Source organism: Camelina sativa, chromosome 5, assembly GCF_030686135.1.
Source record: "Camelina sativa cultivar CO46 ecotype springtype chromosome 5, ASM3068613v1".
NCBI classification, from domain to species: Eukaryota; Viridiplantae; Streptophyta; class Magnoliopsida; order Brassicales; family Brassicaceae; genus Camelina; species Camelina sativa.
The window spans coordinates 31,218,746-31,279,693 of NC_141884.1; the positions used below are offsets into that span (position 1 = coordinate 31,218,746).

The following is a 60,948-nucleotide window of genomic DNA, read 5'->3' on the forward strand; positions in this document are numbered from 1 at the left end:
TCAAAAGTTTTTGCACAAGTTGCTAATATAGGGCGATGGTCATAATTAATCATCTCTAGATAATCGATCCTCGAGTGAGGAAAAAGACAATGTCAATATTCGTTCCCTAACGCACGATTTAAACGACATCTGACAATTTGATTATTCCTCCTATTATCTCGCCAAAATAACTGTTCCCCATAACAAAGAAACTCTAACATACCACAATGGCAAATCATTGAAATAAACGACATAAAAGAAGCCGGCCTTAACGCTCCACCCAATTTTTCATGGTTTCATACTAATTCATTAAAATCTCCAATCATAAACCAATGATCTGTCTTAAGAGATCCAATTTGAATTAAAATTATCTCAGACCGTCTCCCGATGTTTAGGGACAAGATCACTATATACAAATGACAAAAAGAGAAACTGTGTTACCCTAAAGAAACTTGGACATCAATTAAACGATCACACTCAAATACAATATCAAGTTTTGAATCCTTGTAAAATAAAGCTAAACATCTGCTAGACCCACGTAGTTCAACCGTATACAATTTATTATAATCAAATTTCTTTTAAAATTTTCTGTAAATAAAAATAACATTTTTTTTTGTTTCTAATAAAATAAAATGTCTGACTTATTCTTTTTTTTCACAAATTCTTGAGATACTCCTCTGTCAGGTCCGTCCCAATGCTCTGACAGTTCCAACTCAAAATATTTACATTTGAGCCAGCGGTTTCAGAAGCGCCACCATCCTCTTCTTAAACGTAGGACTTCTTCCACCAGCAGAAATGCCATTTTTAGCCTTATGAGTTTGCTTACCCACAGCCTTTGGTTTTGGTTTGAAAACTATATAACTTTAATTTTTTATAAGTAATTAATATACACTAAAAATAAAACATCATCATTAGATGTAAAAACTAAAAAAATAAAAATAAAACATCATCATCGACACAGTACTGTGGATTAGATCTTAGTTTTAAGTTTTAAGGTTCTAGTGGGAAAATAAACTTCAACTATGTTTTCACCCGCGGTACACATAATAAATTTCAACTATAAAATTAGTGTATTTTAAATAATAATTTTTAATTTATTTATTTTTTAAATTTCCAATTAATTAAAAATTTTATCTAATTAATTTATAATTTTTGTTTAGAATGTTTTTTCTTCTTTTTACGTTTTATACCGTTTATAATCTAATTACATTAAATTTATTATTAGATAGAATATAAAATTTTAAAACACTTAGTTTTGTTTTCTATAATTAAACAAATGTATATGTCTATATGGTATGTTAGTGTATATTTTTATGTGTATATAATTTTTTTTTTGGAATATTAAGAATGTGTTGTAGTATGTGATATTTTGTAGTTCATATAATAAATAATTTATAAGTTAATTTTTCAAACTATGACTACAAATTTATAGTATATGAAATAAACTAATAGTTTTAGTTTTGGTTCTATAGTCCAAATCCGCCATGCTAGGCAGATCACACAACATGTTCGAAAAATTTTAATCCGCAAAAACTCATCATACGAAACCCGTAAAAGTAAATTATAGTATGTGAGGCTAAAAATTACTTTTTATCAAATCAGTTTTTCAAATTTTTAAAGAACAATACCTCTTCACTCAGCTCATTATAAAATAAAGAAATAAAATCTGTATAAATAAATTATGTTTGTTACCTTTTAAAATATTTAGTTTCTATAAAAAAAAATTAAATATAAGTAAAGTTAATTTATTTATTAAATTAATTATTTAATGCCAATAACATGTCTGTAAATAAATGCTAACTTCAGGATTTGTTTTATAAATGTCTCCAAAAATGTATATATACTAGATTTTAACCCGCGGTACACCGCAGACATATAATTTTTATTATAATTTATATTTATGCTGTATCTATTTATTAAATATTGGATGTTTTGTAAATAGAAAAATAACTAAATTTTCCGATTATTGTGTGGATAAATGTTTATATTATTTTATTAACCCGCAATACACTTCATGACCATTTGTTTGTTATATTTAATTTGTTTTGTTTAGTGTTTGAGATTCTATTTTAATTTTTAATTATTATAACAATGAATAAGGGATCTAAATACATAATAAGTAATATATATGCTGTGATTAAGTCACATTTTTCCTAATGATTTAATTATTTTACATAATTTTAGTTAAATCAACTTGATTTTATGTCAAATATTCTAATATTATTAGTCTTAATAAATAATTAAATGAGGATATAACCCGTGTTAACACAAATGTAATAACATTTTATTAATTTTAACATGTTCTTTTTATAACTCATCTACTATATAATTATATAGTATTTTAAACTTTTTTAATTTTACATAATCGTAATAATCAAAATTTCTATTAAGTTTATATATGTTAATTATAATATTTAAATAAATGTCAGTTGAAGTTTTTCTTACGTTAAGAATCAAAGCTCATATATTTTGGAAAACAAAATGGGAATCAAATTGTTGTTTTCTTCGTTTGTGAAGGATTCAGATATAGAATATCTTCAAAACACAACAGAATGTGTAGTTAAATATATGATAATTTCTATTTCCATATTGATTGCTGTTATTTATTTAGTTGGAATGAAATGTAAAATATTTAGGAAACAAAATCTGAAGTCATATTAGTTTTGGAAAATTTTTAGGGATTAATGTTGTAAATAACTTTTTAAATAAACAAAACTAAAAGGACATAACACAAAATGTAATTCAAAAATGTTAATATAGATATGTATGCATATCATACAATGATAATAAGGAAAGTCATAATTTTGGCTACAAAGAGAAAATGGAAATATGACAAACACGAGATAAGAGAATCTTATGAAAGTTTATATAGTATCTCGTTTTGAAAACTAAAAAAAAAAGAAGTTTGACAAAAGAAGAAAAATTGTAAGACTTTCGAAGCAAAAGTTCTATATATAAAACAGTTTAGCAGCGCATCAAGAGCTCGCTTGCTCTCTATTATACAATCAAGCGAACATAAAAGATAATAGTTATCGGATCGTCGAGACATCCATTAGTTCAAAATGTCTTTCGTGTCTGTTCGTTTTCTTATGCTTCGTTGCTCTAGTAACTTGAGCTATTTTTCAGGAAGTTTAACACCGGGAGTTCCCGGGGGTTTTCGCAGTTTTTCTTCCGTTTTGGAAGAAAAGACAAAGTATTCTGTCATTGATTTGGCATTGAACTCGGTTGTGAAAGTCTTTTGCCGCTCTACCAAGTCTAGCGTTTTACAACCATGGCAGAAAAGGCTGCCGCAAAGATCGACTGGTTCAGGTAATTTATAAGAAATTACAGATTTCCAAGTGAATATTCTGATCTGTATTCACATGAAGTTGTATCACTTACGTAATTACTCTTTTAAGAATTGATGGATGCGTGTGTTAGTGTTTTTGTTACTTAGTTTGGGTTTTACATATACATTAATTTGTCTTCTTCTTTTTTCTTTTGTTGGTATGGTTTGACTTATTTATCTAGGCCTGTAACTGATGTAGGATTTGTAATCTCGGGAAATAAGGTTCTTACAAACGCTCATGTAGTGGCCGATCACACATTTGTCCAAGTAAGAAAGCATGGCTTACCAACAAAGTACACAGCAAAAGTTCAAGCAATTGGGCATGAATGTGATTTAGCCATTTTGGTAATCAATAGCAAAAAGTTTTGGAAGGATATGAAGCCCTTGGACCTCGGGGACGTACCCGCTCTACACGAAACTGTGTCTGTTGTTGGATATCCTCAAGGTATAACTTAAATTATAGTATACGAAAATATTACCAGATACGGAAACAAGAATAAGTAAACAGTTGGAAAAGATTTCTTTGTCAGAAACCAAAATATTTTAAATTGTGCATTGCCTTGAGAAAAAAAAAAATAAAAACTGTCGTATCAAAAATAAAAATACCTAATAGATGATTGTGTGATAGGTCAATTGTTTTAGTTAAAACTCGCTAAAAATGACTATTGATTTATGTTATGAGCTCAATTATGCAGGTGGTGACAACATTTCCATTACCAAAGGTGTTGTCTCTAGAGTTGAAGTTACAAAATATAGTCATAGTGGAGCTAAGCTAATGACAACACAAATAGATGCCGCTATTAATCCCGGAAATAGCGGTGGTCCAGTATTCATGGAAAACAAAGTCGTTGGTGTAGCATTTCAAGGTCATTCACGGTCACAAAATACAGGGTGAGCTAAAAATTTTAATTTCTATCATAATGGTGTTTTCCAGTGTGATTATGCAAGAAGTTTGTCAATCAAGAAAATCTGCATAATCGCATTACAAAATGCAAAAACGCAGAATTTGCATTTTCGTCAAAAAATAGAAATATAAATTCATTATTCGAATAAGTGGGTAATATATTGCTTATTTGTATGAATTTTATTATTTTACTCATACCAAATATTCCTTAGCAATTGTAAAAGTAAGAAAATAATTGTGTACACCAAAATTGTACCATTTTTTCTTGAATAATCTTTAAAACTTCACAACTTTTAAACAATTTTTAATACTCTTTTATTTTTATTATCAAGTAATACTTAAAATATATATTAAAATTTATTAAAAACCAATATTTATTTATTAAAAATATGTATATATTGGTAATATAATATTATATTTTGTCATTTGTAAAATGTATCCAATCAACATATTTTATTTTACAATTTTTCATTCGGTAAGTTTTCATTTCTGCAACTTATGTCATTAATTAGGCAGTTATGCAATGTTACCAACCGGAGCCTAAGATTTTTAATCAGAGCTTCATTTTTTTTATGCAGCTACATAATCCCAACTCCAGTAGTTAATCATTTCATAACTGGTGTTGAAGAAAACGGTCAATTCGTTGGGTTTTGCTCACTGGGTATATCATGTCAGCATATGGAGAGTACTCATTTCCGTAAGCACTTTAGAATGCGCCCTAAAATGACCGGGATTCGAATAAGAAAAATAAACCCGTGGTCGAGTGCTTACGGTATTCTGAAAATGGATGATGTTCTTCTCGCAATTGATGGTGTTTCTATAGGAAATGATGAGACAGGTAACAATAGTAGATATATAACTTTATTCAATCCGGATTCATGTGTGAATAGTCGTGTGTTTAAATATATATAATGTTTCCCTACAGTTGTTTTTCGGAAGAAGGAACGAATAAATTACAATCATTTGGTTTCTATGAAGAAACCAGGTGAAACAACGTCACTCATAGTCTTAAGAGAAGGAAAAAAACATGAATTTAATATCAATATAACACCCGTAAGTTAGTTAATTTTCTAATAGCATCCTTGCCATCAAATTTTTGTATTTTTTTGTTTTTATATGTTTGTTTAGCTTAATCGCCAGCTCACATTTTTGTGTTGTATATATATTGTATGTAGGTGGAATCGCTAATACCAGTATATCAATTTGATAAGCTTCCAAGCTATTACATTTACGCAGGGTTTGTCTTTTTGCCTCTCACTAAACCCTACATGGATTGTTCTTACATGAGCGATTGTTTATTGAATCATATGCCCAAAAAACCCGGTGAACAAATCGTCGTGATCTCTCAGGTATGTTATTCCTTGTATACTTGAACCCGCAACCACAATACGAAATTTCTTAAAAAAAAAAAAAAAATCTCGTTAAGTTGTTTACTTGTTAGAAAGAAGAATGTTACTTGTTAATAGTATACGTTGTTTACTTCCTTAAGAATTTTTTTTTTTTTTGGGAGTAGGTGTTAGAAGCTGACATCAATGTAGGATACGGCGCCGATTTAACAGATTTGAAGGTATAAGTCAATTATGGCCTTAATTCATGTTGTGTCGATGGTAATTAATATGCGCCATGATAAGTCCATGACTTTTATATTTGTCGTTAAAACAGGTGAAGAGAGTGAACGGAGTGCAAGTAGAGAATCTGAAACATCTACGTAAGCTCATAGAAGAATGCTCCACCAAAGATTTGAGGCTGGACTTAGAAGGTGACTTTGCTATCACCCTCAACCAAAATGATGCCAAAAACGTCACTTCTAAAATTTTAAAACGTTACGGAATACCATCGGCCATGTCTAAGGACCTTCGATCTTAACTTGGAATAAATTGATCGATCAGTTATTTGTTTTCTTAATCTTTACCTTGTCAACTCCAAATCACATTAGTAATAATTAATTATTTTTAGTATTTTCACTCAGTGGCAAGAAGTTGTGTTAACGTTGTATATTAAATTATTAATACTAGATGAGGATCCGCCCGATGTACGGGTTTAAAGTTTTATAAACTAAATTAAATTTAACAAAAATATATTAACATTTGGGAAAAATCTCATTAAAAACCATCAAGGTGACAATGACTTCCAGTTTAAAACTCCAAACTATTATACTCCCAATTAAAACCATCAAAGTGTCAAATTTATTAAATCAAACCTTCAATACGGCATTCAGATTCGTGGATCCACATATATCACCGGAACAATTAACTCCATTAACGGAATAGTTCACCCATCAACTGAACAATAACTCTGTTCGTTTAATAACCCACATGTGATTTTTAATATATTTTTCTATTAATAATAACAATTAAAATAATTAAAAAAAATAATGCCCAAAATCAAATCGACTTAGGGGTTAGGGTTGGTAAAAAAAAAGACTTACACGATGTCTTTTTGTAATGACTCAGAAGCATTTTGTATGTTTATTTTTTATAGAATGATTTATTTTTATCTGATTGTTTTATTTTGACTTTTTTTTCCCTTTGTAATGCTTTTACCTTTTTATAATTAATTATCACATTTAAAATCCTAATAGAACGAACGGAGTTATTGTTCAGTTGACGGGGTGAACTATTCTGTTAACAGAGTTAACTGTTCTGGTGATAAATGTGGACCCACGAACACGAATTCCACATTGAAGGTTTGATTTAATAAATTTGATACTTTGATGGTTTTAGTTAGGAGTATAATAGTTTGGATGTTTAAACTGGAAGTCATTGCCACTCTGGTTATTTTTATAGGATGTTCCCTTAAAATTTGTTGTATGTTATTTATAAATTTTATTTTTGTTATAATACACTGATTTATATCCATTTACAAATCTTTTATGTATGTTACTATTAAAAGTGTATTTTTTACACCTAAATATACTGTATGTTACAAATATATTCTTTATCACCACCTAGAAAATGTCTATATTAACACATTAAGCCAACTATTATACTTTCACTTCTGCGTAGTTTTTTTAATTATTAAAATTGTTGGCTCAAAAAATATTTTTAATAAAAAATATATTACATAATATACTAACCAATGATGTATATCACAATAATGTATGACCACCATGGAGAAAACCTTGGCTCCGCCCTCATCCCTTATGGAGAGAACCTTGCATCCAACCTCCTCCACCATGGAGAGAACCTTGGCTCCGCCTTCCTCCCTTGGGGAGATAACCTTGCGTCCAACCTCCTCCACTAGGGAGATAACCTTGGGTCCAACCTTGTCCACCATAGAGAGAACCTTGGCTCTGCCCTCCTCCTATGGGGAGAGAACTTGTTCACGTCTTTTTGCTATCTCAAAATGGCTTGCTCCAACAACCAATAAAAGTAAAAACTTTTTTCTAACGTCACAAAATATTTTGATAGTAACTAATGTTAAATTTCCCAATGTATTAGTGATAGTAACTATGCAAAAGTGAAACTAAAATAGTTAGCTTAATATGTTTATATATTACAGAATATACTAATCAGTGATGTATCATCATAATAATGTATGATCACCATGGAGAAAACCTCTGCTCCGCCCTCATCTCTTATAAAGTGAACCTTGCGTCCAACCTCCTCCACCATGGAGAGAACCATGGCTCCGCCTTCCTCCATTGGGGAGATAACCTTGCGTCCAAACTCCTCCACCTTCCTCTCTTGGGGAGATAACTTTGTGTCCAACCTTCTCCACCATAGAGAGAACCTTGACTATGTCCTCTTCCTGTGTGGAGAGAAAATGTTCACGTCTTTTTGCTATCTCAAAATGGCTTGCTCCGACAACCAATGAAAGTAAAAACCTTTTTCTAACCTCACAAAATCTTTTGATAGTAACTAATTTTAAATTTCCCAATATTTCATGGAAGTGTCTTTGACACACCATGATGTACCCTCTGTCTCTGTAACGCCTCAACCGCCACCTTGCTTAGTGAGCCCATGTCCACTCTCAGTCCATGAGCCCACCTTTCTAATTGGGCCCTACATCTATTTCCGGCCCCTGGACCCATCCATATTCGATGGCTGGTTTGTTACGTCTGGGAGGCTTTCAAAACTTGTTTACCGATCCAACAAATCAACAAATGATCTTTTTCTCTGTTTTGTCCTCACTCGCACAGTTCCGACAATCACTTCTAGGAAGGTCACCCATCATGAAGTTCTCTCAGAACCATTGAACGAAAAAATAAGTGCATTTTGGTGACATATGTGGCTAAATCAATTGTTTTTAACCTTTCCGCAAATCAGGGTGCACAGTCTTTGAGCTCCTATGGACCTAATAGATCCTATCTGTCAACAACGATTCATGTTTTTCCAATCTATCTATCTATGTTTGTTGTAAGATTGTGTTTGATTAGCCTATTTTATCCATCCATTAGGTTGATGAGTTTCTACTCGTTATCTCCCTTTGGGATTGAATGAATAATGGTAACAATTATGTTTGCAAAAAAGAAGGTTTTATGACCAACCAATCAAGGTTGAAAAATTAGAAAAAAATTAATTTTGGTATAATTAAAAAATAATAGAAAATTATAAGCATGGTAATATATGAAGCCCAAATAATTCAAAGATGAAAATATAGATTAAGTAAAACAATCTAAAATACTACAATAAATTTTAAAATACAGTATTAGGAAAAGAAGACACATATATTAATTTTTTTGGGGTCAACATATTAATCTTACCTATTCCCAACTTATAAAAGAAGAAAGTAGGAGAAAATTTTGGTTTAAAAAAAATAAGAAAAATTTGCTTTTCCATTAAAAAAAATTCCCAATTAAACAAAGTTGAAAACAGTGTTTTTTTAAAAAAAATTTAAATATGAGACGATCTATGTTTATATAGAAGTGAGTATTTACAAAATTTAAAATTAATAATTAACTGTATATTTTCGGTAATCCTTTTTTTCTATTTTTTTTGTAGCATTAATAACTTAAAAATTAAAATAAGTAAATAATATTATAATTTCGAAACTTATGAAATATATATATAATCTCCTTATAATTATTTAAAAAAACTTTGTATTTTTTGATAAATTTTGTAATTTTTGATAATTAGCTTTTTACATTATTAATATTTTTTTTAAAAAATAAATTTTATTTTTGTTGTAATCAAATTCCTCCTACTAATATTAATTTGTACACATATCAAAATCTAAGATTGATAATTTAACATATGTCAAAATCTTGTTAATGACTAATTTTCAAAACCCAACTTTATATAATAAGATTTTAACAATTTGAGTAAGGTTTTCTATAATTAAACTCTCTATGTCATCGTTGTCTAAAACTTTATCTTCCAATTAAAAAAAATGTAGATGAATCCCAACAAAAAAAAAATACGCAATAAAATTCATCGTCATCACCGTCAAATTTGTAAAATGTTCATAAATAGTATATGAAAATTAAATCCCCCACAACGAGCGAGGAGTCCAAATCCACATTTAAAATTTTGAAAGTCAAATATGACATAGAAACGTATAAGAGTTATATTGCTTATTATTTTTGATTTCATACTTTTAAAGTTGTAGAAAATGGCAATTTGGAAACAGAAAACCTTTTAGTAAGTTCTTTTCGTTTCTATTTGATCACTCTGAGTATGCCGCAATTACTCTATCCAGTAGGCCTGGGCATTCGGTTTATTCGGGTTATTCGGTTCGGTTTAATCAGTTTTTCAATTTTTCGGTTTTCTTAAAATCTAGCCGAATTAAACCGAATAAAAGTTCGGTTCGGTTTATTCGGTTCTCGGTTTATTCGGTTCGGTTATCTTGATTATCTAACATTCCGAATTAAACCGAAAAAAATTCTATTTCGGTTAATTTAAACCGAAATAGAGCAGAAAAAAATAAATACCTGCATACTTAAGTAAATACTGCTAAAAACAAACCAAAACAGAAGCGAGGCCTTACAAATACATTACAAACCTTAGTAAGACCACAAGAAAAGCTTCAAATATGTACTACGTAACTCTAACCAATGTACATTCTAAGTTAGTAGTTACACCAAAAAGGCAGCATCATATGTAACAGGTTCATAGTTCACAGAATTGGCTTAGTACCATCCATTGTTCAAAAGAAGAAGGTACTGACTCAATACCATCCATCGTTTAAGGCTGCAGGCTGCTTGCTGCTTGGTTATCCACATAAAAAACAAAAAGGACAAAAGAGCAGCTTCCATAATCCTAGGCTGCAGGCTGCTAATCGACATCAAAAAGGACAAAAGAGCAGCTTCTGTTTCAAACCTGTAATCATTGAAACACAACACAAATTAGCATATGAACCCTACATTATTACATTCAATCAGAGAAAGTGAAATAAAAAGTTAAGAATACTTAACTTACTAAAAGTTACTGAGTGAGCATTGCATTCCGAGAATCTACAGAAACAAACATATTGTTAAAAACTGCAAAGAGTAAAACTTGTATATACAACTAAATTTGATTACTTACCAAGAGACTCAAAGAACGCAGCTTCTTCCAACATTTGCACCAAGTTAGCAACTTCAGCTTGTGTTTTAAAAGAAACCCTCAACCATTGTTGAGTGCATAACAACATTTCAACCATATAAGGAGTCAGAGAACTCCTATATAGATCCAATATTCGGCCACTAGTACTGAAAACTGATTCTGAAGCTACTGATGAGACTTGGATAGCTAGAACATCTTTAGCAACTTCTGATAATATAGGGAACTTTTGGCTATTACACTTCCACCAAGACAGAACATCATAAGGGAAACCCAAAGTAGTCTCCACTCTCATTTCCGTTTTCTCATTCAAGTAGATATCCAACTCACTGCAACCATCTACTTTTCTCTTAGAGTTAACCAACTTATTGTAGATAACCTCCATCCTTTCACAACCATCCTCATCATCATCATCAGATAATTCACAAGTAGTAGTAGGTGCTGGCTCTGAGTCTGCTGGTTCCTCAACCTCAATAGGTTTGCTATGTCTGAAATTGTATTCTTCATACAATTTTTTCATTACGCTTGAGACTGAACTAGTAAGCTGCTTACATTCAACGGTATCCTTACCATAGAGTTGCTCAATGCATAGATTAGCAAATTGCATCTTGTTGCGGGGATCAAAAACAGAAGCAACGATCACAAGCGGATTCATATTTATCAATCCATCCCAATATTTTTCAAACTTATCCCTCATTGTGTGTGCGTCTTTTCTGACTTTCTCATTACTGTTGCCACACTTGGTAATGAGATTTCTTTCAATGTTTACAATCTCATTGTAACAAAGACTGGAAGTCACTGTTGTTGAAGCAGAGAACAGTAGAGTACACTTATAAAAGATCTTGAGAAACTTAACTAACCTTGAAACATCTTCCCAATCAGAAAAAGGGGTGGTCCAACCCGTTTTTTCTTTGTCTGCTCATCTATTTCAAGGAAATAATCATCATACAGTTTGTCTTCACTCAACATCCTCTCAAATGGTACTCTTAGCTTCAGAGCAGAAGTTAACATCAAATACGTTGAATTCCACCTGGTGGGGACATCCATTGGCAAACTGCCTCTACAAACTTTTCCCGAGTCACACCTTAGAACAAATGACTTCACTCGATTGAAAGATGACCTGACATACTTGATAGCATTCCTAATAGCAACTATACTAGGCTTTGCTACTTTAAGACTATCTCCAACAATCAGATTGAGGATATGGGCACAACATCTCATATGAATGAAATCACCATCTCTCACTAATGCTTCTCCTCCTCTGAGCCTCATCTCATCCTTGAACTCTTTCAAAGCCTTATCATTTCCTTTAGCATTGTCAACTGTAACAGTAAACACTTTCTGAATCCCCCATTCCTCTAAGCAATCTAGAAGCTGTCCAGCAATTGTGGATCCTTTATGATCTGTGACCACCTTGAAACTAAGTATCCTTTTCTGCATTTCCCAATTCTCATCTATCCAATGACCAGTGACAACCATGTAGTTCACAGAAGTTGTTGAAGAAACCCAAATATATGTGGTGAGAGAAATCCTTTGCTTCTGAACACTAAATAAATGCTTAAGCTCCTCTTTCTCTTGCAGATACATTCCAACAATGTCTCTACAACATGTCCTTCTGGAAAAGGTCTTGTATATAGGCAGGATGTTAAAACAGAAACGCTTCCAACCCTCAGACTCCACAAATGAGAAGGGTAACTCATTCACCACAACCAACTCATTAACAGATCTCCTAAAGAGCTGAGGATCATACTTAATAACCCTCATATTCCCACTCTTATCACCACCCAAGACAGTCTGTTTCTCCCTTTCAACATGATCCTTGTACATTTTACATCTTTCTATATGACCTTTCATCGGACTAGTCCCTACTGTCTTAGTGTCACATTTAATCTCTGTACCACAATACCTACAGTTAGCAAACTTATCATCCTCTACCCTTTGTATGAAGTGTTGCCATACCTCTGCTCGTTTAGCAAACTTTTTCTTTGGTTTCGGTGGCAAACCAGAGTCTGGTGTCGCCCTCTTTCTAGTTGCACCATGTTCTTCTCTGGTTACAGGTTCTCCAGTGACAGCAGGTTCCTCTTCGTTAATACCTTGAGAAGCCATCTACAAAAAAGTACAAGTTTGGCATTAGACAAAGTAAATGCAATCAAAAATTTAGGGTTAGAGTTTAATCTTTGAAATCTGAAGATTAACATGAAAAAAACCTCATAAATAAAAACCCAGATGAAGAAAGATGAAAAATTAAAAATGAATCGGTTTCTCAAAAATTAGGGTTAGAGTTTTTGTTTTCAAATCTGAAATTAAAGATGGAGAATTATAGATTTTAAGATGATCTTACAAAACAAAGGGTTTACAGACAATTTCACAAACTAAGGCAAAGAAGAAAGCATTACCACTCTGAAACTCGCGGTTAGGATTTGTGTTAGACAAAGTCAATTTCTACACAACGTCTGACAGAAAGAGGAGCTGTATGTGACGATGATGAAGAAAAGAGGTGATGATGATGGGTGATTGAGAGGTTTCTCGACTAATCTCACTTCGTAATCGCCTATTTTCAGAGAGAGGTAAGATCGAAACTCAAAAGTCAAAACCGAGGACAAGAAATGAGTTAGTGTCGGTAATATTTGTTTATAGGGCAACATCTTTTTACTAAGTAAAAATAAAATAAAAACATTAGTGGACTGGATCACATATTTTGTTTTTATTGGATATTAGTTAAACAAAAAAATTAGTGGATCACGTGGTCCATCAAACTTTTGTTGGGCTTACTAAAAAACAATGAGAAGCAGCCCAATGCCAAAACAAATTACAAAGAACAAAAATAGAATTTATCTAACCTAAATCGATCGTGAGAGAGAAGGGATTAATGGCCGCCACCCGCGACTTCTCCTTCTGCAAAACACACAGAGGCTAACAAGTGAAGAAGAAGATGGAGTGATGTAGAACAGAAACCGAATAACCGATCGGTTTTAGGCCACCGAACCGAACCGAATCAAAAACCGAGATCCCCTAAAAATTCTGCCGATCGGTTCGCTCCATCCTTCATCTCCGGCGCCGAAAACCGAAAAAGTCGGTTCTTTCGGTTCGGTTCTTTCGGTTTATTCCGAACGCCCAGGACTACTATCCAGCATACCTACCAGTCAAGCTTTATAGCATTCATTCCACTGTTTTGAACTTTTCCCGTAACATATTATTATTTTGTTATATACATATCTACAAAAATGAGAACATAGACAAAGAGCCTATCACTTGTATTAGGAGATCTAAGAGAATACGAGATCGAGTTAAATGGAAAGTTAATATTTGTATAATATATAAATAAGTTTAAAAGCTAATGAATTAATTGAGAGAAACTACTTCACTACTAAGGTTTCCTCCAAGTTATCAACTTGCAAAGTTGTTGATTGTGAATATGATCGTCGATAAAATGCGACTCTTGGAGCTATTATTCATGTTTTCATAACAATCTACCAAAGACAAAAAGGATATAACCACTAAAGTTATTACCTCAAGAATGATAGCACTAAAAGTAAGCTTCTTTACATTATATTATGAAACTTTTCTAGAATCTTTGGCACCATCTCTTCAATCAAATTAGTTCCGGTACAGTTATAGAAAAGAAAATCACTGGAACGAGAGATGTTAAAGTAAGCTTCGGTTAGGGAAGAGACATCCACTAAACCACATTGTATCTTAGAGTGCTTCAATCTCAAAAAGTGGATATGTGGTGCTACAATCTGCTTTAGTCCCAGATTATCTATATCCAATCCCTTTAGCCGCAACGACTTGGTCAGATCAAGACCGCTTTATGACAGTGATGCAATGTCAAGCTCTCAAGCAGTGGTGAGCAAGAAAGAATTTGAGCTAATGATGTATCAGAGAGTTTGCAAGAACTCAAGGACAAGTTCCTTAAGGATTTCCAAGACAAGATATCAGTAGTTTCTGAGTCGACCAAGAGTAGCCTGATGTGCAAGTAAAAGAATAAATCGTAATGAAGAAACTCAAGAGACAGCTTCTCCATGTTGCGCGACCTGGCAAAATCGATCAAATTGTCAATTTGGTATGCCTTGCTGCTGACGCAGAGATGAAAACTCATGATCTTGGGAGCTAAATAGTTAGCTAGGGTTTTGTTTATCGAGTTAGCGTCCGAACTATGGCAATCGATGGAGAGAAAAGGTGTATAAGACCATACATGCCTCCATCGCTTGGACAAGACAGAGGTTCTGATCGCAAACTTAGTCGGAATAAAGGAGAAGATCAGTTGTAGTATCTCTAGAATTTGAATATCAAGATTAAGATTTATAAAAGCACTTCTTTTATTAGCTTTGAAACTCTCTCAAAACAAAGCCTCTCAAATGCTCTCTCTCTCAAACTCATACATTATTCTTTACCACAACACCTCTATTAATATAACCCCAAAACACCAAAACCAATTCCTAATAGGAAACCTTTTATGCTTAGATAACTCCTAAACATATTTGATCTTATCCTTCTTAACCATTGCTCGGTTAAGACCTTAACTTATTCCTCAAGTAAACTTTCAAGCTTATCCAACATTCTCCCCCATAAGCTTGAAACTCCTCTTCAAGGCTTCTTGTACACCAATGTGACCTCTCATTTCTTTGAATCTGTTCTTCTCGAGTGCCTTTGTCAAAATGTCAGCTCTTTGTGCAACTCCTGGAACATGCTCAATTTCAACCAGTCCATTCTCAATGAATTCTCTTATGAAGTGGTAACGTCGATGAATGTGCTTGCTGCGTCTGTGGAAGACAAGATTCTTAGTGAGTGCGATGGCAGACTTGTTATCAACTCGAATTGTCACCGAGTTACTTTCAGTCCCAATGATCTCTGCAAAAAGGTCTTAAAGCCAAATAACCTGCTTAGCTGCCTCTGTAGCAGCCATAAATTATGCTTCACTGGAAGATAGAGCAACAACTTGTTGTTTCTGAGAGCACCATGTGATGGGACATTCATTGAAATAGAAAACATGACCTGCAGTACTCTTTCCATCATCCAAATCCACACTAAGACTGCTATCACTAAATCCTAAAAAACATGTTTTGTTCCCTCGCTTGAAATAAAGACCATGAAAAGATGTTCCACAAAGATACCTTAAAACTTGCTTTAATGCGACTCCATGCGACTCTCGTGGTTCCTGCAAGTACTAGCTCAGAACACGAACAGGGAATGAAAGATCCGGCCGAGTACGGAGTAGATATCTAAGATACCCGATGATCCTTCTATAGTTTTTCTCATCAATGTGCTTCTCATGTGGAGCTTTAGAAAGCTCCAAACCAAACTCCATCGGGATAAGAACAGAGTTGCAGTTGCTCATTCCATTCTCGGCGAGAATTTTCTCAACATATCTTTCTTGTCTCAATACGATTCCATCTTTTCCTTGAAAAAACTCAATACCAAGATAATATGTAAGCTTTCCTAAATCGCTCATTTCAAACTTACTTGCCATTCCCCTTTTGAAATCGAGTATAAGCTCTAAGCTAGAGCCTGTGACTAGCAAATCATCCACATAAACCGCCACAATAAGGAGATGTCCTTGTTCTTGCTTTCTGTATAAAGAGGGTTCCTTGGAGCACTTTTCAAATCTTAATTCTAACAGAATTTGATTCAGCTTAGTGTTCCATGTCCTGGGTGCTTGCTTTAGACCATAGAGAGCTTTGTGTAGTTTGTAAACCTTTTCTTCCTTCCCTTTAGTGACAAAGCCCTCAGGTTGAGTAACATACACATCTTCTCTTAATTCACCATGAAGAAAAGCAGTCTTAACATCCAGATGATGTATTTCCCAGCCGTTCGTAGCTACTAGAGCAATAATAAAGCGTATTGTCTCAATACGAGCCACAGGTGCAAACACTTCATTAAAATCTATTCCATGTCTTTGTACATAGCCTTTTGCCACCAGCCTCGCTTTGTACTTGTTTACACTATTGTCAGAGTTGCGTTTCACCTTAAACACCCATTTTAAACCAATTAGTTTACATCCTAATCGCAAATTGACGAGACTCCATGTTTTGTTCTTGGTAATTGATCCAATTTCTTCTTCACACGCATCTCTCCATACTTTCAGTTCCATTGCTTCTTCAAAGGCTGAAGGTTCTCCATTGATAGTAAGTAACAAATGTTCTCCCTCAAGCTTTGCTAATAACACATAATCTTTCAAATAACTTGGCTTGGTAGTTTGTCTTGCTGATCTTCTAATCACAGGAGCTAATTGAGACGGTTCAAGGCCAACAGCTAACTTTGGTTCTAGTTTGTCACCAGACTCATCACAAGTATCTTCTTCTTCGATAGTGTCATTATTTTCATTCTCTCTATTTTCCTCTGTTTCTGCAACCACTCCATCTTCTCTGATTCCATTGTTCCCGGAATCTCCAATACTGAGAGGGAACATTCCTGAGTCCAAGGATGATTCTTCTGAATCTCTCCACATCCAGCTCTTTTTTTCATCAAAAATAACGTCCCTACTCACAATAATTCTTTGACTAATAGGATCAAAGAGTCGATATGCTTTAGACCCAGGTTCTATACCAAGGTTGACAAGCATTCACGATCTGTTGTCCAGCTTCTTGAGGTGTGGAGTCTCAATCTTTGCAAAGCAAATACATCCAAACACATGAAGATGTTCTACATTTGATTTCTTCCTCTTAAGTGCTTCATATGGTGTTAAATCCTCTAACACTCTTGTTCCCACTCTGTTGATAAGGTAAGTTGCATGTCTTACCGCCTCTGCCCACAGATAATTTGGCATGTTCATATGTTTTAAAATGCTTCGAGTAATCCCTAACAACGTTCGGTTCCGTCGCTCAACTACTCCATTCTGTTGAGGAGTGTAGGGTGCTGTAAGGTGTTTGTTGATCCCTTCTTTTTCACAGAACAGTTGAAATTCTCAAGAAATAAACTCTCCTCCCATGTTTATTCGAAATGTCTTGATAGTACTTCTGGTGTCATGCTCGACCATGGCTTTGAAGATTTGGAACTTCTCGAACACCTCACTTTTCTCTTTTAGGAGAATATACCACATATAACGAGAGTAATCATCAATCAATACAAAGATGTACCTCTTCTGTGCAGCTGTAGTTGGAGAGACAGATCCACAAAGATCCCCGTGAACGAGTTCTAGTGCTCGTTTTGCTCGATAAGAAGTTGTTTTCGGGAATGTTTTCCTTGCTTGTTTTCTAAATAAACATGATGCACACGTTTCTCCTCCTTTAGGAGCACTAGGTATCCCGGTAACTAGTTCTTTAGTCACCATCTTCTTAATAGTTTTGTAGTTGATATGTCCTAATCGAGCATGCCACTTTGTTGAATCATTCAGACCTGCAATCTGTAGACACTTTGTGTTTTCTACCTCCAGATCCACTTTATACAGCCTATTTCTTGAACGAATTGCTCTCGCTAGTAGATTTCCATCTCGATCATGCAATGTTAGAAAGTCCTCTCTCATTCCTACATTGCAACCAGATTCAGTAGCTTGTTCAAGGCTGATGATGTTGCTTTTAAGATCTGGGATGTAGTAAACCTCTGCCAATATCTTTTGTTCTCCATTCTTAGTAATAAACAGGATCGATCCTTTTCCTTTAATATCAACTAGTGAATCATTACCGAAGCTTAACTTTCATGTGACTCTTGTGTCAATTTTGCAGAACCATGCTCTGTTTCCTGTCATGTGATTGCTGGCGTCATTGTCAAGATACTAAATTTTGTCTGAACATGTATCAAGTTCTTTTGGCTTCACATTCTTCTCGTTAAGATACACCACCTCGTGCATCAAAAGAGAGTCTGCTTCATGAGTGTCTTCCTCTTCTTTCTCCTGCAGTTCTTGAAGTTTGATTAACTTAAGTAAGCGATCCGGACATTCAGAGGTGTAATGTCCTAGCTTATCACACCGAAAACATGTTATCTTGGTCTTGTCCCTTTGTTGATAGCCATACGCTCTTGATTGATAGCCAAAACGTTCATTACTAAACCTTCTGCGACCTCTTCCACGACTACGACCTGATCCTCTTCCTCTACCTCCATCATAATAAGATTCTTGTATCTGTGGAGCAGTGTTTGTATACATAAGCTTTCTCTGACCCTCGTGTGAAGCAGCGTTTGCATACATAAGCTTGCCCTGACCCTCGTGTGAATCTTCTTCTTCTTGGATTCGTTCTTTGTAGGTTTTTAATCTCCCAACAATGTCTTCAAATGTTGTTGTTTAAAGATCATGAACTTGTTCAAGAGCTGCGATTATATGGATGTATTTTTCTCTTGGTAAGCTCTTGAGGAATTTCTTAACGATCTTTGTTTCTTCAATGGTATCTCCTAAGGATGCTGATTTGTTAGAAATTTCAGAGATTTTTCCCACAAAATCATCAATTGTGTCGGTCTCCTTCATCTTTAATTTATCAAACTCAGTCATCAAGGTATGTACTCGTGCTTCTTTTACTCTTTCAGCGCCAATGTTTCTTGTTTTAATAGCATCCCAGACTGCTTTGGATTTCTCTTGATTCCCAACTTGTAAGAGTAGTGCTTATGGTATGGATTGAAACAGTAGAGCCCTGGCGAGATCATTCTTTTCGACATCATCTGATCTCGGATTAATTGTTTCCAAAACCTTGTTTACCCACAGCATCACCTCTATCTTCATGGATCAAACCGTGTAGTTGGAGCTGTTTAGCATCGGACATTGTAACGATGAATGAGCACCCTCATTTGGTTTATTGGTAGTTGAGGCTAATTCACTCATATCTTCAACCCAACGATTGTTATGTTTTAGCAAGGTCAATTATCAAAATAAACTTGATTGCTTTGATACCAAATCTAGAATTTGAATATCAAGATTAAGATTTATAAAAGCACTTCTTTTATTAGCTTTAAAACTCTCTCAAAACAAAGCCTCTCAATCTCTCTCTCTCTCAAACTCATACATTATTCTTTATCACAACACCTCTATTTATATAACCCAAAACACCAAAACCAATTCCTAATAGGAAACCTTTTATGCTTAGATAACTCCTAAAAATATTTGATCTTATCCTTCTTAACCATTGCTCGGTTAAGACCTTAACTTATTCCTCAAGTTAATCTTTCAAGCTTATCCAACAGTATTTCATCGGGTAAAGAGCTGATAATGTCCACACCGTCATCTCCGGTCATTCTGTTTTGGTGGTGATTGCCGGATTTAGAAAAAACTAGTTATATCATAGTTTTAAGTGGACTATACCCAAGTTGGTTATGGACCAATGCCCAAGTTCTAAATCCTTTTATTCAAACAGTCATTTATACACAAACTCTAGCCGGCGGGTACAGTCCAGAGATGAACTATAGAGCAGGGGTTGTTAGGGTTATCATATTAACCACGTGCTGACCTGCAATAACCCACAAGAAAACCGGTATCGCAGTGGGGCGGGCTAAATGCGACCGGTTAGTCTGCATTGACACCCTTAAAACTAACCTTCTTCACCTAGAGAAATTTGGATCAGACCGTAATAAAATCATTGGAAGTCAACTTAATCTTAGTCTAGAGAATCTATTTGTCGTGTAACAAAATTTAGAATACAAAAGACTTTTAAAAGGACGAGAATATGTATTGATTTGGTGAGAGAAGACAAAACAAGTTCCAACACATAGGACAGAACAAGCCATGAAATAACAGACACTTACTTGCGAAGTTAACATATGGATCTGAGTACGAATTATATTACGAAAGTTCCAATTTTTTTTTGCTTGAGGATAAAGAGTACTAAACTTTAGACAAAAACATAGCAACTTAGAGACAAGAAGCACAATGCCTTTTCTCAACTTCATTTCATCACCATTCCTATACGTCTACTCTTTAAATTCTTAAGAGAAAGACATGACTTGATAAAATTTCCACACATCATTATTCATGAATAAATTATCTCCAACCACACGTATAATGCAATGTTATGCATCTTTCTGTTATAATTCCTTCTTTCAGTCGCTTCTGTTACTTCTTTCTAAACCGATAAATTATAATTCCCTCTTTCAAAAGAGCGGTTTGATCTCGACATGCTATATATTGTCTCTCTTATGAACTCTCCTCTCCATCTTCTTGACAAGCTGGAGCTGTGTTTGCAACATTTCAACATCCGAACTCGTCTCAAACAACTCTTTCTCAATACCTTTGATCACTCATCTTCTTCCAACATTTCCTTGATTCTCTTATTCTTTTCCAACATTTGGTGATTCTAAAAGGCTCTTTTAAAGAGAAGCCAATGAAGTGAAGAGTCAGTTAAACGATCAACATTTGGGCTTTCCCAAGCCTTTTGTCACTTCCTCTCCAATACCAGTTTTTTTTTTTTTTTTTGGGCAAACCCTCTCCAATACCAGTTAAGTTCTTAAGTTTAAGTCATTTGAAATTTGGTATTAGAAAAAAAAAAAACAACAACTAGAATCAAATTTAGTTAAGTAATTGCCTTTAAAAGGCTATAATAATCCTTGCTGGGATCAAGCTGCCACGGAAGCTGACTCAATGTTTCTTGATCCGCCGTGGAACTTTGCGGCGCTCGTGCTTACTTTGCTGTCTAGGCTGAAGGTCTTCAGACATGGCGGATAGAATTTTGAGACTTTTCAAGATCTTAGGAGTGGCTTTCTTCGCAGATTTATAATGGAGGCCGAAAAACTTGTCTTTTTCCAAATCGAACCTCAAATACTCGGTGGAACAGTTCTCTATTAGGTGAAACAGGTGCTTCAAATTATCTACTTGCACTCCATTTACTTTCTTTACCTAATTTCCACCACACATAACGTATTCAGGGAAAATACATTTTCAAGTAACTCTAGAGTGTACGTGAAACTAAGTCTTAAGATTCACTTTTCATAAGTTATGTTTTGAAATAAAGTATAGAGAGTAATCAATAAATACATTACCTGCAAATCTTCAAAAATATCGAGTCCTGAATTGATATCATCCTCTAAAATCTGTACCAGGACCCAAAATCTTAGCTCTCGAAATTAACACGTTTAGAAATTAATGCGGAAAAGCATAACGAACCTGAGAAATAATTACTATCTGTTCACTGGCTTTTGTTGGCATCTTTTCTAAAGCACATTCGGAAACATAAGAACTATCAATGTATGGTTGAGTTAGAGGTACAAAAACAAGACCCCCGAATATATAGTAACTTGGAGGCTTGTCAAAATGATTCACTGGAACTAGCGGTTGCACCTGCATACATATTTCAAACCCGTAAAAATCCTTCACATTACATATTATGTGTTTTTACAAAATGTCAACGTCCATCATTTTTTATTTATTTGGGAAAAAAATTATTTAAAAAGGGAACGAGACATCTTACAGGTTTTAGACTTATATTGAACTCATGCTCTTTTCCTTCTCTTAAGACTTTAAATAACGCTGTGTCACTTGATTTCTTCATAGAAACCAAATGCTTGAAACTTATTCGTTCCTGTTTACGAAGAGGAACTGTACACATGCATGCATGGGAAAATTTGGTAAATTGGTTGCACATGAAAGAAAACAATTATAGTGTAGGACTAGCTATTTACCTCTACTATCATTTCCTATGGGAACACCATCAATTGCGAGAATAACATCATATTTTTTCAGAACATTGTGAGCATCTGCAAGCGGGTTTATTTGGTTTACGAGAATCCCTGTCATTTCTTTGCTCATCTGTAAGCAGTCACGGGTTTGGGCATGCTCCATAGTTTGATATGATAAATTTATTGAGCAGAAACTAACATGTTGACCACTTTCTTCTACACCATTTAAAAAATGCCTAATGACTGGAGTTGGAATTATGTAGCTGCAAAAGAAAAACATAAGCTAGTAAAATAGTAATACTGCAAACACACAAATTTGAAATACAAGCTTATTTATCATGTTCAGAGAAATAAGACTTTCATAGCAATATAGATTTTGGTTGAACAAAAAAAAAGCAATATAGATTTTAAAATCTGCTACCCAACAACTTATAGCAAGATTTAATTTCTGTTTTTAACTCACCCTATATTATCAGACGACCAAAGGCTTTCAAATGCTACACCAGCGACTTTGTTTCCCATGATCACCGGACCACCACTGTTTCCAGAATTGATAGCTGCATCTATCTGTATTTTCAATAGCTCCGTGGAGCTGTGACTGTATTTTCTCAGTTCAACTCTAGACACAACACCTTTTGTAACGGATATACTATCACCACCTGCATTTGAGCACGTTCGTTGTAAATAGTTTCTACGTAATGCATTGCATGATATTATCCTTTTTCTCAAGATCATTCTTAATTCAAAGTATGATTGATTTTTAAAGAAACATGTTACGTTGCTAACCAATCTTGGTATGATATTCAAAAATTTACCAATGAAAACATAACTAATTCGTAGTCATTAAAAAATTGAAATACCTTCCGGATAGCCAACGACGGCCACAGAATCCATTTGGCAGGGTATGTCTCCAAGCTCTAAAACATTCAGACCTTCCCAAAATTCTTCGCTATCGATCTCCAAGATGGCCAAATCACATTCATGACCAATCGCTAGAACTTTTGCTTTGTACTTTGTGGGTGAACCATGCTTTCGGACTTTAACGGATGTGTGATCAGCCACTACATGAGCATTCGTAAGGATCTTCTTTCCTGAGATTACAAATCCTACAACCATTCCAAGCTAAGTATGTAAGCCAAACCAAAATTTCCAACACTTTTATTGGAAAAAAAAAAAGATTCCTATAGCTACTAGACTAAAATTAATGTGAGTTTTAATATATGAATAAAGTTATCAATACCAGAGCCGGTGCATTCACTCTGCATACTAATCTGCCAAGGTTGAAAAATTCTTGGCTTGCTAAAGACGGTGAACACCTTCACCACCGAGTTGAAGGCCAAATCAATGGCAGAAGGAGTCGTCTTTTCTGTATCATCCACACTAGATACTTCTTTCCCTGGAAAAAACTTATTCTTCCAATCTTGAACGATGCTAAAGACCGGGAAGTTCTTCCGCACCAAGTTCAACTTATTTTCTTTAGCTTCAGCATACGATGGTGCAGCATGAGAAGAAAATAAGCGAAAATTAGAAGGTGGACAGCAGGAAATTGCGGTCTTCCGGGCTGCATTGCCGTGAAGAAGAAGGAATCCATGAACAGAAGCGCTCGAGCAGCTGCGAAGCCAGGACACGGTACGAACACAGAGGAACGACATTAGAGAAGTTTATAGTTGATGGTTTTGAGGGTTAAGAAGATTAGGTTTTTAACTTACACCAATAGGTTATCTATATATATTACTCCAATTACCAAAAAAGGAAAGAAATAAATTCGTTAAATAGAACATGTGCTTTGCAAAAAAAAAAAAACTCTTTTTTCTCTCTCGTCTTCTAAACCTAAAACCAGTGGCGGCCATAAATTTTTCAGATCTGAAACCGGAGTGCGGTGGCTTCTCTAGCACCGGCTCCGGTCTCCCCGTTTTCTTTCCTTCATGTTTTGCTTTAGTTTCCTTTTAAGTTATGGGAAGTTTATGGCCTTCGATTGGGGATTCTATCAGTTAAATCGTTTTGTGCTCTAGGGTACAGTGTTTTAATTTGAGGAAGTGGTCGAGGGGCTCAGTTCTGCTTGGTTTGTAGCTTTTGCGAGGAGGATGGTGCTGGATCTGAGATCGACGGAAACAAGCCATTGTTCGCCTGCTCACAACCCAGATTTGTCTCTCGCTCTTGTGCTTCAGTTTGTTTGGATGCCGCTTTGTGTTGGTTTGTGGGTGCTTTGTAGGAAGTCTTCACTTCGCCATTGTTTTTCTCACTCATCCTTTTTGCCTGGTTTTACTTATTAGGTCCCTTTTAGTTCGTCTCAGTTCTAAGTAGAGGTTCTTTTGTGTGAAGTTTATACTTGGCTCTCTGCTTCAGATCCTTCTACTATTAGGTGGAAGTTGCTGGTGATGGTAACCTCTGTAGATGGGTGTCGCTTCTGCTTCTGAATTTGAAGCTCATCGAACTGGTTTTGTTTTGCTCCTTGTCTGGAGGATGTCGGTTTGCATGCTATGGCTTCTATCTAGGCGTTCATTGACGTTTCAATCGCCGCATCTAAAAGTGTATTGAAGTTCTGTATTGGACTTTTGCTTGTCAGTTTATGAAATTTGTTTTCTGGTTTGGAGAGATCATCTCTCATTGTGATAGGAAGAAGCAGTTGTTGTTGATCGATGCTTTGGCCGTGGGCTACATTGGTACAACTCATTCGCAGAAACTTCAGAAGATATGATCGATTTGCTTGTTTAGACATAGTGTTTGTCTTCGTTATTATTGGTATTTTGCCTCTGTTCTTAGTTGTTGGGTTCGGTCTATTTCGTTTTTGGCCTTCAATATCTCTATTTAGTATTATAAGTTGTTTCCGAGGATTTATCCATTGTCCGTCCGCTTTAGACTCCCTCTTTTGGGCTTTAGACTCCGGGGATATCTTTGTTTTCCGCCGGCTTAAGATGTATTTCACCATGTATCATTTCAAGTTTAATCAATAACATCAGATGACAAAAAAAAAAAAAAGAACATGTGCTTTGCTTCCTTTTATAAAAATGTAAAGTTTTCAAATTCCACACCATAACTTCCTAATGATAAACTCTTTGGTGGGAGATTTGATTCCAGATGAAAAGCTATGAACTTCCTTATTTTTATTAGTTACTTTATGGGCATGCATATTTTTTCCTTGCTTATAGTATATATATAGGTCATATATTTAAATTTATAGGGAAACTGCAAAATAATGGATGCTTTTTTTTTTTTAAGTTTGTCCATATGTATTAAAATTGCTGTTGAAAAAAAAAAGTTGCCGAAAACATATGCCTGAATTCATCTCTTGTGCCCTATACCAGAAATTCATTTCTGCATTACCCCCACTTATTCTCACTACCCTTTTTTTAATGAAAGGACAAAACAGCCTTAACGTAATGTCCATAGTTTATTATTATTGAATTTAATCCTCTATATATTAAAAGATGTGTCATCACTTGAGAGCTCTGTCTCTAATTTATTATTTGCTTTTAATATTTTATAATATTACGTAAACTTGTCACTGTTATTTTTCTTTGTCAACTGCCACTGCTATTCAATTTATTTATATACACAATATTTTGCTCCTATAAATTCTAAAATTGGTAAATATTATTCAAAAATTGATAAATATTATCCTCTACATATTTTCAAAATTGAATCAATTTCACTAAGTATTGTAATATAATAATATAACTATATTATAAGATGTAAAAAAAATATGAATGTAAAACCATATCTTCAGAAATATAAATAATGTTACTTTTCAAATAATTTATAAAGCTCTAATGGTGAAAACATCGAAGATCATTTGAAACTGGCTTAACGTTTATTCTTTTGCTAAAAACAATACCTAAATTTGTCCAAAAAAAATCTAATGATCACCAATTAAAATGACATGAATATATTTTTTAATTTGGATAACGATGTAGTTAAAAATTATATATAAATATGTAGTTATAGTGTTTTTACATAAATCTTAAAATTTAGAAGATCCTGTCCAATAAAAATGAAAAAAAAAATAATATTATACTACTAGTTGAGACACATTTAGTTATTTAGCCTTATTTTGATTTATTATTTACAGCTATATGCCATTGTGTTTTTAACAAAAAAAAAAAACAAATGTATTATTCTTAAAAACTTTATCACATAACTTTATTAATATAAATTAAGTTTAAGCTTTAAATATATTTTATATATTAGAAAAATAATTTATTGAAATGCATGTGTGTTATCCACGGATTTCATGAATTCAAGCGAGACATATGCAAAGATATTTTGCGGCTACAAATATTTAAATCCGTTGCGGGATGGTTTAGCGGACGGGTTTGACCGGGTTAACAATTTTATTAAAATTATTTGGTTCATGAAAAATTAGTTTTTGTGGTTTTTATCTGATTTGATAGTTTAAGATTTTGATAAAAATCTAACCAATCACTAATTCGGTTCACATTCGATCCAGATCTGTCATCATGTCAATCAATCTAAAATTTATGGTAAAACGGTTTATATTTTAAACTTTTATAAACTTGATGAATTAAAACCAATATAAGTTTGTATTATAAATGTTATACTAAATATATATATATATTTACAAATGTAATATCTCAAACAAAAATTTCACCCCGTACAATAGCACGGATTATTACCTAGTGGTTTATTATTGAAATTCAAAATTAACTGTAGACTTCCTACCAAAAAAAAATTAACTGTAGACTTTAATTCAAATTCCTAGGTAAAACTATTTTTATATTTAAATTCCGTATGTTTTGATTTCAAAACTGATGACAACTTCTAATCTTTTATAGATTTACAAATCAACAAACAAATTAACGTCCCTAATGATGAAGAAGAGCATCCAAATGCCAAAATATATTGTAGTTTAGACATAAATATATAATGAAAACCTTTTTTTTTTTAAAGAAAGGTTTTAAATATTTTAAAATTTAGAATATTCAGCTTTATTTTTAATTATATTTATTTGGTATTTTGCTCGAGAAATAAACATCACTTTAAAGAGAACTTGGAAATAAATATCTCGAGAAATAAAATTTAGAACTTTTGCTCGAGAGCAAATATCACTTTAAAGAGAACTTCTAGATAACATTAAGAGAATAGGGAGATTTACTCAGATATATTCCAAATTAGGTATTATTACCAGAACCAACAAATATTTTTTTTGTTACTAGGATATTTCGGGTATTTTTAAAATACTCAGTGTGCCCTTGTTTTATGTTACAGGAAAAAACATAATTACAAAAATGTCATTGCCACATCAGACGCTACTTAAGAAATCGCTGACGTGTATTAAATAACTCAGCCGTAACGTGTTACAGAGGTAATCACGGCTGAGTTACAGTTCAGTTCCGGCTGATTTATAGAAAAAATATTTGAGTAAGAGTGGACGGCTGACTTAGAGTATAACTCAGCCAAGCGTTACGGCTGACTTAATGAAATCTGGCTGAATAATGCTATAACTCAGCCGTCCTTACGGCTGAGTTTTCACCAAATGGTTGAGTTGTCAAAATTTTGGCTGAGTTATCACTACGACACGGCTGAATTAACTTTTTACGGCTGACTGAGTTATGAACAACGGCTGACTTATGAGATGTCGTTACGGCTGAGTTATGGTTAAACACTATAACTCAGCCGTCATAAGCTGACTTATCGGACAACTCGGCCATTTTACGGCTGACTTAGTAGCAAAAGATTAATTACTAGAATATCATTCAGTTACGGCTGACTTATTAAACGATATGGCTGAGTTATAAATTTTCAGTTGATTAAGCGGCTGAATTTGGCAGCTATTTTTTTGCTTTTTAATTACTGTAATAGTATTCATGTTGCAGCTGAGTTATAATCTTGTTTGATGGCTGATTTAATTAGGCTGATTTACATGTTCGTTTGGTGGCTGACTTGCCACTTCGAACGCATCATCCATGTCATCATCTTCTCCGGAAATACGAAACGTCGTTTCGACTTCCATCTTCTTCACCTGGTTCAAAAGTGAAGTTCTTTACCTTCTTCTTCACCTTGTTCTTTACCTTGTTCTTCACCTTGTTCTTCACTTCTTAATTTTCCTCATTCTTATTAATTTTCTTTATTCTTCTTCATTTTCTTTCATGGATCCAGTTCCGGTAATTGTTGTTTTTGGTAATTGGGTAAAGAAACACAAATATGTATTTAACACCGATGATAGAGGGTGTAGAGTTGTGTAGATAGATGCGGAAACAACGCACGACAAGCTTGTGAAGCTTGTTCTCGATGATTACGGATTGAACGCGAGGAAGGATGAAACGGCTAATAAGTCAGCCACGAAGCATTATAACTCAGCCGTCATATGAATCTAAGAGACCTTTCGTTTTCCCTTAAGTATTATAACTCAGCCGTCAAGTAATAAAATTCAGTTGTTTACTTTTATTTCTTGTTATAAGTCAGCCACGAAACATTTTAACTCAGCCGTCATATGAATCTATGAGACATTTCGGTTTTCCTTAAGTATTATAACTCAGCCGTGAAATAATATAAATCGGACGTTTACTTTCAGCTTATTTATTGTTATAAGTCAGCCACCAAGCATTATAACTCAGCCGTCATATGAATCTACGAGACTTTTCGTTTTCTCTTAAGTATTATAACTCAGCCGTGAAATAATATAAATCAGACGTTCACTGTCAATAATGACGTGAAATCGTTTGCTGATGTGTATTTTTTTTTAATATTTTGAGAATTAAAAATAAAAAAAATTAACCTAAGGGGTAAATTGTAATTACACTCACAGCACTAATATCTGAATAAACCAACTTTTGGAGTACATCTAAGTAATTCTTTCAAGAGAATATCGTAAAATATTGAAAGACTAAAAAAATTATTTAGTTTAAGTCTATACGATAATAATATATAACTGTCATCAATCGTTGTTTTGTAAGGAAGTGTAATAATCGTCTCAATCAGTAATTTGAACCCAGTTGTATAGCGGTAACCTCCCAACCGTATAAACCATTGTCACCAGTGTTTTCCATTAAAAACTCCATGAACGAACTCATGAGTTTCGGCTCAAACGAAGTCAGGAAGACCAAATTTTTCGGTTTCAAGCATTGAGCTGGATCACGGCCTTGCAGATTCAAATAGCTTTTAATATGACTATCCTGTAAAACATAAAATGTTTAATGCAAACTTAGATCTTAAAGATTCTTTCTCAATATACACTAGAAAAGAAAAAAAAATAACTCATGGGAAGAATACATACCGGTAGTAAGTTGCGGTCCACAATGTTTAGTTTTAGCGTCTTTACTCCAGGTGAGTTTCGTAGCAGCTTTGCTATACCAGGAATGACAGACGGAACAATCGTTGTTTCAAGAGTCAAAACTTCGACTTTCATTGTCGGGAAAGGAACATCAATGACGTTAGCAAGAGATAAAATCTAGCAACAGATAAATGAGAAAATAAGAAGTACACTCTAATGATAAAAGGCGACAAAGGTACTTCTTGGAGCTATTATTCATGTTTTCATAATAATCTACCAAAGACAAAGAAGGATATATATATATATATATAACCACTATAGTTATTACCTCAAGAATGAGAGCACCAAACGTAAGCTTCTTTACATTCTGAAACTTTTCTAGAATCTTTGGCGCCATCTCTTCAATAAAATTAGTTCCGGTACAGTTATAGAAAAGAAAATCACTGGAACGGTAGATGTTAAAGTAAGCTTCGGTTAAAGAAGAGACATCAACTAAACCACATTGTATCTTAGAGTGCTTCAATCTCAAAAAATGGATATGTGGTGCAACAATCTGCTTTAGTCCCGGACTATCTATATCCAATCTCTTTAACCGCATCGAATGGGTCAGATCAAGACGCTTAACTTTGTGACAGTGATGCAATGTCAAGCTCTCGAGCAGTGGTGAGCAAGAAAGAATCTGAGCTAACGATGTATCAGAGAGTTTGCAAGAACTCAAGGACAAGTTCCTTAACGATGTCCAAGACAAGATATCAGTAGTTTCCGGGTCGACCAAGAGTAGCCTGATGTGCAAGTAAAAGAACAAATCGTAATTAAGAAACTCAAGAGACAGCTTCTCCATGTTGCGCGACCTGGCAAAATCGATCAAGCTGTCAATCTGGTGTGACTTCCTGCTGACGCAGAGATGAATACTCATGATCTTGCGAGCTAAATAGTTAGCTAGGGTTTTGTTTATCGAGTTAGCGTCCGCACTACGGCAATCGATGGAGAGAGAAGGTGTATAAGACCATACATGCTTCCATCGCTTGGACAAGACAGAGGTTCTGATTGCGAACTTGGTCGGAATAAAGGACAAAATCAGTTGTAGAATCTCGTCGGGTAAAGAGCTGATAATGTCCACACCGTCGTCATCTCCGGTCATTCTGTTTTGGTGGTGATCGCCGAATCTATAAAAAAAACTAAGTTATATCATAGTTTTTAGTGGACTATACCCAAGTTGGTTATGGACCAAGGCCCAACTTCTAAATACTTTTAATCCATACACAAACACTAGCCGGCGGGTACAAACTAGGGGGAGATAGGGTTATCATATTGACCACGAGCTGACCTGCAATAACCCACAAGAAAACCGGGATCGGGGCAGGGCGGGATAAATGCAACCGGTTAGTCTGCATTGACAACCTTAAACTAACCTTCTTCACCCAGAGAAATTTTGATCAGACCGTAATAAAATCATTGGAAGTCAACTTAATCTTAATCTAGAGAATCTATTTGTCGTGTAACAAAAATTAGAATACAAAAGACTTTTAAAAGGACGAGAGAGTGTTTTGATTTGGTGAGAGAAGACAAAACAAGTTCCAACACATCGAGAAGTCAAGTGTCTACTTTTCTCAAGTGGAGCTTTCTGTTTTCTGTTTCTTGGCCTTCTCGATAAGAGGTTTCAACTGTTTCTTCTCGGCAAGAAGTTTGAGGAAGTTGAACAAAAACGGAATGTAGTTATGCTTCCTCCTAATGTTTTCTGTTCTCCATTTCATGAACTTCTCTTCCTCCATCACAATCTTCTCACTCACAGCCTCAATCCCAATGCTCACCTCACCAATCAACGCGTCTGCTTCGCTTTTGTCCATACCAGTAGCCTGCTGCAACAGCTGTTCCCTCTGCCTTTGTAGCTCCTTGAGTTCCGCCGTGTAGATATCCTTCCTGTTTTTAATGACAGCCAAAAGATTGAATCTAATCTCGCTCTGTGAGTACCTCTCAATCCGTTCTTGGATCACTGGTTGAACCATTTGCAGCCACTCGATACCACTTTGGTCTCCGGTGCATGGACCAAGGCTGATAGGTCCTTCCTTGAGCCCATCAAGCTCGTACAGGACTCCATCCACAGGTATGTAGCTTATGAAATGGTATACATCATCGTCTTTTGTAGCAGCTTTCTGTTCCTCCGGGACAAATGGCTCAGGCCTTGCGAAACTGTTGTGAGCAGTCCGAATCGCCTCACTGTTATTGATAGCCAAACCCTTAAGATCGGATGGAAAGTTCTTGCTGAATTCTTTCAGCGCTGATAGTTCAGGCCCGATGTCAACCTCTGGAGAGTTCAAGAGGATAGCCAGAATTGCTTGGGTTGCACAAGCATTGTTAATGACCTACAAAATTGGAATTTTGAGACAAAAAAAAAATTGAAAAGGTAATATTATTACTCAAATGCTTATGCTTGTGTTATCGACACGAACCTGATTTGCGAAAAATAAGTTAGAAACTTGATCTTGGATTGTTGGACGGTCATCTTTTTCCCCAGCTTGCCATTTGAAAAGAAAGATCAGACCATATACAGGCCTACAAGGAAGCCACAGGGTCATCAAGAAGGGCATAGATATAACAGACAAGTAAAAAATCTAACTCAAAGACTTTGGGGTCTGACTCAAAAGAATAATATTATTTCTGCTGCAACCAAAAAAAAAGGAGTCCAGAAACTTCACAAGGGAATAAATAGTCATGGATGCAACTACTCACCTGAGGTTATTGAGAGAATCTAGATCCAGCGAATACAATTCTTCAACCTACGGAGAAAAAGAATAAAAATCAAAAGGAAGTAATATAAACTGATGCTAAAAATCATAGCAACATCCAATTTCATCTGTTGAGGATGCATTTGGACATGAAAAAGGGACGAGTAGGGATATCAGTATAGGACAGAACAAGCCATGAAATAACAGACACTTACTTGAGAAGGTAACTAAAGGACCTGAGTAAGAAAAATATTACAAACGTTTCGATATTTTTGCTTCAGAATAAAGGAGTACTAAACTTTAGACAAAAACATAGCAACTTAGAGACAAGAAGCACAATGCCTTTTCTCAACATCATTTCTTCACCATTCCTATACGTCTACTCCTTAAATTCTTAAAAGACAGACATGACTTGATAATGTTTCCACACATCATGAATAAATTATCACCAACCACACATATCATGAATAAATTATCACCAACCACACATATAATGCAATGTTTTGCATATCTCTATATACCCCAAAAATGAGAGCTAAACTGGAGGCAATATTACCTGCACTCCTTTGACTTGCATTTGTTGAATAAGCTCCGTAAATACACCTGAAATTGCATAAATATATACATAAATATAAGCAAAAATACAAAGATGCAACAATCAAGCATACAGATGACGTTCCCGTTATGAAAGACTAACAAGAGCCCACCACAGAATATAACCAGAAACAGACTAAAGAAAGTAACAGTATGTAAAAAAACCCTTCAACAGATGTACACCAAATACCAATATCTTCTTTACTAAATGAACCCAAATATCATCCAAGCCGGATATGAACTCTTCAACAGATACAGCTAAAATAACCTTAAACACTTGAATAAAACTCCAGAATCTGGAGATAATCTTCCATGTTTACAAAACCCACACAACACAGACCCCTTCAGATATTCCCACAACTACTCACATCACTAGGAACACAGATTGCACAAATTTGCATCAAACAAACAAGGATATAACATTCTAAAGTTCGAATTAACAACTTCAACGCAGTGAGAATCAATTCAAGCAAAAACCCAACCCCAAAACCCATAAAAAGTAATAAAAACATTAAGGAGACACCAACGTACCAGGATCCGACTCAATCGTGCACCAAGACATGACGAAACAACCTGTAAAAATCACGAAGCGATCGCTATATATGAGCAGCGCAACAATACACGGAAAGAGTAGAAGCCTGATACAAGCTCAGAAGGAATATTCGGAGGAGAAAGATGAATGAACTTACTGGTTAGCTAAAGGAAACGAATCGCCTTTGAACCTTTGCTCTAATCGAACTGGAGAGATTTGGGATGCTCGAGATCGCTTTCTGTGAATCCAATTTGGGAATTAGGGTTTAAGTTAGCCTGATTTTATTTTTCTTTTTTTTTTTTTTTTTTTTTTAAATAGTCGCTTTGTCGTGCACTCGTGTTTGTTTTCCGGGTTTAGTCTGGTTTGTGTGGCTCGTGCCATTGTGGGTTCGTAATATTATCGTTGGACCTTTTTTCATATAATTTGAAAACACACAAAAATACAATAATAAATTCTTCTTAGGTTACGACAAAAATAAAAATACAAAAACAGAGTTAATTTTTCCAACAATTATTGGCAAATAATTTTTTTCTTCAAAATGTCGAATAAGAAAACCACAATAAAAATCTTTTTTTTTTTTGTGGGTTACGATATAAAATATAAAGTTAATTTGTCCAATAGCCAGAATTTGTATGTTCATTGATATATTTGTATTACTTCTTTCAATTTAATGAAGAATGAAGGTGTTAAAAAACTAGAAAAAAAAAAAAAAAAATTAGTTGGCTAATTTGCGAAATGCTCATTACGTTGATCGATAGCTTAGTTTTGGTTCGGTGATATACAACTTCGTAGGGTAGGTTTGGCTAAGTATTTTTTTTCAGTTTTCTACGTTTTCAAAATCTTGATAAATCAGAATTTGTGTGACCACAATGGACCGCAAACGTGTGCATTGTGACAGGTGGTCAAGCCGGAGTACAACTGGTGGAAAACAAAGACCAGTTCGTGTTCAATGCGATGGGACAAACTCAAGTTCTAAAAGGTTCCACATGGATTTTTTGGTTGTCAAAAACCGCTTGTTAAACAGATGTGACATAAGTGGCGTCTGGAGTAATGGAACAAGAAGCCAAGCAGATAATGCTCTCAGTCAACAAGTGACAATTAGAAGCAAATAACGGCCATGACGCCTTCATCAGGACAGTAACTAAAAGCATTTAAGTACTAGTCGTTGCCAACTTCCACAAAGCTTCAACGTCAAAATACGTACAACACTACTACATGAAACATAATAAGAGGTTTATCCAGGTTACATGGTAATAGGGAATGAAGATAACTTCTTTCAACCGAGGAAATCTTTCATTGGATCCTCATGGTGAACTCTCTTCATCCTGTAAGCTTCCATCTCTTCCGGAGTCACCTGCAATGAGATAACAGATTTTGATTAAATAAATCTCCACTAAATCAAGAACATGAATCAACAGAATCTTAAGGTTGATTCGTTAGATCATTACATCGTTGTTGTATTTGACATTGTACTTGCGTTTCCTTTCATCTTTTTCTTCCCTCCTACTGAGATCCTCCTGCACAACAAGAACATAAGCAAGTGCGTTAGAGAAATCTCCAGGTCAGAGATACGTTTTTCCAAGAGAAATTTTTTTTGAGTGAAACTATGGCTTCTTACCTTTTTAAGAGCATTAGCAAGTGCCTCCTCGTTCAATTCCAAATCTTCAGGAATATCAGTTCCCCATGAGGCCATTCTCTTCTCTTCAACCTTTTTTGGGCTCTCTGATCACCAAAATACAAGACCAATGTTACATGTTTTAAAACTTAAAACAACTTCACAAAACATATATAGAAATGGGAGGTCATTAGACATTCATCAAGAGTAATTAGTCCATCCAATGCAACACCAAAACATAAGAAGTTGGAATAATAAATAGAGTCTATACACACCTTCAGAGGCTTCTTTGCGAGCAATATTAGCTTTCATCAGATCAAGGGCAGCCTCTGCAGCTTCGATTCCAGCGGAACCCGTGCAGTAACTATTGCGAATCGTCTGTTGGCAACATTTGTATCCCCACTGGTGATCTTTCCAATATGAGCCCCAGACACTAGTGTGATTGTTAGCATGAACATCTTCTTCATATTTACTCTTTGGCAATATCACCTCCTGTACACGACAACACCATATTAAGAATGATATATAATTCACACAAAAAGCAAACTTATCATAAGCTGTTCATATCACAATAAGATTCACCAGGTAATAACTCAAGGAAACCATCAAAAACCGTACCTGTCCCTTAATAATCCTCCCAGCTCGGTCATACTCAACCTGTCTTTCGCTCTGCCCAAGCAAAAGCTCCATTGGAATTTCATCTTTTGTAGCTGCATTCCCGTACTTGTCCATGATTGTGTCCTTTGTCTGAGATTTCAGTTTGTCCTTTGCAACCTGAAAGCTCTTATAGAGCAATTCAGCTTGGGAGGGAGCAGCTTGCATATGCATGTCTTGTCCCTTGTCAAATGCTTCCCATGAATGGATGTTTAGCTGTTTAAACTCCAAAGCTTGGCCACTGTTTCTATACTGGTTATCTCCCTGGATAGATGACAAGGAGAAAAAAATGGTAGTTATGTAAATATCATCAAAATATAAGATACAACCACATGATCCATGATGATGAGCAACTTACCAGATAAAATTTGTCATTTGGATCCGCATCTGGAAGTGGGTCTTCACGCATGGATCGAGTTTTAGGGTCATAATGAGCTGAGTTGACGTCAAGGTTCAACAAGTATTTTGCAGTATCTTCTCTAATACGCAGATTCCTGAAATTAAGAGAAGGTCACACCATTAGTGCATCAAGTAAAACATTCAAGCCAAGTAAACGGTAAACCTCTGCAATGGAGATGAGATATTTCGTAGATGAAGAATAATGACTAGTCCATACCTTACAGTTCCTGTGCTACCACCCCCAGTTGTTCGAACACGCTTTTCAACCTTTGCAAAATCCATCTGCCTGCTCTCATCAACCTTGGCTTCATCAACCCTTAAGTCATCTTCTTCTTCATCCCCATCACTGGCTGCATCATCACCTTTTTCGTTATTGTTCTTTTCCTCAAGTTTCTTCAGTTGCTGCTCCTTCAGGTACTTCTTTCGTGCATCCTCTTTTGCTTCATAAAGATCTATCACACGATGGTATGTTGAAGGATCATAACCATTCCATCGATCCCTCTTGCCATCGTAGTCAAGTTCAAAACTCTCAATTTTCTCATCTGGTGCGATGTTCTTGTCTGTGTATTTTGCCCCAACCTTACGAGGCCTATCCATACAAGCTTTTGCAGTATGCGTCATTGCACCACAGCTTCAAAATAAGACAGGCCAAATTAGAGAGTGAATAAATTAAAACAAACACAAGTATTTCTATCTCTCAAAATAGCCAATTTTTCAAAATTTCAAAGTCAGAGAAATAACATGTTGGGCACAAGAATGTCAAAACGATCAAACGAATAAACATTCGAAGGGACTGAATCATAAAACTAATAACAGAAGTCATAGAAACAGACAGAAAAAAGAGGGAAGGACATACTTTTGACACGCTCCCTTCCGGTATTTTTCGGCTTGAAAGATCTTTGCACCTCTGTCATACCATGACTTAGTGTAATTAGGATCACTCTTCCATTTCCTTTGATGCTTCAAACTCTGTCAAAACCAACCAATAAAAAGAGTATTCAGTGTGAATGTTCAAACAAGACAATTAAGAGAAGCAAGTGAAACCAAAGAAGAATTTAGCTTACCGGTTTTTCAGAATTAAGATACCATGGAGCAGATGACATATACTGCGGGATATGAGGATTAATTTCCTTTCCATCCTCATCTACCTCAGCTGGAGCAAGCCCGGCTTTACGAGCCTCCTCTAATTCAATTTGCTTCCTATGATCTTCCCTAGACTTGAAAGCAACTGCAAAATTCCCAAGATTACACGTCAGAAAACATTCAAAACTGACTATACAATTAACTCTGCAGAATTCAGCCAAATAACAAACATCAGTACAATAAATAGGCCTATATACCATACTGTATCCCACAGATAGATAGAAGGAAAAAAAACCAAAAAAAACAAAACTAAAACTGAAGTAAGAACCAAATCAATAAGAAACGTTAGCTTTTAAATCAGACTCTTAGCTTAAGCATGACCGAAAGGACCACTTAACTAAAACTAAAACAGAGAGAACCCATGATCCGTCAACTTCCAAGACATACAGTATCTTACAGAAGGATGAGGTAATTTGCAAAATACCATGTAAACTAACCTAATAACAACAAAAGATGTTACAGCTTAAATCAGTGACTCTAAATATCCCAAGAATCAGTAGAACTTTATGAACATGGATTACTAACAGCAAACAAAACCGCCCAAAGATCAAATCAATAAGAATAGCAAAACTTTTTTTTTTTGTTTTGTTCAAAAAGAATAGCAAAAGTTAATCACTCTTTAGAATGAGTGAACTGGATCTCACCAAAACAGAGAGAACCCATGATACAAAAACTTCCATAACAGTAAGAAAAACGATCACTAACAAAGAACCCAAATCAAACTCTAATGTACCACAATTTGGAACTAAACATAACTAAAAACCAAAACAGAGCGAACTAATGATACACCAACCCCAAAAACAGTAAGAAACCTAAATTCACAACTAAAAAAATTACGCAAGTAAAAACCAGAACAAGGCAAATCGAGAAATTGAAGGAATCGATCACAAACAAAAAAAAAAAAAAAATGGGGAAAAATGGAATCAGAGATTCAGTAAGTATCACAAAATGAATCAAATGAAAAGCAAAAACAGAGATAGATAGAGAACTCGATGATACGGCAACTTCCAAAACAGAAAGAACCCTAATTTCATGACAAAAATTACGAAAGTAGGCTTTCAGAATCGAGATTCTTAAGCGCCAAAGGGAAATTAAAAGCCAAATCGAGAGAACAGTTAAAGTAAATCAGAAGAAAAATCAAAGGATTTTTGGTACCTGAAGCCGTCGCCATGATTATACAATACGATCGTTAAGCTTTCGACTCTTCTCTGAGGCGAAAATCTAAAGGAACGAAAGAAGAAAAGGTTACGGCTTTTATGGTTAAAATCAGGTGATATTATTGAATGTGTAATCAATATGGGCCGTTATAAGGCCCATATAGCGGCCCGTTTATTAGCAAACACATTTTTCTTTTATTATAGAGACCCAAACAAAACTTCTACTTTATGCAGCGTTTTGAAGTTCAGTCAGACAAACCGGACTCAACCATGACCGGATGCATCGAGTTTGTTTTTGACAAAAAACCGGGATATAGTTAAATCGGTTTAAGGAAACTACATCAACCCTTGCAAAAATCCTGATCCAGAAAAACAATGGATTTTACGATACCGTAAAATTTGAACGAGAAGTCGTGTCAGCCACTTATTTGTTCTCCAACTAAATCAAGATTTTGGACACGAGGAATGCATTCATGGATTGTTAGTAATATTGGCTAATATGATTTTTCATATTTTTTAATCACAGATTCAGTTTACTTAGTTTCTTTTGTTTGTGATTATAGGATTTCTTAGGTCTTTATATCTTTATCTGATAGCTAGTTAGGCTCATATATTAATTGTTTCTCATATTCACAAGAAGCATCCTCCTCCTCAAGTCCTTTAAAAAGATAAATCATATTCCTACCTTCCTAGTCCTAGTAGCCATAAACTCTCGTTGCTCTACTTCATTTTCATATTATAGCAAATCATGTTCAACAAAGGTTCGATGAAGTCAATCACAAGCCATTCTAAACAAAATTTAGTTAATTCAAACTTCATAATTTGACGTCATGAATGGTTATTCTTAGTTTTTAAATAGATTTTTTTTTCAACCAATATTAATTAAAACAAAATTGTATGATCTCCGAGTGTAGAGTGGACAAACTTCTGATCGTTTCCTCAGAAGCATCACCATCTCAGGCCTGAGTCAGGATTTGTATCTCTCCATTAACTGTCATTTTAGCATCGGGTTACAGTTTTTAAATAGTTTTTATATTATAATTTTTAGATTACAATTTTAATATTTTCCGCTGTCATCATCCTATGTCACCGGCGTAATATTCATCGCCGGCATTTATCATAACCTCCAATATTTTTTAAAATCCATCTTTTCTTCTTTGTGAAAATAAGTTTGAATTGCAGTAATTGGAATTCCAAAACCCAATTATACATTTTTTATATACTTGATAGAAGAAGTTGGTCAGGACCGGGGTCCTAGGGCTGCTGTGGCCTAAAGCATTTTTATGTATTATTTTATAAAAATAGAAAAACCTACTAAAACTGCCCATTTGGAGCATCGAAACCATGACATGGGGCTGTTCCCCATACAACACAACCAACTCAGCTAAGAAATATTTATGCCAAAATGCTTACAAAACCAGAATATATTATGTGGCCTAAAGCACATGCTTTAGCTGTTTTAGGGGTGGGCCGGGCCTGAAGTTGGTAATATATTAAAAATTATATTCATTTATCTATTATAATTTTATTTTTAGAATGGACGTTATTTACATATATCATTAATATATAAATCTAATTCAAAAATGATTATATATTATTATTAATCATATATTATCAATTAAATCAATGTGAAAGAAAACTGAAAATACAAAATAGTATAACTAAAGGTTAATTTGGTAATTTTGTTTTCTAATCACACTCAAGCTGCATCTCAATCGCTCTGCCATTCAAAAATTTAATATAATTGCATCGCATCCGAGTCAGATTTCCATTCATAATTTTACCTAATCGCATTGCTCTCAAATCGGACAATTTGGTGCTATGTGAAAACAACATGTAGGCTCTAAGGTACACATACTACACATGAACGTGAATGTGTCAGAAACTATCATATTTTCAGAAAGTTTTTTGGTTTTTCTTTGAAAATGAGATAAAAAATTTAAAAACTAAATTCCCTACTTTTTAGGGAAACCAATTTTGTAAGATCATAAATGGCTAGCTATGAAATAGTCTTTTGGAAAATTAAAACCAAAATAGTACTTCAAATCTAATAAACATGCAAGGTCTTAGGTAGACTATTTCCAATAGTTGCCTCTATATTTTCCTCTAAATATAGAAATTTCTAAAAATAGAGTAGATATTTACCTGAATGGTTACCTTAATTTCTTACTCTAAAATAAATATTTTAAGTATATTTGATTTTTTATTTATTTTTATTAATTTCTAAGATAAATTTTTACTTGTAAAATGTATAAATTCTATCCACTTATTTTATTTTTAACAAAAAAAAATCAACAAAATTATAATATTATATCTTTTCATAATGGTTTCAGAAACGTGAGATTCTTTTCTTTTCTTTTTGTCATAATTGTTAGTTTGTCTGATAGTAGATTGAGAAACGTGAGAATCTTACTATCAATTCATCTATAAATAGCATCTTTCATTTTTTTCCATTCAACCATTCCAAAATTTTATAGACACATCTTCACCTTCTCTTATTTTCTTAACAATAGAATGTCTGGTTCTCGTTCTTCTGGATATTCTAAAGAAGAAGATAAGTTTTTATGTCAAGTCTATCTAGAAATTTCTCAAGATCCAGTCACGGGTCATTACCAATCATCCGATCATTTTTGGGATCGTGTGGTGAAAGCTTTCGAGAACGGAAAAAATGCAACTTGGAGTGAACGTTCGAAAAAATCTCTCCAATGTCGATTTCAAAATATTGAGAGAGCAACAAAAAAACTAAATGCATGCATCAAACAATGTGAAAACAAACGTCAAAGTGGTGCTTCAAGTGATGATATTGTGAGTACTTTATATGATTTTCAATTAATTTATTGTTGTTTGACTATTAATTTTTTTAATTTTAAAATTATATGTAGTTCAATCAAGCGAAAGAAATGCTAATGCAAGATTCAGGATTCAAATCTGGTTGGAAATTTGATCATGTATGGAATGTTATTAAAGACATTAAAAAGATTAAAGATGGTGTCATCCCAGCTAGAAAGATACCAACATCTTTAGAGTCAAAAAATCTTACCCCTGATTCCGTTACACTAGTGTCTCCAAGTTTGTCTTCATTTGCTCTTAATTTAGATGAAGAAAATGACAGAAGTGGCGGATCTTCATCTCAACGACCAAGTGGGGTGAAAAAATTAAAACTGAAAAGAAAAAATGATGATCGAACATCAACTATTATCAAGACTTTAAAAGAAGGGAACAAACAACTTTTGGAGCAACTTAAGAAGACAACTGAACAAAGACAACAATATTTGGAGCTTCAAAGTGAGAATTTAGCATTGAAAAAACTTAAAGTAGAAAACAAAATTTTATATCAAGACTTAAGTTTTATAAAAGATCCAAATATTTGTGCGTATATTCAATCTGAGCAAGCAAAAATCTTAAGGAAAAGGATTGATTAACAACTCTTTTGGCAGCTATTTCATTTGGGTATTTTAATAACTTTATTGGATCAGAAAACAATTTACCAGATTATTAAATCACTAGTTTATGATATGTTAAATTTTATTTTGTTAAGGATATTTTTTTTTTTGGATTTTCTATTTATACTAAGAGAGTATCCACATGATATGCGTGTTTTATTTTATATAGTTACTAACAAATTCAATACTACAATTTGATTAAAAAAAGGGAAAAAGGTGAGAAGCTTATTCTCAAAACTTTGGTATTCTAACTAAATAAGAAGAAGAATAAAAAACACTAATTATTCTATTTGGTGTACTATAAAGTTTGTAAAATATAGTATCTCACGTCGTCTAAATTCGTAAATAATATTTAAAACAAAACCAAAACCAGCCATATTGATCTTCTTTGATTACACTATCCACACAAAGTACTAGGCCTGGGAATTAGAACCGAACCGATTTGTCCGAACCGAACCGAACCGAGATTTGGGCAAATCAGTTCGGTTTAATTTAATTGACATAATCGATCGGAATGATTTTAATTTTGGTCGGTTAACCAAAAATTTCGGTTTGGTTTGCTGGAATCGAATGGTTAACCGAAAAAATGAAAACCCTAGTATAATATATGTCAAACCGTCATCTCTTCTCCTTCTCCCTACATTTATCGATTCTTTTTTTTTCTTTTTTTCTGGGCAAACAAAAAATTCTGCTTTTCTTGTTCCTTTCTTCTCCTCTTATTTTGATTCATCACCATTGTCTTCTTTCCTCTTCGATTCATCAGCATCTTCTTCTAATCTTCTTCAATCCATCACCATTATCTTCGATTCATCATAATCTTCGCCTTTCAGATCAATACTAGGAGTTCCACTTTTTCAGAACTCGCCTTCAGTGTGGATCGATTTTTAGTGGAACTTTTTTTTTTTTTAAACAACTCAATAATAAACCTAATTAGCCGAGTTTCCGAACCGAAATAACCGATTCCGAATCAAACCAAACCGAAATCTTAATCGGTTCAATTCGGAACAGTTTTCAATTTCAAAACGAACCGAAAACCGAAATATCCGAAACAAATTACCCGAAAAAACCGAAGTCGCAGGCCTACAAAGTACTTTCCTGAAGATTTGATGGCATGGCTTGTCAATGCTCATCCTTACTAAACACTTGGGAGTTGGGACTTCTCTATATAAATAAACCTCAATTAGAAAAGAAAAAAAAACTACTTAGAAAATAGAAAATTCAGAAAAGGAAAAAACATTTATTGAAATAAACACCAAAAAGCCAAAGGAAAAAAATTGCCTAAAATATTTAAAAAAAAAATCTTAATTAAACTGTCAAAAAAAAATCTTATTAAACGTTGAACGATTACTAAGCTCATACACCTCACCATATGATCCTACGACAGAAGGGATTCTTTTGTTTTTTTTGACAAACATGAATTTTCATTCAATTTAGACCCCAGCAAGAGGTGAGTTCTTACAGCAGGACTCAAGATAGACAAAGAAAGTTAAAGATAGAGGCTCCATGAGCTTAACAAAGGGATTTTCAAACTGGAACAGTTTTACAATATTTGAGAAGTCTATTGGGACCAAAGCAGATCATACTTGAAGTCAGACTTCACGAAATCCTCAACCAGTGGTCATAGACGGCTCTAGCGGATGACGCGATTGAGCTTGTAAAAGGGTGTTCCACGGAGGGAACGCTTATGGGGTTTGTCGCCAACATGAGAGGGTTCAAGAGCATAGGATCAAAGTCCTTTAAGCTTTTAGGAACAGACCTCAGGATACTAGATGAAGCTATACTCAGGGGTCGCAGGTAATAGGAGACAAAACGTAACAAAGCAGGTGGGTCATCCTTCTCATGGCAATGGAGGTAAATGAATTCCACACAAAGCTTGTAATCAGTTTGGTCCTGGAAAATATCAACATACCCAAGCTTTCGATCAAATGGCGGGAGATGGAACAAGAGATCAAAGGGTTTAAGGATAGGGTTCAGGCAAGCTCGACCAACAAATCTATCAAGCAACTTTGGAGACACCAATGTTCTGCTACAGAGGAAAACTCGTCTTGACCAAGCAGGGATAATTGGTGCATCCATAGAGATGCAGAATAGTTCTTGATTGGGTTCAGGGAACAGGTGGGACGGAGCAAAGCACTTGAAAAAGTTTTGGTAACCCCAACTTCTATGAGTTGGGGTCATAATGCCGTTACTTTCCAAGCTAATCCAACAATGAGTAACAACCCTAGGTGAAGGTAAAGGCAAGGTTCTCAGATAGCTTTTGTACCAGCATAGCAACATTGAGCGATCATATTCTAATTGCAGTCTTCGGAAAAGTAGAATCATGACTCGGTACAAAGAGAAGCTAGCGAAAGAGTACAAATAAAACATTGATGGATCAAACTTGGGCTTTAGGAGAGTTAAAATTGTGTCACACCTTTTATAAATGGGTCTCAATGGGATTACAATTGGGCATAAATCCAACTGGTGAGAGGGGTAGGTCAAACGGGGAGCACCAAAAGAGATTAGGGTTGCGCTGCCGTCAGCCCTCACCTTTTTTGTCACCGGAGCAGGCATCGGTCGGAAACCCTTTGACAAGAATATTTCCGAGAACTCACAGAAGAGTCTAGAGTGATCTGGTTGACGCGCAGCGAGGGGAATGGAGACCAGAACCGATGACGAGAACCAGAGAGGAGAGGCTTCAATGGAGACCAAGAGAGGACCAGTTTCGTTGGATCTGAGCAAGACGGGTAGATCTGCGTCAAAGTCGGAATTTGGAGCACAGCTGGTTATGGAGGGTTCTCTTGGTTTCATGTTCGACAGAGAATGGATGGGCCGAGTTTGAAGCGAGGTAGGTTCCATCAGAAAGCTCCTCTCTCCTCTCGTCGATGAGAATAAACCGCCGTCGAACATAGATATACATGTGATGGGATGAAGCGATTGAGAAAGTGGCCAAGAACAAGGTGAAACAAAGAGCTTTGGGAAGCAGAGTACAGTAGAGAGACAAGATTCCCGACGCCGGCAAGCAAAGGCTTTGCCGGCGCCGGAGAGGGTGGTGTGTTGAGGGGTCTCGATAGTCAGGATAGAGAGAGAAACTTTTTAATGAGCTTCAACAAAAGGGATTCAAGAGATGACCTTTTCTGCTGAGACTGAGGATTGTTACCATATATATGTTCATGGCATTGATGGTATGTACCTAAAATTAATAGAAAATGTCTTTGTGTAGCTCACGCTTGTTGTAGGATGCATGACTTTTCATAAAATATGAACGATATTTCATAGGGTAAGATTATAGTCAACTCTCAACATGTCCTACATTTCCATGAAACCAGTGTGTCCGACCAAGATGATATTTTGTCTAGTAAAACTTTGGTGCAATACATTACGAAATCTGAAAATTCACGGTGCTAAGCTCCACAAGAACCTATGCAGGCCAAATACTTGCGTGGAAAACCTAATATCACCAAACTCATTTGTGTTTTGGTCGCTGGTTTACCGGTCTCTGGTTGAATCTTAGAACATGGCTTCTGATCGAAATGTTTAAAATGGTTATTTATGTTATTCTTGGGATTAATTAGTTTTGGAGAAACTTTTCATTTACCTAAAATTAGCCTTGATTAATCAATCCGGCTTGGATTCTGATAAATTCAATCAACTTTATGTGGATTGATTGATTACTGAGTGAAGGATTGATTCTGAACATAATTACATGCATGCTATAAATAAATATTGAACTGATGAAGACCATCTAGATAAGCCATATATATGGTGTGAATTATGGATGATTAGTAATGAAATTTAAGTCCCACTCCACAATAGCATTTAGCTTTAGCAGTACCTCTTATGAAATTAAACAACGTAAATAAACCAAATTTTACCAAACAACTATGTGTAACAAAAATAAGTAATTTATTATACAACAAAGGTATCAGAATATGAGACATAATAATGTAGTTTAGAGGAGAACTATGTGACTATATATATATCTGACAAAACCACCTCAAGACTGATTTATAACCTAAGTCTAAATTTGCAGCTACTACTTTGAATCTTAATAACATTATTTGTTGCCAAGCTATCAACAAATACACCACATCGGACCAAAAACCTCACCTCGAAGAACTTTAACTTCCCAAATTTAACCCGAACCGGTTGATTAACTCTAATTCTCAATGGTATGTTCCCGGTTCTTTGTTGTTGCTCTTCTAATGTTGTCCTTAAACCCAATGCATTCTGAGTTTGGCCAGTCATTTCTACGTATATCACTGTCGTATTTTCATGGCCTTGGTAAAATTTGGGCAACGACCCTATAAAAAAAAATCACAAAATTTCAGTTTAAGTTAAAATCTATAAGAAGATCCGAGTTTCATTTGGTATGCTGTAAACCAACTATAATCAAACAAGAAAACCAACTAACATAATAAACTCGTTTAGTTTTTGAGATGTTCAATCCGGATTAACCAATATAATCCGACTCTAACCAAAATATTTAGTTCAGGAAAAGAAACCGAAATAAACCAGTTTGAACTGAGATTTTGAAGCCTTAACCTTTAGAAACCAAAAGAAAACAAACCGGAGTAAACCGAAATTGACGTACCATTGCTTAGTTGATGTTCCAAGTACCACACAGTAATCTTGCTCCCATCTTCATAGTAAATCCCAATCTTCTCATTCGGATTCTTAGCGGTTATAGTCACGTTAAAAGCCGTAGTCAAACTCGAGTCTTGGTTAAGTGCAAAACGCGTGAGTTGTAACCGGTCAATAGAGTAATCCGGTAGCTTCGGTTTAAAGACAAGGTAGAGTATACCAATCGTCGCGCCTACAACAACAACAAGTAGCAAGAGAAAGCAAAACGTGTAGCAAAAGCATCTACAACAACAGCTTCTTGATCCTCTCTTCTTTGGAGGAGGCAAAGGCACGAACCGTTGTGGTCCTTGGTTCAAAGGGTCTTTGGAAGGGTCTCCTTGTTCTGATCGTGATGAACCACGAGGAACCAAAGGAGCCGTTGGACGTGCGGTTGGGGCTTCTGGGTCGTGGTCCGGATAGATTTTTTGGTGCTGAGACATTCTTGATGACACCAAAGAAGAAGAAGCTTCGTTTGTTGATCTTATTTAGTTTAGGGGTTAGGGAAATGAATATAAGGAGGAGGTTTGGGTTTTGAAAGTCAATAAGGAAGAACTTTTCAAAGGGGGAGAGACTTATCTATCTATTTATATGAGTAAGGTTTTGATTTTGTTTATATTGAGATATTATGAAAAACGAGAAGACTCGTTTCCATACAACATGTCACACCTGTAATGTGAATTTGCGTGTGTGTTGAGGCAGCGGTCTTTTATGGAAATTGAAATTGATGTGAATCCATCAAATAAATAAAAAAATCTTAGTAGGTGAACTTGTATACGTAATTCATGTATGTGAACTTGTGTAATATAGATGGAAAACAATATAATGACTTTTAAGAAAACAAATCATACGTCATCAAACAATGAAAAAAATTTAGTCACTATAGATATTGTTCCTTTTCAAATGATTCTTTTGTTTTTCCTAATCTCTTTTGCTCTTTTATGTCTTTTTGTTGTTTTGTTAGTATCTTAAAAAAAAAAAAAAAAAAATTGGTTTTAATGTTAAGCTGTTCTTTCATCTATACAGTTTCTACTCAATATCATCTTTATATTCTCGAAATATGTTTTTATAGATAATATAATTTTCTTAGTTGTATCTTAGTCTACAAAACAAAATTACACATCTACGTTTGATCAAATAGTTTTTAAAGTTAGTGCTTTTGATAATTAGATCGGATACCTTGATTCTGATTTCTGAGTATGTTGTAAAGTCAAGATATCAATTTTTGTTGACCTAATCTCCCTTGACTAATGCAGCAGTGTTCTCATGTATTCCGTCACGGTTCTTTTTATTTATTTATTTTCTTAACATGCCACTAGATTTTCTTCCGAACAATTATTATTTATTTTTTTGATTAAATTTCAAAATTCATTGATAAAGATTTGTTGATAATGGAGACTAAAAAAAAAAAATCTTGTGATAGAGAAAGGAATCCATCTTATTGATTTTTATTTTTTTCTTGACAGGTCTAAATCAGAATATTTCAAAATTTCTGGAAGACTATTCTTCTGTTCGTCATATTAAAAACTATTTTCAATTGGTCCTTTTTGCGTATTTGAAAGGTTGTTCGTATATTTCGTTGGATGTTTAACCTCGCTTAAAAGTTTGGAATGTTGAGATAAGCTTGAAAAATAAGCAATCCTAATGTAATTAGGAAAAACAGAGAGAATAGAAAGTTATCATTTTGAGTAAAAGGGAAACTATCCTATAATGAAAAAAAAGAAAACTATTTGAGACCTAGGCATATAAATTAAGATGTCGAGATATGACATTCAATATGAGAAGAGAGTTTAAGAGACTGAGAGGGGGATATTGAACTTGAATTTTAAAAGATTTTGTAGTATTTTATATTTTGGAATTTTGAAAGATTTGTATGAGTTTTTAGAAGATTTGATTAGTTTTAGAGTTTTTATATTTAAAAAGAAAGAAAATGAAACATGATTCTGTGAGATTTTATCATAGACTTTGGATGATTTTATAATATTTCACAGCAAAAATAAGGAGAATTTGACTCCAATCTTTTCAACACACATAACTTGCAGATGTTTATATATTTGAGTTGGGAGCCAAATACCATCCAATTAAAATTGTGCTTTTTTCATTTGTTTTGAAGCTCGGGTGCAATGAGAAAAAAGGGGGCCCACCCAGATCAGAGGGATCGTTCTCTGACTTAAGATCCCTTATGTCCATCTGCGACTTGTTCGACCTCCAACACACAGGGAACTTTTTCTCTTGGAGAGGGAAAAGACACTCACATATTGTCAGGTGCAGGCTGGACAGGGCCATGGCAAACAGCGAATGGACTATTGCCTACCCGTCAGGAAGATGTGAATATCTTCGCTTTGAAGGCTCTGATCACCGTCCTCTGGTATCTTCTTTCGACCCTATACGCAAAAGAAGAAAGGGTATCTTTCGGTATGACAGAAGATTAAGACACATACCAGAAGTTAAAAAAAACTTATTTGTGAAGCTTGGAATGCCTGCCCTGATGCGGTAGTGGACAAACGCCTTCAACTGTGCAGAACCACAATCATAACCTGGACAAAAGAACAACAAGAAAACAGTCAACAGACTATAACTGATCTCAGGGAACAACTAGAAAAGGCTATGACATCAGACTCGCGCCCTCAAGATCTGCTAGACGAGTTGAACAAAAAGCTAGCGGGGGCTTACCAAAAAGAGGAGGAGTTTTGGAAGCAACACAGCCGCCAACTCTGGTTAGCTTTAGGAGACAAGAACTCTGGCTTCTTTCACGCTGCAACAAAAAGTCGAAAGGCAATCAACAATATATCAGTTCTTGAATCAGAGCAGGGAGACGCAATATATGAAGAACAGGAGATTGTTGACACTATCTCCTCATACTATCAAGAGCTGTTTACCTCGACAACAAGAACCAAGTCCACAACAGTAAAGGAAGCTTTAACTCCGTGCATTACAGAAGCAATGAATGAAGAGCTAATGAAATTACCTTCCCCAGCTGAAGTCAAGAATGCTTGCTTTGACATTCATCCGGATAAAGCTCCAGGACCCAATGGTTTCTCAGCAAGTTTTTATCAGACTAACTAGGATACCCTGAGTGAAAAGGTTACAACAGAAATTCAAGAATTCTTTAACTCTGGCTCCCTCCCTGCACATTCAAACCACACTCATGTTCGCCTAATCCCAAAGATTACTAGTCCAAAAAGAGTGGCTGACTACCGTCCAATAGCACTGTGCTCAATCTTCTATAAAATCATTGCGAAAATCATCTCAAATCGAATGCAACCCATTCTACAGTCATGCATATCTCAGAACCAATCCGCTTTTGTTCCTGGTAGAGCTATCACGGATAATGTCCTCATCACGCATGAAGCTCTCCATTACCTAAAACAATCCATGGCACAAGAAAGAGTGTACATGGCAGTCAAAACTGACATGAGCAAAGCTTATGATAGATTAGAATGGAGTTTTATTGAAGAAGTGCTTACCAGAATGGGTTTTCACCCTCAATGGACAAATATACTCATGCAGTGTATCACCACAGTGTCCTACTCCTACCTTCTCAATGGCCAGGCCAGAGGAATAGTGAGACCAAGTCGAGGCATCAGACAAGGCGACCCCTTATCTCCATACATCTTTATTCTCTGCAGTGAAGTACTATCAGGCTTATGCAATAAAGGTCAGGATAATGGTAAACTACCTGGGATACAGGTAGCAAAAGGGAGCCCACGTGTAAATCATTTCCTCTTCGCAGATGACACTATGTTTTTCTGCAAATCAGATAAAACTAGTGTCAGTCAATTAAAGGAGATCTTACATAAGTATGAAGCAGCCTCAGGCCAAAAGATAAATCAAGATAAGTCTTCCATTACTTTCTCGAGCAAAACCAAAAATGATATCAAAGAACGAGTTAAACAAGAACTTGGCATCAACAAAACTAGAGGACAAGGAAAGTACCTCGGGCTACCAGAGTTATTTGGGAGAAAGAAAAAGGACCTATTCACCATGATTGTAGACAGGATAAAACAACGAGCTCTCAGCTGGTCCTCCAAATTCCTCTCATCTGCAGGAAAACTGACTCTGCTTAAGTCAGTCCTTGGAGCTATGCCCTCCTACACTATGTCATGTTTTAAACTCCCAACTTCCCTCTGTAGTCGTATCCAATCCGCCTTAACACGCTTCTGGTGGGATGAGAAACCTGACAAGAGGAAGATGTGCTGGATTGCTTGGGACAAGATGACTAAATCTTTCAAAGACGGTGGTTTGGGCTTCAGAGACTTACAGTGCTTTAATGATGCGTTGTTAGCTAAGATCAGCTGGCGGATATTGACTCAACCCTCCTGTCTCATGGCAAAAGTTTTAACAGGCAAATATTGTAAAAACTCATCTTTCTTAGAGAGTACTGTCCCAAACTACGCATCACACGGATGGAGAAGCATTTGCATAGGTCGAGAATTACTAAAGACGAACCTGGGAAAGCTAATAGGAACCGGTGAAGCAACACAGATATGGGGAACCCCTTGGCTCTCTCTAGACCAGCCCTTCGCCCCCCTCGGACCCCCTCAGAGAGAGGACCAACAGCTGCGAGTTGCAGATTTACTTCTTCCACCATCAAAAGAATGGAATATCCCCTTGATTAAAAGAATCCTCCCCTTTTACGAAGAGAACATCCTCAATCTGAAACCAAGTAAAAAAGGTGGACCGGACTCTTGGGCATGGCTCCCAAACTCCGATGGAATATACTCTGCCAAATCAGGTTACTACGAAGCCCTACAACAGAAAAACCATAATCAGAATCCACCACCAGTATCTGTACCTCAAAACACCGAAAATCAGTTTGAATGGAGGAAGGAGATCTGGAACCTTAAATGCTCACCAAAGTTAAAACTTCTTCTCTGGAAAGCCTCACAAAACGCCCTCCCTGTAGGACAAAACTTACAAACCAGACAAATCACTTCTACCTCCGCCTGCTAACACTGCGGAAGACCGGAAACTGAAACACATCTATTCTTTCACTGTCCGTTTGCTGTGAATGTGTGGAAACATGTACCCTTTAAAGATCAATTTAACTCTGATCTAGCCCTCTCGTTCAAAACAGGGCTTAGCGCAACATCAAAGTTCCTATGTCTCCCTCCAACGGGAGTAGCAAATGGTCCCCTGGCACCCTTGATCATTTGGACCCTATGGACAGCCCGAAACCGTTTGCTCATTGAGAAGATCCAAATCCAACCTGCTGAAATTATCTCCCTAGCCATCGTACGAGCGAAAGAATGGCAGGAAGCCCAACAAACCCAAGCCAATCTGAGATCAGCTCACCCCGGATCTCTGATCTCTAGACAGCGACCGAATCAAACTCTTGAGAACCCGGTTACCTGTTTCACGCATGCAGCCTGGCAGATCAATGGGAATACGGGATGTGGTTGGGTCTTCAAAGACCATGCGGGCGATATCATCCTCCAGGGTGAAGCTACGGCAACCCACATCCGATCACCGTTGATGGCCGAAGCACTAGCAACTCTCATGGCTTTGGGAGTTGCCACTGAATCGGGTTTCAACAAGATCTCTTTTGCTTCAGACTCGCAGATGCTAGTCCAAGCACTCAATCGGAAAACCTCTCCAAAGGAACTCCGCGGGCTTCTATATGATTCCCACTCTCTCTCGGATCGCTTCGATCTATGTAACTTCTCTTACATATCTAGAATCGATAATTCCCAAGCGGATGCATTGGCAAAACATGCCCTAAGAGGCCTTTGTAATTGCAACTAATTATTTTAATTAAGTAATGTGTTTGAAAAAAAAAAAAAAAAAGAAGACTACTAATATCTTTGAAATAATTACTAGTTTAAAAAAATATATTTTCTCTCACTAATTATTTGTGGACGAAAATTACTAACTAATTTTAAAAAATTGTAAACCAATTAGAATTTAAAAATTAAGATTTCATATCTAAGTATATAATATGATTATTTTTAATAACTATATTTGAAAGATTTTGTTCAGATTTTAAATTATGATTCTCCTATTATATTCCTTGTATTTCATTTACAAATTGTTTTGAATTATCATATAATACATATGATTAATACATATTAGATTTTTTTCAGCATATGTTGTAATTTGAATTTTTTTAAATGAAGATATATTACTCAATCTATGAAAAAAAAAATGTGTGTTTAATGTTCCACATATATAAACTTATAATTATTTAAAGATGAAATTTAAATATTAGACTAATAAAATCTTTAAAATAATTATTAGTTTAGTGAAATTACTTGCTCTCACTAATTAGTTATGGACAAAAATTACTAATTAATTTTTAAAAAATTGTAAACCAATCAGAATTAAAAAACTAAGATTTTATATTTAAGTATACAATATGATTATTTTTAATAACTATATTTGAAAGTTTTTGTTAAGATTTAAAATTATGATTCTCCTATTATCTTTCTTTTATTTCATTTACAAATTATTTTGAATTATTATTTTATATCTAGGTATACAATATGATTATTTTAATAACTATATTTGGAAGATTTTTTTAAGATTTTAAATTATTATTCTCCTATTATCTTTCTTTTATTTTATTTACAAATTGTTTTAAATTATCATATAATACATATGATTAATAGATATGGAAAAAATATTTGTGTATACTGTGATTTGATTCATTTAAAATGAAGATATATTATTCAATCTATGAAGAATAAAATGTGTATTTAATGTTCCACAACGACGGGTTGGTAAAACTAAATTTATGTGATTGATAAATAATAAATTTTATTTGCTCATAATTACAATATTATAATTACTACTTTAATATTTCAAAAAATAACGATGCAAATACAACTAACAATAATTAAAACTGCAATAAACAGTAGACAAATTAAAATACTATAACATTTTAAAATAATTAGAATCTAAAAAGATATGTGTAGATTTACCAAACAGTTACAATATTAAAAATAAATGCTCTCTCAAACAAAATAACTTTTTAAAAGAAATACATATAATTTTTATTATTATTATTACAATAATTTTTATTATTATATTTTAACTTTAGGAAAAAATGTTGACACCGTTGTAAAGCACGGAACGTCTCATAGTTTGTATTCATGCTTTTTGTTTTTTTAAAGAATAAATTTTTGATTTTAGTGTTAAGCTGTTCTTTCATCTTTTACCGTTCCTACTCTAGTATATGCTATTTTATAGGAAAAAATTTTAAAAATCCCTATTTATTTTTTATTTGGAAGTTTAATACCTCATATTAATTTATTAGAATAAAAATGTTGGACAAAAACTACATAATCCCCTTTTTAATAAAAGGGAAGTACACGACTTAAGTTTTGTAGACTTTATAAAAAATATAAATGGTTACAAATGCATACTAATAGGTTATATATAAGATATATATTAACCATGTACTCTTTATAAGATAACTCTTTATATATAGATAATAAATAATAAATTCATAAATCGTGGAGTATATAGATAATAAATAATAAATCCATAAATCGTGGAGCAAATATATCATGAAGATCACAACATAGTTATTTCAAATGATCTTCTTTTTAATAAAAGAAAAGTACATAACATAGTTTATATTATTTATATTATAATATAAAATAAAGAGAAATACACAATATAGTTTATATTATAGTGATTAAATTATATTATTTAATTTAAAATTATAATCGCGGAGTTATTTCAAATGATCTCCTTTTTAATAAAAAGAAGTACACAACATAGTTTTTGTAGACTTTATATTTTTAATTAATTATAAATTATTACAAATAGGTTATAGATAGATTATAGATTAATTCATATATATTAATGGCTACACCTAAATATTGGGTGCAACCTTAATTAGAGATAGAGAATTTGTTACTAATGCCCTTTCTTTGATACCCCTTTTTAATAATACCCCCTTTGATAATCATTTTTAATTATACCCTTCCATTATTTTTTAAAGACATTTTTGCCCTTGTTTTATAATTATACCTTCCTTCGCCGTCGACCTTCTTCGTCTTCGTCTTCGTCTTCGTCTCTTCTTCTCCGGAGACATCTCTCCTTCTCCGGTCGGATCTCTCCTCCGCCGTTATCATTGTTTCTCCCATCGTCTTCGTCTTCGTCTCTTCTTCTCCCATCGTATTGAGCAATTGAATTTTTAGGTCTTATAAAGCAAATCTCTCCTCCGCCGTTATAAATTGAAATTTTTTAGGTCTTTTTCTCCCATCGTGTAAGCTTGTTTCTGTATTTTTGTTTTGATTTCAATTTCAATTTTGTGTTAGCTATTAGATTGTTGTTTCGATTTCAAATTTGATGTCAGAATTTTTTTAGGTCTTAACACTTGCTCTTTTAGATCTGTTCGTGATAATAATGTCCTTTATTAGATCTTTGGACATCTACTGTTATTCTTTGATATAGTTGTTTGGATCTCTCTTCTTTTAATGTAGTTTTATTGGTTTGTTTTCTCAGGTTTTGTTTGGGTGTACAAATGATTGAATTGTATTCAGTATGTGGTTTGTGGAAGTTGAACAACAACATTCATTGGGAATTTGAGATTGATAATGAAAGGGGAGCTTCTTTGATTAACATTGATGAGAATACTAGATTTAGTGAGTTGGTAAAAATTCTATTAGAAGATTTTGACATTGATATTCAGGCACAATGTTTAAAGCTAAGTTATTCATTGCCTGCTAAGTCTTCTACTATAGGTAGTATTCCTATCTTTATTAGAAATGACAGGCAGCTTGAAGCTTTTAAACTCAAATATGCACAAAGTGGAGGAGTTCTTCATCTATGTGTTACTGTTGAGGATTTTTGTGAGATTGTAGAGCAGGTATTTTTAGTAAACTCATTCTCTTGTTCTTTCTAATATTGTTTTAGAAAAGTAACTGATTTGAGTAATGTTTCTTTATCAGGGTCAACCTAGATCTACTCCTTTTATTGAGAGTGTTACTGCTGTTACTCAGGTAACTTTCTACTTTAGAATTTTAAAATATTTATTGCTTACAAAACCTTATAAAATTCTTTGAAAACACTTGTAAAACGTTTTAAATACTTTACAAATCCTTTCAGGATCAAACAAGCTCAAATCTGTTAGTTGGGAATGTTATTAATGTTTATACTCATACTCAGGTAATTTACAATGGTATAAATGTTTTTATTGTCTTTTCAACCCGTTTTAAAAACCTTTGAAAACAGTTGTAAACCTTATTAAAAACTGTAAACCTTATTAAATCCTCTGAAATCACTTGTAAAATCTTTTTAAAAAACCATTGATTTGTACTTTCAGGGTCAACCAATACCAAATCCATATGTCGAGAGTGATCCTCCTGCTGCTTCTTCAAGTCAATATACTGGCACTTCTGATGATTTTACTGCTACTCATACTCAGGTAACTTACATTTAAACACTTTAAAAACCCTTTTGAAAACGGTTGTAAACCTTATTAAATCCTTTGAAATAACTTGTAAAACCTTTTAAATAACTTGTAAAACCTTTTAAATAACCATTGATTTGTACTTTCAGGGTCAACCAATACCAAATCCATATGTCGAGGGTGTTCCTCGTTTTTATTGTTCTCCTGTTGCTTCTTCAAGTCAATATACTGGCAATTCTGATGATTTTACTTCTACTCATACTAAGGTAACTTACATTTAAACACTTTAAAAAACCTTTTGAAAACGGTTGTAAACCTTATTAAATCCTTTGAAATAACTTGTAAAACCTTATAAATAACTTGTAAATCCTTTTAAATAACCATTGATTTGTACTTTCAGGGTCAACCAATACCAAATCCATATGTCGAGGGTGTTCCTCGTTTTTATTGTTCTCCTGTTGCTTCTTCAAGTCAATATACTGGCAATTCTGATGATTTTACTTCTACTCATACTAAGGTAACTTACATTTAAACACTTTAAAAAACCTTTTGAAAACGGTTGTAAACCTTATTAAATCCTTTGAAATAACTTGTAAAACCTTATAAATAACTTGTAAATCCTTTTAAATAACTTGTAAAACCTTTTAAAAAACCATTTATTTGTACTTTCAGGATCAACCAATACCAAATTCATATGTCGAGGGTGTTCCTCGTAACATGACAACCTCTGTTGGGTATCCATCTTGTTCTTCACACTCAACTGGTCTAATCGATGTTGATTCACTGTTTTGTGGAAAGTTATTCAAAGACAAAACAGAAATGAGAAGTCAGATGCGGATGTATGCAGTCAAGCACAGTTTTGAGTTTCATACTTTTAAGTCAGACAACAAGAGGTATGTTCTTAAATGTATTGATGAAAAATGTAGTTGGAGGCTACTTGCAACTAAGGCTAAAGCATCAGATAGCTTTGTTGTTCGAAAGTATAGTAGTCAGCACAGCTGTGACTCTGCTTTAAGGAATGTTAATCATCGCCAAGCAACTGCAAGGACTTTGGCTGGTTTGGTTAGTAACCATTTTGCAGGAGGAAAGCTTCCTCTCAGACCCAAACAGCTCATGGAAATTTTTAGGAATGACCATGGAGTTGGTGTCTCGTACTCAAAAGCATGGAGAGCTCAAGAACATGCATCAGAACTTGCTAGGGGTATACCTGCTGATAGTTATGAGGTTTTACCGAGTTGGTTTCACATGATAGAAAAGAAGAATCCAGGTACTATCACTTACATCAAAGCTGATTCTGATAATAAGTTTAGATATGGTTTTCTGGCTTTTGGTGCATCAATTAGAGGCTTTAAGTTGATGAGAAAAGTTATTTCTATTGATGGCGCCCATTTGAAATCAAAATATAAGGGAACTTTGCTTGCTGCATCAGCTCAGGATGGTAATTTTCAGTTGTATCCTATTGCTTTTGCTGTTGTTGATTCTGAGAATGATGCATCATGGGATTGGTTTTTGCGGTGTTTGAAGACTATTATTCCTGATGAAGAGGATCTAGTTTTTGTGTCTGATCGGGCTTCTTCAATTGCAACTGCGCTATCAGTAAATTATGTACATGCTCATCATGGGATCTGCACTTTCCACTTGCAAAAGAACCTGGAAACACGATTTAGAGCTTCTGCTTCTCTTCTTCCAGTTGTTCATGATGCTTCAAGAGCTTACACTCAGTATGATTTTGATTATTTGTTCACTCAAATTTCCAATGGTGATCCGGTTCTTGGAGAATATCTTTGGCAAGCTGATATTAGGAAATGGTCACGTGCATATTCTCCTTCTAACCGGTACAACATTATGACATCTAATTGTGCCGAGTCCTTTAACTCCAGGTTAAAAGAGACTCGTGAGTATCCAATTGTCTGCCTGTTTGATACAATCAGGTCTATTTTGACTACGTGGTTTAATGAACGACGTGAGGAGAGCTGTCGACATCCATATGCTGTTACTACAAAAGTTGGGAATAAGATGAATGAATCTTATAATAATACTACCCGCTGGCTTGAAGTTAGTCAAGTAAATGAAAATATCTTCGAGGTTAAAGCAGCTTTAAAGACATATATGGTGAATTTGGACACAAGGAAATGCACATGCTGTATGTTTGATATTGACAAATTCCCTTGTGCACATGGAATTGCTGCTGCAAAACATGTCAATCTCAATGAAAACACGTTTGTTGATGATTATCATTCCACTGAAAGGTTATAACTCTCTTCTTTAATAACGTCTTTAAAAGGTTGCTAAAGTAACGGATCCGACAGGGTTTTTACAATGTTTTAAAAGGTTTTAAAAGGTTTTATAAGTTATTTAAAAGGTTTATAAACAGTTTAAAAAAGGTTTTACAAGGTTTTTCAAAGGTTTATCAAAGTTATATTAGTCTTATCTTCCTCTTTTTTATTTTACAGATGGCGTTTAGCATATTCAGAGAGCATTCACCCAGTAGGTGATATGCAGTATTGGGAGATTCCAGAGAGTGTTAGTTCTTCTATTCGGCCACCTTCTACTCGTATACCTAGTGGCAGGCGAAAGAAAAAGAGAATAGCTAGTTCATGGGAGTATGGAAAGGCTAAGACAAATTCAAAACAATACAAATGCAGTAGGTGCGGTCAGTGTGGACACAACAAATCTAGTTGTGTTGCAGCTATCTAACTCTCTCTCTCTCTTTAATTCAACTTGAATTTGTTCTTTTTAATAAAATACTTTCAGTCTGTGGTGTTGTAAACTCCATTTTCTCAAAACAACTTGTAATGCCTTTTAAAATAGCAAGTCGTACTGTTTTAAAATCATTTACAAACAACTTGTAAAATATTTTAAAACATGTTAAAAACCATACATACTCTTGTAAATCTCTACACCGATTAAAAACCATATATATACCTTTTAAAACAACTTGTAAAACCTTTTAAAACATGTTAAAACCCCTTTAAAACATGTTAAAAACCATATATACTCTTGTAAAACCCTACAACGATTAAAATCCATATATATATATATACTCTTGTAAAAATCAAGTCGCCACACTCTCTCTCTCTTCCCCTTCCCCTTCCCCTTCCCCTTCCTCTTACACTTCTTCATCTCTCTCTCTCTTCTCTCTCACTGCAAAAACCCTAAATTTCTTATGATTTCACCATCTTCAGTCTCCTTCACTGCTTCGTAATCAAACACCAAGCAAAACACTCCAACGATTTTAGATGATTTGAACAGATAGAGAAGATTTCAAATTTTGATTTCGAATCGCTTAAGTTTTTTTTGTGGAAGAAGATTGAAGGGGTAATATGCGAAGAGTCACTTGGAAACAGCGAAGGCGTAAGTTTTGAAGGGGTAAGATTTTAATGGATAAGATTTCGAAGGGTTAATTTATTGAAGGGGTATTAAGCGAAGCGTCGCTTTGGTTCGGTTTTAATTAAGCGTTGAATGGGTACTTTTTGTAAACCAAAGCGACGCTTCGCCTATTATATATACTTTTTGTCTCACGATAACTCCTCAATCATCTCTCAGATTTAAAAAATCAAACCTTTGTCTCCTAAATCATTCTCGAAAACTCTATTTACATTCTTCCTCTAATCCGTCTGAAATGGCCCGTCGTCATGCTTCAAGCCTTATAAAGACTGATCTGAGATGTCTGAACAGGGATCTTTCGCCAAACATCACAGCAGGTAAACACATGCATCTTCAGAGTAGATTTGTGTTACTGTTAAGGATAAAAGAGATTGAGTGTTTGCCTTTTTTTTAGTAACTGTTGATGACGACATTTTCCGTTGTGAGGCTACTCTAATCGGACCGGTGAATACTCCTTATGAAGGGGGAGTGTTTAAACTTAAGGTTACTTTTCCACCTGATTACCCAAGAAGTCCCCCCAAGGTATCTATTTTTGATTATACTCCTTTTTATTTTAGCAAGCATGATTATTAGGACTCCTTTTTTGCAGCAACTCAATAGTTTTTTAATTAAAATTTCTTGATAATGCAGGTTATTTTCATCACAAGAATTTGCCACCCAAATGTATCAGATAATGGAGGCATTTACCTAAAAGTGTTGAGGCGCGACTCTTGGACTCCCATGTCCATTGTTAAGCTTTTCAAGGAATTAGTGGAGAAGTTGATTGAACCAGAGGTCAATGATGAGGGACAGACCATTGAATATCTTGCCAACCTCTACAAATCTGATAGGAGAAGGTTTGAAGCTATGGCTAGAGAGATGACTAATAAATATGCTGGGAGAGGAAACTGAAATAGTTCATATCTATTTTTAAGAACTATTGAATAATTTATCTTGTTTTTGTTCTTTTTAATAAAACATTTCAGTCTCTGCTCTTGTAAATACTATTTTAATAAATATTTTATTCAGAGTTTACTGTTTTAATATTAGAAACAACTTGTAAAGCTTTTAAAAAAGCAAACCAAATTGATATATATCATTATAAACCATTTGTAAAACCTTTTAAAATTTCTAAAAAAAGATATAATCTTAAAGGTTTAAAGGGTTTAAAAGGTTATAAAACCATCTAAAAGGTTTTAAAAGGTTTTTAACACTTTTAAAGCTCTCTTAAAACCTTTTAAAACCTTTTATAACAACTATTTTTTTAAAATATACTTGCAAACTAAACATTGAAATACTATTCTATTCAATATTCTTCTTGATGTGATCACGTTTATATAACAGCAATAATTTTTAAATGGTTTTTAAAAGATGTTAAAAAAGTTTTCAAAAACTTCTAAAACCTCTTTTTAAAAGATTATACAAGGTTTAAAACTCGTTTTAAAAGGTTTTAAACCCTCAAAAAGGTTTTTCATCTTTTAAAGCTCTCTTGAAACCTTTTAAACCCTTAAAACTTAAAAGAATATTAACCCGTTTTAGAAAATTTAACCTTTTAAAAGGTTTTAAAACCCTTTTAAAAGGTTTTTAAAAACAGTTTTTAAGTAATAACCTCGTATATTAGGCAAGTTTGAACAAACTACTCATGTTTAATTAAACTGTTTATAGGATTAAAACCATTTAAAAAGTTTTACAAGCGAAAAAAATAACATAACATTAAAAAGACAATTTTAAAAAATCTACTTGCAAACTAAACATTGAAATACTATGCCATTATTCTTCTTGATGCGACCAGCAAGATGCCAAATTCCTTAACCTACGTATTTGTCCTTGTACTCCTGCAAAAGAAAACAAAAATATAAGTTAATATTAAATAACTGTAAAATGTGCATAAAATCCAACAAAAGTC

At 34.5% G+C, this 60,948-nt stretch overlaps 10 protein-coding genes and 2 pseudogenes across 11 annotated transcripts; 4 read left to right on the forward strand and 8 right to left on the reverse strand.

Annotated features, from left to right (window-relative positions):
- Nucleotides 1-2,879: 2,879 nt before the first annotated feature.
- LOC104789422 (putative protease Do-like 3, mitochondrial) lies at nucleotides 2,880-6,287 on the forward strand. Its single transcript, XM_010515120.2, has 8 exons — nucleotides 2,880-3,288; nucleotides 3,507-3,752; nucleotides 4,003-4,198; nucleotides 4,790-5,049; nucleotides 5,137-5,264; nucleotides 5,387-5,560; nucleotides 5,725-5,778; nucleotides 5,874-6,287. Exons 1-8 carry the CDS (start codon nucleotides 3,042-3,044, stop codon nucleotides 6,075-6,077), a joined length of 1,509 nt encoding a protein of 502 aa, XP_010513422.1. The 5' UTR covers nucleotides 2,880-3,041; the 3' UTR covers nucleotides 6,078-6,287.
- Nucleotides 6,288-10,591: 4,304 nt separating this feature from the next.
- LOC147944535 (zinc finger BED domain-containing protein RICESLEEPER 2-like) lies at nucleotides 10,592-11,514 on the reverse strand. The gene has a single exon (XM_087512832.1). It carries the CDS (start codon nucleotides 11,388-11,390, stop codon nucleotides 10,671-10,673), a length of 720 nt encoding a protein of 239 aa, XP_087368958.1. The 5' UTR covers nucleotides 11,391-11,514; the 3' UTR covers nucleotides 10,592-10,670.
- A 3,728-nt stretch (nucleotides 11,515-15,242) lies between these two features.
- On the reverse strand, nucleotides 15,243-18,815 carry LOC147944536 (uncharacterized). The gene is made up of 6 exons (XM_087512629.1): nucleotides 18,422-18,815; nucleotides 17,648-18,298; nucleotides 16,773-16,957; nucleotides 15,879-16,658; nucleotides 15,689-15,767; nucleotides 15,243-15,544 (listed from the first exon to the last, which is right to left on the reverse strand). The coding sequence occupies exons 1-6, from the start codon at nucleotides 18,813-18,815 to the stop codon at nucleotides 15,243-15,245; spliced, it is 2,391 nt and encodes a 796-aa protein (XP_087368755.1).
- Nucleotides 18,816-21,185: 2,370 nt separating this feature from the next.
- Nucleotides 21,186-23,874, reverse strand: LOC104787270 (putative protease Do-like 3, mitochondrial). The gene is made up of 9 exons (XM_010512811.1): nucleotides 23,690-23,874; nucleotides 23,463-23,653; nucleotides 23,083-23,328; nucleotides 22,686-22,881; nucleotides 22,226-22,485; nucleotides 22,015-22,142; nucleotides 21,711-21,884; nucleotides 21,587-21,637; nucleotides 21,186-21,443 (listed from the first exon to the last, which is right to left on the reverse strand). Exons 1-9 carry the CDS (start codon nucleotides 23,872-23,874, stop codon nucleotides 21,186-21,188), a joined length of 1,689 nt encoding a protein of 562 aa, XP_010511113.1.
- Nucleotides 23,875-29,157: 5,283 nt separating this feature from the next.
- On the reverse strand, nucleotides 29,158-30,594 carry LOC147944537 (F-box/LRR-repeat protein At5g02910 pseudogene; annotated as a pseudogene).
- Nucleotides 30,595-30,905: 311 nt separating this feature from the next.
- Nucleotides 30,906-34,019, reverse strand: LOC104787272 (ubiquitin carboxyl-terminal hydrolase 2). The gene is made up of 6 exons (XM_087450953.1): nucleotides 33,463-34,019; nucleotides 33,305-33,346; nucleotides 32,736-32,782; nucleotides 32,184-32,230; nucleotides 31,904-32,006; nucleotides 30,906-31,816 (listed from the first exon to the last, which is right to left on the reverse strand). The coding sequence occupies exons 2-6, from the start codon at nucleotides 33,333-33,335 to the stop codon at nucleotides 31,064-31,066; spliced, it is 981 nt and encodes a 326-aa protein (XP_087307079.1). The 5' UTR covers nucleotides 33,336-33,346; nucleotides 33,463-34,019; the 3' UTR covers nucleotides 30,906-31,063.
- A 384-nt stretch (nucleotides 34,020-34,403) lies between these two features.
- On the reverse strand, nucleotides 34,404-41,455 carry LOC104787273 (pre-mRNA-splicing factor SLU7-A). Its single transcript, XM_010512813.3, has 11 exons — nucleotides 41,314-41,455; nucleotides 38,272-38,337; nucleotides 37,038-37,201; nucleotides 36,830-36,942; nucleotides 36,191-36,604; nucleotides 35,933-36,068; nucleotides 35,539-35,838; nucleotides 35,196-35,412; nucleotides 34,924-35,027; nucleotides 34,754-34,822; nucleotides 34,404-34,659 (listed from the first exon to the last, which is right to left on the reverse strand). The coding sequence occupies exons 2-11, from the start codon at nucleotides 38,285-38,287 to the stop codon at nucleotides 34,582-34,584; spliced, it is 1,611 nt and encodes a 536-aa protein (XP_010511115.1). The 5' UTR covers nucleotides 38,288-38,337; nucleotides 41,314-41,455; the 3' UTR covers nucleotides 34,404-34,581.
- Nucleotides 40,682-41,709, forward strand: LOC147944538 (uncharacterized). The gene is made up of 2 exons (XM_087450954.1): nucleotides 40,682-41,078; nucleotides 41,156-41,709. The coding sequence occupies exons 1-2, from the start codon at nucleotides 40,788-40,790 to the stop codon at nucleotides 41,693-41,695; spliced, it is 831 nt and encodes a 276-aa protein (XP_087307080.1). The 5' UTR covers nucleotides 40,682-40,787; the 3' UTR covers nucleotides 41,696-41,709.
- A 3,873-nt stretch (nucleotides 41,710-45,582) lies between these two features.
- On the reverse strand, nucleotides 45,583-47,064 carry LOC104787274 (NDR1/HIN1-like protein 6). Its single transcript, XM_010512814.3, has 2 exons — nucleotides 46,290-47,064; nucleotides 45,583-45,999 (listed from the first exon to the last, which is right to left on the reverse strand). The coding sequence occupies exons 1-2, from the start codon at nucleotides 46,756-46,758 to the stop codon at nucleotides 45,704-45,706; spliced, it is 765 nt and encodes a 254-aa protein (XP_010511116.1). The 5' UTR covers nucleotides 46,759-47,064; the 3' UTR covers nucleotides 45,583-45,703.
- Nucleotides 47,065-48,266: 1,202 nt separating this feature from the next.
- On the reverse strand, nucleotides 48,267-52,148 carry LOC147944539 (uncharacterized). 2 transcript variants are annotated; one of them, XR_015557611.1, is made up of 8 exons: nucleotides 51,171-52,015; nucleotides 50,765-51,064; nucleotides 50,577-50,634; nucleotides 50,252-50,492; nucleotides 49,783-50,064; nucleotides 49,284-49,678; nucleotides 48,989-49,070; nucleotides 48,267-48,852 (listed from the first exon to the last, which is right to left on the reverse strand). XR_015557611.1 is itself a non-coding variant. In XM_087450955.1 (8 exons), exons 6-8 carry the CDS (start codon nucleotides 49,318-49,320, stop codon nucleotides 48,671-48,673), a joined length of 390 nt encoding a protein of 129 aa, XP_087307081.1. In that variant the 5' UTR covers nucleotides 49,321-49,678; nucleotides 49,783-50,064; nucleotides 50,252-50,492; nucleotides 50,577-50,634; nucleotides 50,765-51,064; nucleotides 51,171-52,148; the 3' UTR covers nucleotides 48,267-48,670. The 2 variants fall into 2 exon arrangements, 1 of the variants encoding a protein (XP_087307081.1); XM_087450955.1 differs by having other exon boundaries at nucleotides 49,195-49,678; nucleotides 51,171-52,148.
- A 2,635-nt stretch (nucleotides 52,149-54,783) lies between these two features.
- LOC147944540 (uncharacterized) lies at nucleotides 54,784-58,373 on the forward strand. The gene is made up of 5 exons (XM_087512630.1): nucleotides 54,784-55,133; nucleotides 55,216-55,266; nucleotides 55,373-55,432; nucleotides 56,349-57,925; nucleotides 58,130-58,373. Exons 1-5 carry the CDS (start codon nucleotides 54,789-54,791, stop codon nucleotides 58,371-58,373), a joined length of 2,277 nt encoding a protein of 758 aa, XP_087368756.1. The 5' UTR covers nucleotides 54,784-54,788.
- Nucleotides 58,374-59,298: 925 nt separating this feature from the next.
- On the forward strand, nucleotides 59,299-59,954 carry LOC104772619 (ubiquitin-conjugating enzyme E2 4 pseudogene; annotated as a pseudogene).
- Nucleotides 59,955-60,948: the final 994 nt, after the last annotated feature.

Bases quoted from the DNA above. Each gene is read 5' to 3' on its own strand.
- LOC104789422 (XM_010515120.2), top strand. From the start codon at position 3,042: ATGTCTTTCGTGTCTGTTCGTTTTCTTATGCTTCGTTGCTCTAGTAAC. The intron at 3,289-3,506 runs GTAATTTATAAG...TAACTGATGTAG, and splicing joins GCAAAGATCGACTGGTTCAG to GATTTGTAATCTCGGGAAAT. The intron at 4,199-4,789 runs GTGAGCTAAAAA...TTTTTTATGCAG, and splicing joins TCACGGTCACAAAATACAGG to CTACATAATCCCAACTCCAG.
- LOC147944539 (XM_087450955.1), bottom strand. From the start codon at position 49,320: ATGTCAAAGCAAGCATTCTTGACTTCAGCTGGGGAAGGTAATTTCATT. The intron at 49,071-49,194 runs GTAAACAGCTCT...TTTTTGTTGCAG, and splicing joins ACTTGGTTCTTGTTGTCGAG to CGTGAAAGAAGCCAGAGTTC. The intron at 48,853-48,988 runs GTAAGCCCCCGC...TCTTTTGTCCAG, and splicing joins CAAAACTCCTCCTCTTTTTG to GTTATGATTGTGGTTCTGCA.
- LOC147944536 (XM_087512629.1), bottom strand. From the start codon at position 18,815: ATGTATGCAAACGCTGCTTCACACGAGGGTCAGAGAAAGCTTATGTAT. The intron at 18,299-18,421 runs GTTCAGACAAAA...ATGATTCACTAG, and splicing joins GCCAAAAGAACTTGATACAT to TTGATATTAAAGGAAAAGGA. The intron at 15,545-15,688 runs GTCATGTTTTCT...ACCTTTTTGCAG, and splicing joins TGATGGAAAGAGTACTGCAG to AGATCATTGGGACTGAAAGT.
- LOC104787274 (XM_010512814.3), bottom strand. From the start codon at position 46,758: ATGTCTCAGCACCAAAAAATCTATCCGGACCACGACCCAGAAGCCCCA. The intron at 46,000-46,289 runs GTACGTCAATTT...TTTTTTTTATAG, and splicing joins GGAACATCAACTAAGCAATG to GGTCGTTGCCCAAATTTTAC.
- LOC104787273 (XM_010512813.3), bottom strand. The intron at 36,943-37,037 runs GTAAGCTAAATT...TGGTTTTGACAG, and splicing joins ATCTTAATTCTGAAAAACCG to AGTTTGAAGCATCAAAGGAA. The intron at 35,028-35,195 runs GTGTGTATAGAC...TTTGGTGATCAG, and splicing joins TCGCAAAGAAGCCTCTGAAG to AGAGCCCAAAAAAGGTTGAA.
- LOC147944538 (XM_087450954.1), top strand. From the start codon at position 40,788: ATGTCTGGTTCTCGTTCTTCTGGATATTCTAAAGAAGAAGATAAGTTT. The intron at 41,079-41,155 runs GTGAGTACTTTA...AATTATATGTAG, and splicing joins GTGCTTCAAGTGATGATATT to TTCAATCAAGCGAAAGAAAT.
- LOC104787270 (XM_010512811.1), bottom strand. From the start codon at position 23,874: ATGTCGTTCCTCTGTGTTCGTACCGTGTCCTGGCTTCGCAGCTGCTCG. The intron at 22,882-23,082 runs GTATTTCAATTT...GCTCAAATGCAG, and splicing joins CGTCGTTGGCTATCCGGAAG to GTGGTGATAGTATATCCGTT. The intron at 21,885-22,014 runs GTAAGATGTCTC...ATATGTATGCAG, and splicing joins TCAATATAAGTCTAAAACCT to GTGCAACCGCTAGTTCCAGT.
- LOC147944535 (XM_087512832.1), bottom strand. From the start codon at position 11,390: ATGAGGGATAAGTTTGAAAAATATTGGGATGGATTGATAAATATGAAT.
- LOC104787272 (XM_087450953.1), bottom strand. From the start codon at position 33,335: ATGTCTTGGTGCACGATTGAGTCGGATCCTG. The intron at 32,783-33,304 runs GTACGTTGGTGT...ATGCAATTTCAG, and splicing joins CACGATTGAGTCGGATCCTG to GTGTATTTACGGAGCTTATT. The intron at 32,231-32,735 runs GTAATATTGCCT...TTTTCTCCGTAG, and splicing joins TGCAAGTCAAAGGAGTGCAG to GTTGAAGAATTGTATTCGCT.
- LOC147944540 (XM_087512630.1), top strand. From the start codon at position 54,789: ATGATTGAATTGTATTCAGTATGTGGTTTGTGGAAGTTGAACAACAAC. The intron at 55,134-55,215 runs GTATTTTTAGTA...TTTCTTTATCAG, and splicing joins TTTGTGAGATTGTAGAGCAG to GGTCAACCTAGATCTACTCC. The intron at 55,267-55,372 runs GTAACTTTCTAC...AAATCCTTTCAG, and splicing joins GTGTTACTGCTGTTACTCAG to GATCAAACAAGCTCAAATCT.